At 48.3% G+C, this 70,543-nt stretch overlaps 1 protein-coding gene and 2 long non-coding RNA genes across 3 annotated transcripts; 2 read left to right on the top strand and 1 right to left on the bottom strand.

Moving 5' to 3' along the window:
* Positions 1 to 16,113: 16,113 nt before the first annotated feature.
* On the top strand, positions 16,114 to 25,553 carry LOC309643734. The gene is made up of 2 exons (XR_014254040.1): positions 16,114 to 18,778; positions 25,140 to 25,553. It is a non-coding gene; the product is annotated as an uncharacterized lncRNA (long non-coding RNA).
* A 3,197-nt stretch (positions 25,554 to 28,750) lies between these two features.
* IL1R2 (interleukin 1 receptor type 2) lies at positions 28,751 to 68,654 on the top strand. The gene is made up of 9 exons (XM_082426391.1): positions 28,751 to 32,200; positions 48,852 to 48,979; positions 49,502 to 49,760; positions 55,743 to 55,923; positions 58,490 to 58,661; positions 60,784 to 60,846; positions 62,818 to 62,953; positions 64,382 to 64,524; positions 67,120 to 68,654. Exons 1-9 carry the CDS (start codon positions 32,187 to 32,189, stop codon positions 67,275 to 67,277), a joined length of 1,254 nt encoding a protein of 417 aa, XP_082282517.1. The 5' UTR covers positions 28,751 to 32,186; the 3' UTR covers positions 67,278 to 68,654.
* LOC309643601 lies at positions 63,082 to 67,113 on the bottom strand. Its single transcript, XR_014253893.1, has 2 exons — positions 65,051 to 67,113; positions 63,082 to 63,427 (listed from the first exon to the last, which is right to left on the bottom strand). It is a non-coding gene; the product is annotated as an uncharacterized lncRNA (long non-coding RNA).
* Positions 68,655 to 70,543: the final 1,889 nt, after the last annotated feature.

The raw sequence follows: 70,543 nt of genomic DNA, 5'->3' as shown, positions 1-70,543 counted from the left end.
GTTTGAGGTGTACAACATAGCGAGTCACAATTTTTAAAAGTTATATTCTATTTATAGTTATCATAAAATATTGGCTACATTCCCTGTGTTGTTCAATATATCCTGTAGCTATTTTATACATAGTAGTTTGTACCTCTTAATCCCCTACCCCTGTCTTTCCTCTCTCCCCTTCCTTCTCCCCACTGGTAACCTCTATATGAGTCTGTTTCTTTTTTGTTATATTCACTCGTTTGCTTATTTTCCAGATTCCACATATAAATGATATGATACAGTATTTCTCTGTCTGACTTATTTCACTTAGCATAATGCCCTCCAAGTCCATCCACGTGGTTGCATCTCCTGTAGTTTTAATGTAAACTTCTATGGAAATGTAACATACACACATACAGAAAAGTGCCAAATCTTATGGGTATGGTTTGATAAATTTTCCCAAACAGAACACATTTATGCAACCAGCACTTAGATCAAGAAATGTGGGGCTTCCCTGGTGACGCAGTGGTTGAGACTCTGCCTGCCAATGCAGGGGACACGGGTTCGAGCCCTGGTCTGGGAAGATCCCACATGCCGCAGAGCAACTAGGCCCGTGAGCCACAATTGCTGAGCCTGCGTGTCTGGAGCCTGTGCTCTGCAACAAGAGAGGCCGCGACAGTGAGAGGCCCGCGCACCGCGATGAAGAGTGGCCCCCGCTTGCTGCAACTAGAGAAAGCCCTCGCACAGAAACGAAGACCCAACACAGCCATAAATAAATAAATTTAAAAAAATAAAAATAAAAAATAAAAAATAAAAAATAAAAAATAAATGTGAATTTTCCAGCACCCCAGAAAACTTGTGCCCCTCCCAACGACTCTCCCTGTTCCCACAGGTAACCAGTATCCTCTTCCCAACACCACAGATTAGTTTTGCCTCTTTTTTCAACTTTATATAAATGGAATCACAGGTTGCATAATAGTATTCCCTGCCTTTTTCCCCTCAACATCGTGTGTGCCCTTCCTCCATGTTGGTGTATAGAGTTCTGGTTCATCCTTATTTCAGTATAATCTTCCATTGTATGAATGAAACACAATTGGCTCATTTATTTGACTGTTGATGGATGTCTAGGTTGTTTCTTCATCTTTCCAGCTGACTGCCTCTGCACCCCAGTCCTGGCTGTCCTTTGGCCTCACTTGTCTTCACTGTACTTGGAGCTTCAGAACTCCTGTAAGGAATTACACCCTCCTTGTGTACACCTGTCACGGCCCTGCTCCCTCTCATCTTTTAACTTGCTGTACGAAATCACAGCTCTCCTTATATGAAACTCTTCTCCCTTGCACCCTGCACCTTGCACTGGGCCAGGGGTGCAGAAAAGCACAAATCCAGGCTGTTGTCACTCTGAACCCTACCCACAGGCCTCTGTGGGCCCTTCCCGTGCTGGCCGTCACTGGCGCCGTGTCTTCCTTCACTCTTCTCACTTCTGGTGTCACCATTCACAGCAGGGAAGCTTCCACTGCAGGTGAAGCTGGTGAGTTAGGTACCGTGGTTTGTAATAGGGTCCAATTCTGGAGCTCTTCTAGCCTCTTAGGCAATTTGATTTTGCTGTCAGATCCTGAAAGGGCCTGAGATTAGCAGAGGGCTTAACCCATCTGGGGGCTTGATTGTTTAATTAGAATAAGAGAAAGCATTTTGAAAATTGCTGTGCTGGACAGCATTCCTGCTGGGACCCCTCCGGGCCCCACTTGGGCTTCCAGGACCTCGAGTGATGAGCCCAGTATCACTACTTGGTCTCGGTTGTCAGGGAGACGTTTCAAGTGACCCATGCGGGGAGCGAAATTGACAAACGGGTGGTGGGGGAGTTGGTATCTGGCTTCCCAGGAAGATGTGAGGTTCGGATGAAATGAGCTCCTCCCCACAAACACTCCAGTGAGGGGAATGGGTTCTGTGAATCCAGGAAATAGAGTTTGGGGGTGAAATATTTCTCCCACTCTCTCCCCAGGAAGCAAAGTCAAATCTTGAAGTATCTCCACTTCTCAGAACTATTAGATCATGCTCACTGACACATGCATTTTTACAATGTGAATTTTTTATTTTCCTTACTGTTTCCCAGAATTCTCCCACCAGCGGGCAGCTCCCAGTTGGAAGGGGATTCCCTGTGTGTGAGACCAGCCTTCGGTGTCTGGGAAGTGATGTCCCAGAAGGTAGGAACAGCTAGTCCAGCGGTCCCCAACCTTTTTGGCACCAGGGACCGGTTTCTTGGAAGACAGTTTTTCCACGGTGGGAGGTAGGGGATGGTCCAGGTGGTAATGCAAGTGATGGGGAGCGACGGGAGCTTGCCTGCCACTCACCTCCTGCTGTGAGGCCCGGTTCCTAACAGGCCATGGACAGGTACCGGTCCCCGGGGGTTGGGGAGCCCTGAACGAGACCACCTTGGGCAGAACTCTCAGGGCTTCTGAAAAGCAGGTTTCCAAGGGCAATGCCAGGGAGCCTGGGATGTACTCAGCAGACACAGTGACCTGACCTTTGAGCTGCTTCTCCTGGATGAGCCCTTGGAGTGAGCAAAGCCCCCAACTTCCCACCAGCAGAGTTTCAGGAGAGGCTGGTTGGTGAGCTGAGGCGGGCAGTGTCATGGGTGGAGCCCTCTCCCTTTTTGACTGTTGTCACCAGCGGGCACCGTTTGCCCGGGCGGTTAGGAAGGCAGAGTTGCGTGGACGTCCGCGGGCTGCAGGAGACGGTGCTGGGGTCCTTTCTCTGTGGATCCTCTCCAGGATCTCAGCCTGCACCCCAAACTCAGTGACCAGGAGGCAAATGCAGAGAGGATCAACGGGCCACGTGCTCCCACAATGCCAGGAAGCCAGATGGCAGTGTGCCCAGGCCGTACGTACAGATGAGGACCTCCTCCAGGGCTTCAGGAGGCAGGTGGGAAGAAGTCGTCTCTTTCTTTGGACATTGGCCAGAAGAGAGCAATGCCTTTCTGGGCTGTTCGAGCCCCAGGCACTTGGGAAGCCGGTGGAACCCAGGCTTTCTCAACCCTTGGGTGGCTTAGAACGGTGTGCTTGCCTGAGCGCATGCAGCTGTTGGGTAATTGTGGTGTGCAATCAGAGGTGAGAACGGCGAGGCTCCCTCTGAGCTTTTGGGTACCACCGGGATGGAGGGGGCACCTTTCCAGCCTGTGAATGGGAAGACACGACGGAGGCAGGAGATGGGTGTGCGGGGCCCCCTTCCTTTCTGTAGCTTGCTTTATCCCCCCAACCCTGCAGGGACAACGTGGCTTTTAGAACAGTAACACCTTTCCCTTTCCCTCACCTTTCTGCTCTAGATATCTGAGCAGTTTGCATCTGCAGAGTGGACCCCATTGCCCAGGATAACTTTCTGGCACCGAGCTAGGGTGAGAAGGTAGGGACATAGATTTCCGGTGCTCAAACCCATTTCTCAGATTCTCTCTCCCCAGTGAGGGCTGTAAGCCCATGGGAGCCTCGCTCCCCGTCACCTCCTCCTCTGTGTGGGTGGAGGGGGGGTGGTAGGGATGTTTCTGGAGCAGGAGTCCTTGACCTGGAAACTTGAGGTCGGGGAAGGAGATTGCTATGTCCCACACCCCCAGCATTACGGTTTTACTTTAATGAATATACGAATATTTATAAGGACTATATTTGGTTCCTTCCAACGTAAATCCCATAAACTGATCTTTTCATAAGCCACCACAGTCTCCAAGAACTGCTCAAAGGTTTACTGTACACAAGAGAGCATGTGTGTAGATGCACACGCGCCTCATACACACTCACACAGCCTCATAAGGTAACACAAAGCAGACAGCTGCCAAGAGGTAAGGCCTCCCATGATACTCACCCTGCCCGTTGCCAGGCCTGGTGGCCTTTTTAACCAGGAAAGAGCTGAGGTTTGCAAGGAAAGGGGAATTTGGAAGATGATCCCAGCGCCCTTCCCACAGACTCCACCAGCCACTTACTTCCTCTCGTAAGTGGAGCTGCTGCGGGGCTGGCGGCGGGTGGAGATGGGAGGCGGGCCAGGTCTTGGTTCTGCAGGATTTTGCCCCATTGGGCAGGGTAACCCTAACCCTAACCCAAACCCTGCCCCCGCTGTCCCACCTGCAACGGATTAGACATTTGAGACCCCTCTGCCCCCGGGCTTGTAGAGTAAGAGGATTTGCAGCTGAAAACTCCTCGTTCTACATGTTACTCTAACTGTGGTCTGGGGACTGTCATAAGCACTTTTATCAGTTGTCACCACAACCCTATGAAGTTGGGTCTATTATGATTCCATTTTACAAAGGAGGGAAGTAAGGGACAGAGAGGTTCAGTGATTTGCCCAAGGTCACACAGCTAGCACGTGGCAGAGGGGGACCCCCAAATCAGGGAGTTTGGCTTCTAACCACCGTGCCATGTTGTCCTTCTGGGTTTCTTTGTGATTTACAATTTATTACCACCAGCCACTGATCGAAAGAAAAGAAGGTTAAACTTCTTCCTTACTCCACGTGCAAAAAGGAAACTCCAGATAAGTTAAATGCTAAATGTAAAAATAAGTAAATCAAAAGTCATGAAAGAGAATTTAAGCAATTATGTTTTACCCTTAGGATGGAGGAGAACTTTTAAGTCAATACAATAAACCTGGAAGGTGTATTAGAAAAGACAGATGTGTTGGTTATATAAAATTTTCCTAGTGACAAATTATAAGTTAATTCAACAGGGTAATGATAAAATCGTGTGTGTGGGGTGGGGGGATGTGTGTGGAAATTTTCAATATACACTGAAAGATCGCTTTTAAAAAAAGCTTTTAAATTTATGAAAAAATTAGCAAACAAGTAGAAAGATGGGCAAGATATGTGAATAGGCAATTCAAAGGAAAGCAAGTCAAAAGACTCATAAATATATAGAAAGATGTAGGACTTCATTAGTAATTAGTTAAATGCAAATTAGAATAATGTGATTATCAAAAATTAAGAAGAGCGACACCCATTATTGACAAGAATTAAGGGAAAGATCTCAGATACTAGTGGTGGAAAAGTGAATTGTGTAGGCTTTTGGGAAAGCAATCTAGCAATAACTACGAAAATAAAAAATATGACATACACTTCTCAGTGATCTTACCCTTGGGACTCTACCTTATGGAAATAAATGCACCAACATGTAAGGATTTATGTAAATAAATTGTGTGCCAAACACTGGACACAAGATCATGCCCATGGGTTGGAGAATGCTTGAATAAACTTTGTGTATTCAGATAAAGAAGTATTGTGCAGCCATTGAAAACATGAGTTAGATCTGTACTAGTCACTAGGAAAGATTGTCATGATGTATTCTTTTTTATTTTTCCATTTCTCTTTGGAAATAATTGCAGACCTTTTGGAAAGTTGCAAAAGTAATACAAAGAATTCCTGTATTCCCCTTCACTCAGATTCCCCAGTTGTTAACTTTTTACCACATTTACTCTCTCTCTCTCTTTCTATGGGTAGATATGGATAATTTTTCATGATTTTTTCTTTTTGCCTAAATATTTTAGTATGTGTTTCTTAAAAATGAGGACATTCTCTTATGTAATCACAGTGCAAGTAGCAAAGTCAGCAAGGGAACATTGGTATAATACTATTACTTATTCTGCAGCCCTTTGTACCACTGCTGTCCTTTATCATAACAACAATAAAAAATTCAGTGTCTAGAATACAATCCAGGATCAACATGAATCAGGATCCACATTGCATGTACTTGTCATGTCTCTTTAATCTTCAACCTGGGACACTTCCTCAGCCTTTCACTGTCTCTCTTGACTTGACATTTTTGAAGAGTACAGGCCAGTAGAATGCCCTCAATTTGACTCGTCTGATGTTTTCTCATGATTAGATGTGGGTCATGCATCTTTGGCAGGAGTATCATAAACAAGATGTTAACCTTTCTGCATGCCATGATATATTAATTTCATATTTTTAAGTACATTCACAAAGCTGTACAACCACTGTCACTATCTAATTTGAAAACATTTTCATCAAATGTTTCCTAGTAAGAAACCCATACTCTTTAGCTTTCACCCCCAAATCAACCAAGCCTCCAGCTCTGGGCAACCGCTAATTTACTTTCTGTCACTATATATTTGCTTATTCTGGACATTTCATATAAACAAAATCATGCATGTGGTCCTTTGTGTGTCTGGCTTCTTTCACTTAGCATAATATTTTCAAGAATCATCCATGTTGTCACATGTGTCAATACTTTCTTCCTTTTTTTTTGAATAATATTTCGTTATATGGCTATGTCACATCTTATTTATCCATTCATCTACTGATGGACATTTATTTCCATCTTTTGGCTAATATCAATAATACTGCCATGAAAGTTTGTACAAGTTTTTGTGTAGGCATATGTTTTCATTTATCTTGGGTGTATACCTAAAAGTGGAATTGCTCTATCATATGGAAAGTCTATGTTTAAAAAGATTATATTAGTCAGGATTCTCCAGAGAAGCAGAACCAATAGGATGTGCATATACAGAAAAAAAGATTTATTATAAGGAGTTGGCTCATGTGATTATGGAGACCAGCAAATCTAAATCTGCAATGTGGGCCAGTGATAGAAGGCTGGACACCCAGGAGAGCCGGTGATGCAGATGAAGTCTGAAGGCATCACCTGGAGGATTCTCTCCTGCTTGGGTAGGCTGGTCTTTTTGTTCCGTGAAGTTGTTTGTCTCTTTTTGTTCCTCTCTTTCATGATGGGCACTTTCCTGAAATGTCTGATGATTCATCACTATCCATTCATGTTTAAGAAGGAGGTGTGAGATGGCAATTAGAAGTCTCGTGTCTCGTGCAGGCCTCATGGGCTGGGGTTTCATTAGGGTGACTAGATTGTCGGCTGGACTTTCCACAAGAGGATCGTCAAATCTGCAGGTGCTTTCTCTGGCGATTCGAGATGTGCTGAATTTCTCACAAACCCTCTGACTTCTGGTGGTGGAGGTGGTATAGACTTGGCTAAGGGAATTCTGGAAATAGAATTTTGTCTGGCTCAGATTAAGATTCATTTCTCTTGCCTTTGGCTTGTCACATAGTTGGATCTGGGAATTGGGAAGCTGCCTCTGCCCCCACTGCAACTTTTTACTGCTCTTAGTTTCCCAGAGTCTGGTACCTCCATGGTTCAATTTGCTCAGTGAATATACCTGTTTCTATGGTGGGCTGGGTTGAGGGTGGGGCTAGGAGTGTGGAGGTAGAGGAGTGACTTTGCTGCTTGGGATGGAGGAGGGACCTGTCATTCTTTGTTGGTGGCACTCAATTCAGCCCTTTCGTGTCCTGCCATGGGATCCTCTCCAGTACTTTTAGTCTGTCTTCTCTCCTCAATGAGTATAATTCAGTCAAAGGGTTTATTGGGAATATTCCAGGTATCAAACATTAGGTCAAGTGCTGGGAGAGACCAAAAAGAAAAGACAAAGTCTCTGTTTTCAAGGAGCTTAGCATCTTAAGAGAAGAACTGCATGCAAATAGCTACAACAGCAGGGGTATATCCTACCTGCTATGAGAGAGAAAGCAATGTGAAGCTGTAGGAATCACAGAGGAGAGAGTGCCTCCAGCATGTCACCAGGCAAGGCTTCCTGGAGGAGGTAAGACCTGGCTGAGTTTTGAAGGGTGAGTAGGATTTCAATAGGCAGGGATGGGCATGGGGCAGGGAGTGAGGAGTGAAGGGAGAGGAGGCCCACCCGTCTCTTTCCATGTATTTCTCCATCTGGGTCAGCAGCTCCTTTCTTTGTTGCCACGGCGGCAGCTCAGTCATTGGCACATGCTGGGCGCCCACAGTAGAAGGACTGGAGCAAGCTCCAGGGGAGGCCTCCAGCTCTGACTGCCAGAACAACTCTGCAGAACTGGCCTGCCAGGGGAGCTGCTGCCTCTGCCATGGTCAGGCAGGTGGGAAATCAGGAGACCAGCCCTGGAACCCTTGAGTTGATGGCTTGTCACATCGTTTGATCTGGGAATTAGGCAGCTGCCCCTGCCCCCAGTGCAATTAGCTCTCAATGTCCATAAAGCTGGTGAGTGGCCCCTGGTATGCTTTTCAGAAAAACCCAACGTCTCTACGGTCATGCTTGCCAGAAGCAGTAGCAGAGCTACAGGACAATGGCTACACCACTCTTAGGCCTCCAGAACCAGGAGGAAATGCATCTAATTGACGGCACCTAGTTTGCCTCTAGAACCCTAGCAGCAAAGGCTTTTAGATTTGCAGTACAGGAAGGCAAGAGTGGACACCAAATGCTGTCCAGCCATATCTTTCACATATCTCGAAAATAATGTGATCGGTCCTGGGCCTCTGCGAGTCCGTTAACAGTGTTTCTTGCAATACCCACTTCAGCTTCTAAAGCATATTTATGATGATAAACCAGATGATGATGGTTATTCATCTGGGTTGATCCCTAAGCAGGATGCCAAGGCTCTCCTCTTACCTCTTTGGTACTGAAGGCGACTTGAACAACGGATTATTTTGCTCTTTGTAGAGAGTAAAAATCTTGTCTGAAAGTTTTGTTCAAGGACAGGGAGGTGGTGCCTCTAGAATTTGTGGCAACTGTATTGGGTGCCAACTCTGGGGTGGGAGGGCCACACGTGCTGGTGTTTAGTCAGCGTATAGCTTTGGGGGCACTTGTTCAGGACAGTGAACCAACTATATGCCAGAGTTTCCTCCAACATGTCACGCTACTCCTTCTGCCTAGACCAGCAGCCCTCTCCTCTTTGTACCTAACACCTCTTTAAAACTCAACTTCCCTGGAAAGACCAAGCGTCCCCTCAGAGAGGCAAACCAAGCAGGAGTTGGGGTTTGCTTGGTGCAGCGACTCCTTGCTATTTTCCTCCTTTGCCCACCTTGAAGGGCTAGAGATCAGTATTACCAGGGGCAATGGTGGGTGCCCATCGAGGGGGTTGTTCTTCCGGACATGGTGACCAGTTGGCTCAGCCACTGGGGAAAGGACGGGGGGCTGGGGGGGAAATTGGGGTGATGAGGCTGGCCCTTCTGCCATCAGTCCAGCCCAGGCCGGAGGTTGCTTGAGAGTTGGCTTCCCTGAGGCAGGCAGGCCAGCAGGGTGGCGGGGCCTCCTGGGATCTTGGAGAAATGGAGAGCCATCTTCAAGGTCATCTCAGAGGTGATCTCTCCCATGCCCTTCACTTGACAGAGGGAGAATCCGAGGCACAGAGAGGCTGTGACTTATGTCCAAAGGCGATTACTGAGTTCCGCAGAGCAAGAGCTAGGATCCAAGGCTTCTGATTCTCCGTACTTCCCCTACAAAGCCAGAACTAGCAGCATCTTGCTTGTAGCTGATGAGGTTGTAAGGGAGATGCCTTTCTTTTTTAAGCCCATTTGTAAAAGTGGATGCTGTGGTCTTGGGCTTTGTATGCCTTGGGGTAGAACAGATTCACCCAGACACTCCCGAAGATGCTGGCACCTTGACAGCTATAGGGAGGCAGGAGTTGCTGGCTGTGCCTTTTGGAGGTGAGAAGGCGAGAACCCAGGGAGGCTAAGTGATTCGCCCAAGGACAGACAGTAAATCAGGACGCCTCCTCACCACGGTCAGGGTCACGGTGTCTGCCCATTCATCCTCATAACACACAGCTTCCCGAAAGATAGCTAATGCTTTCTTTGGAAACCCCCCACCCCCCGGCCATGGCCCTATGTCTCAGTGTCCTGGGCGGCCTGTGAGCTGACCTTAGAGGCTACGGAATTTAGGGGCCTCTGGGCCAACGCTCATGCAACGGCTTGTCCTAAAGCAACATTTCCCAGGACCCGTCCTGTAGCCTCTTCCCTGGAGCTGGGAACTAATGGTGGCCACCTGGGCTCTGGCTGTTGAATTTCATAATGTGCTTCTGTTTTGCACAGAGTAAACCGCATGCTGTTTCTCAACCGGGCAGAGAAGTTCTGGGTTCGCTTCTTTGTAAGTGATGCTGTTAGGCAAGCCCTGTGTTGAAACACAGCACAGCTTCTAAAGCTGTTTTGGCTTTTGGCTTTTGTCCAGAAGCCTCAACCCTTCGCCTCCAGTCAGCACAGACCAGCTCCATCCCGAAGGCCCAGAGATGTCGAGGAGAGAGAACTGATAGGCCAGGCTGCTTCCTGGTGGTGGCTCTGTCAAGTCACCACACACCCTCTGAGTCTCAGTCTCCACATCTTTAAAATGGGACTCAAAGCACGCTCCCCAGTGAATGCTAGAAAATGAACTGAATAATGTCTTTGGTGCACCTCACTCTGCCAGCTGCAACTTCCCTCCCCCAAGCAACTGAGTCCCCAGGTCCCTGCCCAGGGACCCCCTGAGAGGTTGAGGAGAGTCACTCCAAGGTGTCTGGTGCTGGGTGGCGGGTAGGGAGGATGCATCACACAGAGCAAAGGAGGAGAAGCGTTCATGCTGCTGCTTCCCTTCCTGCTGTGAACAGCTCCAGAATGAAGGCATCCACCTGGGCAGTGAGATGCCAACGGCTGGGTCTGGGAAGCAGAGGCGGGGCTTATTTCTGGTCAGGGAGCATGGCCAGGCCCCTGGTGTCAGCCAGCATCCCAGGGGAAGCAGATCTGCCCCTGGTGTTTCTACAGGAGAGTTGTTGTTCAGCGTGTGGCCAGGGCTGGGGAGCCACGGGGGTGCTGGGGCAGCCAGAGCTGCTACCCCACCCTGCGGGGGGCAAGGAGAGGGAAGCAGGGCAGGGAGCAGGGATTTGCCCCGTCTCCTCTCACCTCCCCGTCTCCGGCTGGGCCCCCTGAGGGATGGAGAGAAAGCCTGCACACGTGGAGGGCGGGCTCAGCCCCCGAGCCAGAGCCATGCATGTGTGTGTATGTGTGTGTGTGTGTGAGCGCATATGCGCGTGCGGGACGGAAACACCCAGTTCATCCTTGAACCGCTCTGAGCCCCACGCGTAAAACTGGGCCCACAATCCCTGCCCCGCCTGCCTCTAGGGGTGGTCCTGTCAGCAAACTCCTCAAACCTGTGGGCGAAGGCACCTCTGCCAGGGGCGGGGTGCGGAGGGGGAGGGCAGAGGGGCGCCCTGAGGACGAAGCCGAGCTGTAACTTTTTCTCCCCTGTTCGCTTAGAAATCAGTGTGACATTTTTGAGTCCAACTGCATCATATTATCCCCACTTGTTTTCATTACAGAGAAGATTTTAAATTACTTACCAGTGGAGTCCTTTTGACTCTGGGAAAACAAAGCAGGTTTAGCTTGTGGCTTTGTGTCCCCCTCGACGTCCCCCCAACCTAGGGCTTCTCCGGGAGTAGCAGCCCCGCCCAGCAGGAGCCACGGTCCGAAAGTTCTCATGCCAGTTCTCTCCCAGGAAGCAACTACTTGCCCTGCTGGGTCACACAGGCCAGCACGAGCAAGGCTGTCTCCTCTTCCGTGGTCAAGGTGAGAAGGCGGGCAGCAGCTCTCAGGGGCCCTGCAGGCGTCAACTTCAAGTGCTTCCTTCCCAGAGGCGTGAAACAGGGAAGGGGCAATGGCTGGACTAATGCCTGGCGGGCGGGTGGTGGTCCAGGTTTTGGGGGAAGATGGAGGTGAGGCTAGTTGGACCTACTGGGGAAATCGAATTGAAAACAAAAGCTCCCAACCCAGAAAATCTCTCCACAAAGGAAGGAGAGAAAGAAAAGAAGTTTATCATCAAATAAGCATTAACCAGAATGTGATGCGCGTCACCGGCCGTCTGCTGAGAGATGGCAGAGGCAGGAAGGAACCTCACCGCTCCTGCAGCTGAACGGCTACAGCCATCGCATCCTTGTTCTCAGGGTAAACGACACCCAGTCCTCCTGTCAAGGGGACGCATCGGCACCTCCTTCCACAGAGCTCACCTTAAATTCACCTGGTGATTAGAATCACCATCTGGGTTAGTTCATTGATCTTATGCCCAGGAAAGGTAAACGTCTGTCTTTCTGCTAGGAAGGAGTTTTGCAGCTTGGAGCCTGGCACCTGCTGAAGGGCACCTCCTGCCCACCCACAGAAACTGGGAGGCAGGCCCGTTTCCCTCTATGTTTCCATCTCAAAGACCTGGCTCCCAGGTCCTCGAGAAAGACACACCTAGAGCTGGCAAGAGGCTTACTTAGGTTCTAAGAAAGATGGACATACATTTCAGAGAGACAGAGAAAGAACGTACACGTTTTCTAAAGTAAATCATGCTCTAAGAAAAGGGAGACAGAAAAGTCTGTTCCCTTGTTTTCAGCAAGGAAGTCAGCCTCTTGCTTTTAATTTGTAATTACCCTTCCAGCCCCTGCACGGGAAACGAACAGCAAGTTCCAAGGTGAGGGTCACCCCATCCGGCTGGCTGGGTCTCCCCTCACAGGCTGGGGGGATGTGGGGTGTGGTTCAGGCGGGGCGTGGGCACCCTGCGCGAGGGCTGTGCAGAGGGGGCCGGCGGGGTGGGCGCAGGTCTCCCTGGGGTCTCTGCGCAGGTGAAGTCGAGGCTCAGGAGGTGCGGGGCTAGGACGAAACCAGACAGCCAACCGGGTTTCTGAAAACTCGGTGTTAACGTTCCTCCCAGCAGAGAACTCACGTCGTGGAGCTCAGACAACCCTTGCTCCCTGCCGTGTCCACATGTCAGGAAACCCCTCAGCAGGAGGGGTCTGGGCAAAGCTGAGGACTGACCTGGTGCCCAGTGGGTAATATTCTTGGATCCGCTGGGCAGCCGGGGAATCTGGCTCCCACCAGCCCGAGCCTTTCACGGAAGGAGAGACGCCAGCGCGCCCTGGCCTGGCCCTGGCCGAGCTCAGCAGGCTGAGGCCGAGCGTGGCAGGTGCCAAGGGCCCGGCTGGAAGCTGGGAGGGGCAGGAGGAAGGTTCTCTAACCCCCTCTTCCCTGTTGTGTTCTCTTCCTCTGCCCTCAGGTGACACCTCTGCTTCCTCCTAGAAAAGACACACTTACCATTTAGATTGTTTTCGCAGCTCCTTTCACGTGGGTTTCTGTGTTCCTTCTCCTCCGAGATGAGAGAGACAGAGAGGGACACACACACACGCACACGCACATGCACACGCACACACACACACACACACACGCACACGCACGCACAGAATGGGAGGGTGACAGAGCGAGATAGACTCATCTGATGGTTTGCCTGGGGATCCAGGACAGTCTTATACTTTCTTCTCACATATGGTCCAAGATCTACTTCAGACTCAAGCGGGCAGGTTACAAATGCAGATTCTTGGGCCGTGTGCACGTCCAGCACTGGACACTGGGAGCGGTCCTGGAATCTGCATTTCTATCCAGCCTCCCCTGTGCTCCTCACCCTGGCAGGAGCTTGGCAAAGGGGCTCCTCCAGAGATGGCCTGCCTGGGGAAGGGGTGCTGTCCACTGAATCTGCCACTTTCTGCGTGGGTGCCCTTGGGCAAACCACCTAACCTCCCGCTGTCAAAGAGAGAGAACCATGCACAGCAGTTTGGGGAGGGGTTACATGAGAAAACGTATTCACAAAGGTCATAAAACTGCAGAGGGCCAAGGAGAGAAGTATAGTACTGTTGCTACCTGGGAATCTTCCGGGCCTTTAAGCATCCTGATGTTTGGAAGATACTGAGTCCCCTAAAGCATCAGGCTCTCTTGTCCTACTGGCTGGGTCCACTCCTTTGAAAGATGTTCAGAGGAGACTCCAAAGGGAACTCCAGAACCAACCTGCTCCGTTTGGGGAAGTGCACGAGGCCCCTCTTCCCAAGTCTGCGCATGCTCGCACCGGGCACCAGTGACGTCATCTACATCTTGTCCAGGTAGGAGGGAGCCGCGTCCGCCTGCTCCACTAGGGGCGCCATCGAGGTCGCAGTGCCCAGGCGCCTCCTGCAGGACCCATGTTCCTCAGGGTCTCATTTGAGGCCCAAATGAGCACCTTGCACGACGTGAGGAAGTAAAATACACGACCGGTACCCATGGGTCCTGCCTTCAAGGGTGTGCTGATCCCCGCAGTGGGATTACAGTCTTGTTGAGGCCAGTGGGCTGCGCTGAATATTTGCATTTCTATATAATCTTGGCACAATGCTAATTTGACAGTCAATAGATTCTTGTGGAATTGAAGAGTTTTTGGCGCCCTGGTTTTCTCAGATCTGGCCCTATAGGAATCTAATAAAATAAAAAAATAAAATAATAACTTCCTATAACTCAGACACCAGAGCTAACTGGGTTATCTATGAATTATCTCCTTTAACCCTCCCAACAATTTATAAGCAGGTACTGTCACCTCTTAACCTACTGATGAGGAAATGGACGCTCATAGCAGTTAAATCAAGGGCCCAAAGTCATACAACTGCAGGTAATGGGGCTGGAACCAAACCCGTTGTTAGTTCCTTCCTGGATTCTTTTTCCCCTGAATTAATAAATAGCCCTTTATAAAAATGCAGACGCTGTAGTAATGGCTGCTGCCCTCACGCCCAAGCTCACCCAGAAGAATTATGGTAAAAAGGAAAATGATATTTCATAGGTAATAGTGTCTTCTAGTGTATGACTTAGGTTTCATTTATTTATTTATTCATGTGTTTTGGGGGTTATTTTTTTAAACCATTTCGAAGGACATTCACAAACTCCATGCTGTTTGATCCTCACATCAGCCTGGTGAGCCAGCTGGTCAGGGAAGGTACTGCTGTGTTTTCTTTGAGGAAGGAGACTCAGAGAGGCTGTGATTTGCTCAGGGACCACGCACGGGGAAGTGACAGGGTTTTGCCTGAAACAGCAGACTGGTCACTCCCATCCCAGAAAAGCCCAGGGGACCCAGAGCCCAGGGGGCACTTGCAGGGCTGGGGGGTCTCCAGATCTTGGGTTCGGGGCTCAAAGGCTGCGAGTAGCTTTAAGTCAGTCAAAAAAGCTTCAGTCTCCTACTTGATAAGAGTCATGGTGTTTGGACCATTTGTTAATTGAGAAAATATACGCATATCGATACAAAAAGCTCCGATGGATTCACCAATGCTCTCAATGAATTTTTTAATTTTATGGGTCAATAACAGAATCTCTATATCCTTGGTAAGTGGTAAATTATGCACGTGAGAACATAATGAATTTACTCTCCTGATAAGTCCCCGGGGGTGGAGGCATGGGGGAGGGAAAGGATTTCAGGACCTCTTGCAATTCCTGTTTTCTCCATTCTCCATCCTTGCCCACCTCTGCCCCTGCCCCTCACCACCACCCCAGGTTTGTAAGAAAAGCTGCAGAGGATGATTCGTTTCAGGGCCACCTGCCTAAGTGTTGGAAATGAGGGTCTTCTGGGGTCTAAGGAGAGAGGTGGACCACCCTGAAGAAAGGCCTCTTGGAATAGAGTCTCCGTTGCTGGCTATCTGACCCAAGGGGCAAGGTCAGCAATGGGACTGGCATTAGACAGCTGCAGCGGTGACCCAGAGCGGGATTGGGATGGGGTTTGGATAGGTGGTCTTGTGATGAGTTGCCAGGAGGAAAGGCTCAGACAGTGGGATTCTGCATAGGGTACAGGTAGGTTTTCGAGGCACTGAGGTATTCAGATGCTTTTTATTTTTATGGGTATGCTATTTTATTGACATTTAAATTTCACCAACAATGAGCTCAAATGTATGCTGGCCATACGTTCAGAGTTTTGAAATCAAGATAAATGCACAGACAGCTCTAAGGGTGCGGTGTATTTAACACTGCATGATATATGCAACAATTAGACAATCTAAGGGGTGGTAGAACTATACACTTAGGAACACTTAGGAGCACAGGTATAGGGACAAGCCCTGGAATTGGAGGAAAAAACCCGCCATTCGGGACGGAACAGAGCTCCTTGGTTGCTGACAGAATCTCCCCTTAACTTCAGACTCGAGACAAACCGAGGGAGTCTGTCAGTATACAAAAACCACTGAATTCAGGACAAACAGCCACAGGACAGATTGGCCAGAGCCAGTTCGGTTTGTGGGGACCAGTCTGAAGCGAGCAGGGTTGGCTGCAGGCTGGAAATGTTGCAGCTGAAGTCCAGGATCTGTAGATTCAAGCAACCGTCTGCTAAAAACTGCTTGTTTCCAAACAGGTTCCCAAGATGCTTTTCCCAAACAGGGCAGGTGCTTCTTACAGGAGTGTCGTGTCAGCTCTGCTGCAGCCCTCAGAGGCTAGGAAGGGATGGGGACTCAATGCTGACCACCTGTGTCCTTGCATTCTTCCTGGGGAACAGGAAGATGGGTGAAGTATAACTCTCTTATTCTTGCCTCTGTAGAGAATGAACAAGGTAAGTTTTCTCTTCTCTCCAGTACGTGTAGGCAGGCTGAGCCTTTGGATTTTGAATTCTGGCCTCTCTTGTTATAGGGGGTAAACAAGTACTTTATATGCTGTTGGACAGAGTATGCCCTTGTGAAAATAAATGAAAACCGCCCACGTGAGAAAAGCAAAGACTATTTTTGCAGAGCTGGTGAGAGCGAGGGAGTCAACCACCGTCGTTTGTGTTTTGACAGAGACTCAAAGGCAGGCGGAGGAGTGGGAAAGCTTGATAGTGGAAGAGGGAAGGTTTCAGGGGTGCCCTGATTGGAGGTGGTTGACACGAGGAAGCTGGGGGGCGGCTCACTAGAAGCTGGGTGTCATATGAGATAGGCTAGGGGTGTGTATTTGGCTTTCTCTGGCTGGTCCTAAGTTAGAAGTGCTCAGGAGATGGGGACAAATATTAAGGCAGCTGTCGGTTACTAACCAAGTCCTGGCTATCTGGGGCCGATTGTTACAGGGATTATCGTTTGGCTTTCCTGGTTGCCGGGCAGCCTAGAGCAATACTCTTAATTTCCTGGGCTGGTTACTATAGAAAATGAGTGGGCTTCCTGGCCTGGTTGCTGCAGATTGTGGGTCAGAATTCTGTTTGTGTATATGGTCTGGCCATCGTCTGCCTGTCTATTCAGCCTCTCAGCCCTTCCCCCTCCAGCAGATCTGAGCCCATTAAGCGGATTCGCCTGGGTTGACCCAGGTGAGGGAGGAATGGGAAAGCAAGGGTGGAGTTTGGTGAGATTTGGTTGAATAAAAACAAGTTGTGATTCAATGGAAAACTATGCAGCATCTATAGTACACCCTTTGGGGTTGGGTTATCAGAGTCTAGCTCTGTTCATTACCTGGAGCTATTCTGCAACTCATGGTAAGTTGTAAGAAACTGAGAGGCATGGCAATTGGGTCCTGTCCCGTAGATATTTGACTGGCTTCCCCCTACCCTCTTGGAAAAAAACAGTTTTGTCTCCATTTGTAATTCATCCCAACATTGCTTTTTCCACACAAATTGTGCTGTTTTGGCTTTTCCTTTGATCCCGTTATAACATCTGCATGTATCCCTCATGCCTTTTAAATACGTTTATTTGTATATTTGTATGAGAGTCATGGTTTTACCTTTTTCTCCAAAGTATCTTTTAATGCTGTGTGTGTGTGTGTGTGTGTGTGTGTGTGTGTGTGTCGATGGATGGCCGCAGGTGTCCCTGGGTACCAGGTATGAAGCAGCGTGACCTTGAGAGTGATGAAGGGCTTTGGGGCTGGGCTCGTCTGTCCGGAGAGGGTTTTTCGTGTGGCCCCTGGGCAGAGGGAAGATATTGGTGGTGAGGTCCTTCCTGTGGATTCTTGTATGACCCTGGACTTGACTGAGATTGAATTTCTCACCAGCTCTGACTAAGGTATGTGTGTCTGTGCTTGGAAAGGGGCAGACTCAGGGCCAGATTTAATTTGGTTTGGAAAAATTAAGAAGTTTGATATTTCCTGCATCTAAGATGGATGGGGCCAGTGTCTTGGCTGCTGGATCTTGGAGGTTGGTCTGGGCTTGCTAAGAACTTTTGTGTAGCCATGTGTCTGCATAACAGACTCACTACAACTCCGGTGGGTTTGGAGACAAGGCAGGGTTTGGAGACGTGGTGTGCAGATGACTGGTATGGAGGTTCCTTAGAAAGCAAAAATAGAGCTACCATATGATCCTGCAATCCCACTCCTGGGCATATAGCCAGAGAAAAACATGGTCCAAAAGGATACATGCACCCCAATGTTCATTGCAGCACTGTTTACAATAGCCAAGACATGGGAGCAATCTAAGTGTCCATCAACAGAGGAATGGATAAGGAAGATGTGGTACACATATACAGTGGAATACTACTCAGCCATAAAACAGAATGAAATAATGCCATTTGCAGCAACATGGATGGACCTAGAGATGATCATACTAAGTGAAGTAAGTCATACAAAGATAAATATCATATGATATTGCTTATATGCAGAATCTAAAAAAAATGATACAAATGAACTTATTTACAAAACAGAAACAGACTCATAGACTTAGAGAATGAATTTATGGTTACCGGGATGGGGGAAGGGTTGGGGGGAGGGATAGATTAGGAGTTTGGGATTGACATGTACGCATTGCTATATTTAAAATAGATAACCCGCAGGGAGTTACTGTATAGCACAGGGAACTCTGCTCAGTATTCTGTAACAACCTAAATGGGAAAAGAATTTGAAAAAAGAATGGATACATGTATGTGTATAACTGAATTGCTTTGCTGTACACCTGAAACTAACACAACATTGTTAATCACTTATACTCCAATATAAAATAAAAAGTTAAATTCAAAAGTTATAAAAGATAAACAATGAAAAATGAAAAAAAAAAAAAACAGAAAGGGAGGGGCCTGGAAGGTGAGTGTGAAGATTGCGTTTCATACTCTGAATGACTGAAAGCAGCAGCCGTGACCATCACAACACAGAAACCTTCCCCAATAAGACAGACTCGAGCTCTGCATACCCGAAACACTTCCTGGAGAAAGCGTGCAGGGCACTGTCATGAGCGAGCATGTGGTCATCCTTCCTGCCCAAGCCTGGGCCTGACTCCCGAGACCTGGGCCAACGTGGTGGGCAGGGAGTGGCCAGCTGGGCTGACACTGATGAGAAAGGTGAGCTACCAGGAAGTGAGGGCCTTTTTGGGGGGGAGGACGTGCCACCTTGGGGAGGAGGCCTGGAACCTTGGCTCGATGGCTCCGCTGAGATGCTGGGGCAATGGCAGCTCTCGGAGGCCGAGAAATCATGTTGCTGAGGAAACGCCTGGGGCTCCCCGGGCTCATGCTGCAGTGTCTTTGGCTGGGGGACCTATCTGTGGGCACCTTTCAGGGACCTGTTTGTTCTAGCTCCTTAAAAACCTTCCAGGTAGGAGTTGAAGTTTGGGATTTGAGATCACTGGGTACTGGCAGAGGTTTTTGGTCTTGGAAATGGAGAGACTGAACACACAAATGGACAACAGCCAGAATATATATAAAACCAGAACTCTGACCCACAATCTGCAGCAACTTGTCCAGGAAGCCAGCCTGTTGTCTGTAAGTTTCCCTTGTCAAAAGTCAGAGTACTGCTCTAGCAGCCAGCCCAGGAAGCCAAACTATAATCCCTGTAACGATTGGTCCCAAATGGCCAGGACTTGATTAATAACTGACAACTGTTCTAGTTTTGTTTTTTTTTTAAGTTTAAAAAAAATTTTTTTTAAATTAATTAATTTATTTTTGGCTGCGTTGGGTCTTCGTTGCTGCGCACGGGCTTTCTCTAGTTGCGGCGAGCGGGGGCTACTCTTCGTTGTGGTGCGCGGGCTTCTCATTGCGGTGGCTTCTCTTGTTGTGGAACATGGGCACTAGGTGTGTGGGCTTCAGTAGTCGTGGCACGCGGGCTCAGTAGTTGTGGCTCGCGGGCTCTAGAGCGCAGGCTCAGTAGTTGTGGCGCACGGGCTTAGTTGCTCTGTGGCATGTGGGGTCTTCCCGGACCAGGACTCGAACCCGTGTCCCCTGCATTGGCAGGCGGGTTCTTAACCACTGCGCCACCAGGGAAGTCCCAAGTGCCCTAGTTTTTGTCCCTACTTCCAATTTAGGACCAACCAGAGAAAGCCGAACACGCACCCCTGACCAATCACATAGGATGCCCGGCTTCTCGTGAGCTGGCAACAGCCTCCAATCAGAGCTACCCCTGGAGCCTTCCCTTTTTTCCATCGTAGAGCTCTCCCACCCCTCCGCCTGCCTTTGTGTCTCTGCCGAAACCAAGTGATGGTGGATGACTCCCTCGCTGTTGCCAGTTCTGAGTAAAGAGCTGTGGCTGGTTCTCATCTGAGTGGTCTTTGTTTCTGGAAACAAAAGCTTGGATCTGACCCATGGTGAAACCTATAACAAAGTGGGCAGGGCCAGCTCAGAGGGCTCCTGACTCAGAGCTCCTCCCAGTTCCTGGAGTTGGAGCGAGATTGGGGTGGGGGGGGGCGACACAAGGCTTGGGGAACAGTTTCAGTGGGTCCTTACTGGGCCCCGAGGGCAGGGAGACAGGAGGAGTTTCCACAAGAGTGGAGGTCCTGACTGCTGCTTTGGGCTCCTGGGAACTTCAGAGATCTGGGAGCCCCTGAAGGCTGGTTGCTGAGTCAAGGGGTCCCTGGAACCCAGCACAGGCCTTCGTGGCTGCCTGCAGTGGGGTGGCCCCCGGTATGTGCAGAAGGTCCGGGACTGCAGGAGGAGAGCCGGGCCCACGAGCAGGTGAGGAAACCAGCTGGGTATGGACGGGGTTACAGGTGTTAAGTTTTAACTTAAAAAATTATTTGACATAATTTTACATTTAGAGAAAAGTTGCAAGAATAGTAAAAAGAATTCCCACATCATTCACCTAGTTTGCCGAATGTTAACATTTTAGTGTTTATTTTGTTCTCCTCCACTGCCTCCCCTACCCTGTGTGTGTGTGTGTGTGTTTATTTTTTCCTGAACCATTTAAGAATAAGTTGTAGGCGTATCTTTTTATTCCTAAATACTTTAGGGTGTATTTCCTGAAAGCAAGGAATTCTGTTATATAACTGCAGCACAGTAATCAAAATCAGGTCCTTTGCATGATATTCTTATCCATGTACAGACCTTATACCACTTCTCCCGTTTGTCCCAATGATGCCCATTAGAGCCGAAGGTCATTCGTAGCACCTGGTTGTCCTCTCTCTTCAGCCGCCTTCCTCGGGACCAGGTCACTGTCTTTTCTGTGTTTCACAACGTTGACCCTTTAGAAGAGCGTGGGTGAGGCACTCTGTGGAAGGTCCCTGCTCTCTGTCCGGTGTTCGCTTGTGGTTAGATTCAGGTTTGCACCTTTGCTGGGAACCCTGGGGTCACGCCGACCTCCTCTCATGCCTCAGGTAACTGACTTTGAAACCACGTGGGCGTCTGGGACTCCCTGTGTGGTTCTGAGATGGAGCTGTGCCCCAGGGGCTGCAAGAATTCCGGTCAGGAGAGCCCAGGCCAAAGGTCAGCTGGCCTTCTGGTAAAAAGCCCCTACCCCAGAGAAGGCTTCCTGCCATCTCTGTGGCAATCAACAACCAACAGAATGTCAGGGTGGACTTTCCTGGCCGATAACAGTGACCTATTGACGTGTGTGATGTGATCGAGTCCCACGCCCTCCTTGCTGAGATGAAAGGCCCATGTTGTAGGGAACGTTCTCCACTCCTGCGTAAACAGGACGTCAGGACTCTCCACAGGGACGATGCCCCACCCGTCCTGAATCCAGCCCAGCTCACAGGTGGGGTCCAGCCACCTGATGCCGGCTTGGCTTTGGCTCTGGCTTGAATGGACATTCCATGCCAGGTGCAGCCTGGAGCACGCTGGCACTTTCTTGAGCCTACCTAATAGCATGTGCGAACATCTTTTGTCCTTGCTGGCTAATAGACGAGTTTAGTTCAACAGCGCCTGTGTGTGTATGAGGCAAAAGTTGGTCTTGGACTTGCTTTCATTGTAACCTGGTGGCCGGCTGTGGTGGCAGCTGCCGGCGTCACCGGCGTCCTGGGAGTCGTCCCTGGCTGACGTCACCTTCCAGGAAGTTCCATCAGTCCTGCCACAGAACGGCCTTCGTATACATCAGCTCCTTTCCCATGTCTCCTTTCACGGGAACCGGGGTGTGCAGTGGAGCGGACGGCAGGTCATCAGGGTCCGGGATCTGTGGGGATGGGCTGCTTCCTCAGGGCCCCGTCCCCAAGGCCGGGCCAGGCACCAGGGTCACTCTGGCAGGTGCGGGAGGTTATCTGTGGCAGGGCCCATGGGGCTCGTTGCACCAGCTCTGACTTACCCCCGTCCCTCACCCTGCGCCCCGTCTTCCGCAGAGGCCACTGCCTTCCAAGCACCTGGACCCATTTCCTGGCCTCTGGCCTCTTTTCCCACCCAGATGCCTGTGCATGGCCAGGAAGCTGGGCCTGCAGGTCCCGGCCTGACCTGGGAGAGGGGTCTGGAAGGAACCAGGTCAGAGGCCTGGCAAGGCTGACTCGACACTGAGCCAGGCACCCAGGGCTCCCTAAATTCCCTCCGACTGCAGGAGGCAGGTCCCAGCCCCTGGGGTGGGGCTGTGCCAAGGCTGGGAGCGGGCAGGCCATTCCTCGACCCCCAGACACACACAGCGCTGTTTCCAGGGGGATTTCACCTCCCACCAGCTGTCTCTCTCGGTGCCTTGAGCCACTGCACTTCAGGCTGGTTCCTCGTGCCCAGGGCGTTAATGAGTTGGGCTTACTTTTGCTGTAGTTGCCAGCATTTACTGGAGCTTTACTTGTGCCCGGTGCTTTGCTGCACGCTGGTTTAGTCCTACAACAACCCTGGATAGATATTATTATTGTCCTGATGTGCAGAGGAGGAAACAGGTCCAGAGAGATGAGGAATTGTGCCCAGGCCACTAATGAGCAGAGAATCGTGGTCACCTTTGTCTCAGCTCCTTGAACTCTTAGTAAATGTGCATTAGACTCGGTGGGGTTAGTGACTGACACTGCTCCAGGCTTCCCCATCCTGAGCATCCTCGCCTTTATCTCTAATAGCTGTTGAGGGTCAGGGTGCAGACTCTACCCCCGGGGCAGGGCGGGGGCTGAGCTTCTGTCTGGCACCCGCCACTGTGCTGTGCTGAGCCTGGGACCCGGCGTCGACCCTGGAAGGCGACCAGGCGTGAGGGAGTGGGTTTGGAGAGGGTCTCTCACCTACCGGTCCTCGGAAGGCATTTTGCCTTTGGCCTCATTCCCCTTTGGCAAGAGTAACAAAGCAGTTCGCTTCTTGATGGAATGTGATAGGCTCAACCATCCGTGTGAAATACGGGTTAGCAAAAGAAGACGGTAAACAAACCCGTCCCATTTCTGCAGGGACATGACATTCTGGAGCGAAGCGTTCTGTTGCTACATGCTAGGAAGTTAGAGGATGGTTTCAGTCTTGTTGGAGATGTTTGCCATCTTTCTTGGTGTATTTTAATCTTCTGAGGATGTGGATGGCCATCGGATCCACGTTGCCGATCCCCTCTCGGTGGAGTGCTCAGCTACCACCTCCACCCCCAGGCACGAGGGCTATGCCGTGGCCCTCCTGGTGGTGAAGTGGCAGCTGCCCTCCCAGCCTCCCTGGGCGGTGGGGACGGGATCATGGGCTCCGGAACCACAGGGCCCAAGGTGGAGGCTCCGCTCCAACATGAGCTACTGCCCTTGGCTGGTTTAGAGCGACAGCAATGAACGGTGTCACAGTTCTGGTGGCTGGAAGTCACAGGTCAGGGTGTCCACGGGCTCAAGCTCCCTCTGGTGACTCCAGGGGAGCATGCTTCTTTGCCTCTTCCGGCTTCTGGTGTCACCAGCCATCCTTGGCGTCCCTCAGCTTGTAGGTGCGTCATTGCACTCACACAGCTGTCTCCTACTTGTGTGTCTTCACATTGCCATCCCTCTTGTGTGTCCATCTCTGTGTCCAAATTTCTCCTTTTTATAAGGACGCCAATCATATTGGATTAGGGCCCACCCTAATGACCTCGTTTTAACTTGGTTGCCTCGGTAAAGATGCAGTTTTCGGCTAAGGTCATATTCTGAGGAGTTGGGGGAGGGAGTTGGGACTCCAACATGTCTTTTTGGAAAAAGAGAATTCAACCCCTAACCTGCGCTCTTTTGACAAGTTACTTGACGTCTGCATACCTCAGTTTCTTTATCTGCAGAACAGGGCGGCTAATACATCATAATACTTACCTCATAGGACTGTTGGGATGATTAAATAAGTGAATATGTAAATAAAGTGCTTGGAATAGAGTCAGGCGCTTAGTAGGTGCTCTGGGAGAGAGAGCGGCTCTTATCATGACCCACTCCTCACAGTTGCAGAAATGCAGGAGGTGTAGACGCTTACCGAGGGTGTGGTAAGTTGGATTAGGAAGCAAAGTTGGGCTGGACCCAGAGATGGCTCCGGGGGAGGCCGGCGGGGAGACCAGCATCACCCTGTGTGGCTGATTGCACCCGGAGACAACAGAGCCTGGTCTGGAAAATGACTTTCTCCTTCTGCTTTTTCAAAGAATTGTCTAAGCCGGCGAGGCTTGGATACTCATCGGGGAGCAGGGGAGGGCTTCAGCCCTTAGTCTTTAACCTGGTGAAATCCCACCACCAGGGCTTCCTCATCTACAAAGGGAGGGGGTGCCCTGGGGGGCCCCAAGCCTCTTCCCACTCCAACAACCTGTGGGTCCATGGATACCCAAGAACAAGGACAAAACCCACGGTGTTCTGACCAAACAAGCCCCAATGCATAGTTTGCTTAGTTCCACTAGAATTTGGCCCAAGATGGCCCCAAAGCTTGGGCAGCTCCTCGGGCCTTGTTCGAATGGTCCAGCTGCCTCCTGTCTTTCAGGGTCTGGAGGAGCCAGAACTTGGGGCTGTGGAGCCCCTGGGGTTCTAAGATTCCCTAGCGGATTGATTGAATCCTACAGAACCCGGCGGATTCCTCTCCCCCCTCACCCGGGGCTATCATAAAGTCTGGAGGTGGAATTCCTCTGCACCCCTTCCTGGGCTGACTCCTCTGGGTATAGGCCCAGGAGGGTAGGTCGGGGGGGCGTGTCTGCCCGTGTGTGGTCCTAACATTGTCTTCTTAGTCACTGGGAGAGTGGTCAGGAGGACTGTGGGTCATCAACCTCTTGAGCCGTTGGCGGGGTGAGGGGTGCTTCCTTGGAGCATTTGGGAAGGAGGTCTTGCTTCTCTATCCAGACGCTGCAAAGAAAGGCATGAACCCGTGATTCAGGTAGGAGACCATTTACTGCCCTATGTGATTCTCAGTCATTGTTTTGAGAAGGAGACGAGCTTGAAGTTGTGGGAGAAGGCATGTATTTAAAGCCGTTGGAAGTCTGTCAAGTAGACTCTGGAAATGCATCCAGGCTAACAGAGTGTTCTGAATAGAGAAATAATGATCAATGTTATCAATGCATCACCGCTTTATGGTACGTGACTATTTTTCCTAAGTTAATAACATGTATTTGCTGTAATTGTGTTTGTTTTTTACTTAGCAAGCCTTTTGGATACAGACGGAATCAGAGCAAACTTCACCCTAGTCCTGTTTCAATTGCCAGCACTATTGACGCCCCTACTTTTACTGCGTTAATGTAGCCAGATCAAGCCTGAGACATCCCAAGGTGAGGTGCCGCAGACTCTGTGGGTGGGAACAGATAAATGCCGACTGCCAGACTGAATCCAGTAAGAATTGACCTTTGACTGTACCTCGTGGAGGGAATTCTCCTGTGCAGAAGACCTTAGCATCGGTTATTGGTTACCCAGCATCTCGCTTGTTGTAAATTGACACTCCTTTGTTTACTTCTTTATTTGTGTCATTTTCCTCCACTAGAATGTGAGTTCTTGGGGCAGGTTTTCAAAAATATATTAGAGAAATGAATACGAATGAATGGGGTGCCGACCCAGACCTTGGTCTTTTCTGAGCTTGGTTGCTGTGAGCTGAAGTCACTTCCCCTGGTTGACCTGCCTAGTTGCTGGCCGTTAGATCTGGAAGCTCAGTTGTCTGTGAGGCCCCTTTGATGAAGCCTGGCAACCCCGGGTCTCACCTGTGTGTCTTCCTTAGGACCTGTCCTCTGTGAGTGAGCCTTGGAATTTTCTTACTTGTTTGTGTTTTCTCCCTGCGGCAGCCAAAGACATGGCCCTGGAGGAGGTGAGCGGCCCAAGGCCTCGGGCAGCGGCTCTCAATGCTGGCAGGCGGCCCAGAGACCACAGGGGAACTTGAGAGTATTGCCTGAGCCAGCCCCCTTGCTCCCACCTGCACTCCCCAGGTCTCACTGGTGAGAGAGTGGCCTGGCGTGGGTATTTGTCAGACGCCTCTCATGGGCCCTCAGAGGTGAGAACCACTGGGATAGCTCTTCTCACGTTTTGTCCACATCAGAGTCATCTGGGGCTGGGGGGCTTCCAGACCTCAGTTGTTTGGCTCCTCCTCTAGTTTCTGACTCAGTGCTCTGAGGTGGGAGCTTAGAATCTGCATGTCTTCTTTTGGGGGTGGGGGGAGATGTGCCGCGCGGCATGCAGGATCTTAGTTCCCCGACCAGGGATCAAACCCGTGCCCCCTGCACTGGAAGCTCGGAGTCCTAACCACTGGACCGCCAGGGAAGTCCCAGAATCTGCATTTCTAACGAGCTGCCAGGAAGCGCTGCTGTCGTCCGGGCCACACTTTGAGAACTGCTGCCCCAGGGCGCTGTCACAGCCACCCTGATTCTCGCTGACCCAGGGCTTTCTGCTTCCTGCGCCTGCTGCCCCGCCTCCCCCGTTTCTCCAGCTGGGGGGCTCTTGCTTTGCCCTCTTGACTGGTCTGCCCTTTGCTGAGCTCTGGGTTCGCCCCGACAGGATGTAGAAAAAATTGTTTTTATCCGCTTTTCTCAACCCAAAGGAGATGGGAATGCTTCTAAGGGCGTTCTAACTGGGGGGGAAATGGAGCCCCCAAATGGGGAACGGTACGCATGGAAGCGGACACAGCTGAGGGCGGCTGGGCTGTGGGCTCCGGGCTGGTTGGTTTGTATTTGAGAGGCACACTTAGGGGTGAGTCGTTTGGTATCTCTAGGAACTGGCTAGTCCTTGCAGGGGTCAGCGAGGCCCCAGACGTCAAAGCTAGAACCCAGACGTGCTTAATAAAAGACTCGGTTAATGCAGGGCGGTTTGCGGAGTAAAGGGGAGGTCTTGGCTCTGAACTTCAGATCCGTCTTAAAGTGTCTTTCCTAAAAGCACTGTCCAGGCCATAAACTATGCACTGGCGTGTCACTGCCCCTTGTCCTCCAGGTTCAGCCGGTCTCTCCCATGCCACCTTAGGGGTGACCGTCCCCTTCCTTTTCCTCTCGGGGGGGGGGTCCCTTGCTCACGGTTCATGAACTGAGGCCAGCTACAGCCGTGTGAGGTCACTGATCCCACACAGGCCCCCTGGGGCCAGTGTAGTAGCTCCGGGAGTGCTGGGTGAGGTGGGCTGACCGGGAACGGCACGGAATGGCACCTCCTGTGAAAGCTGGAGCGCCAGACCCTGAAGGGACATTGAGGAACCTGCATCTTCTTTGTGATTCACTTCACCCGAGGCCCCGCAGCCCAGCTGCCAAATCCTGTGGAGCCCGCCCGTGACCGCCTGCCCTGGGGGCCTGGAGTGTTTTGAAGATGACAAATCAGAGGCGGCTCAGCCTGAAGTCTGCATGCCTGTCGGGAGAGCTGGCAGGTGCCCGAGCCCAGGTGGGGTTTTTTACATTACATGACACACGGATGAGAAGGCCATGGGTGCATCTGGGGCCTGGCGGGGTGATTCAGGCACCATCACTGCTTCCCAGAAGCATGGCGCTTGGGGGTCAGCTGAGCAAATGTTCTGTGTGTCACTGAGATTATTAGAAAGCAGAGAACCATCCCGTGACTCAGTGGAAGCTGGGGGCAGGGGCTCTATAGAAGCTGGAGGGGTGTCAGGGCCGGAGGAGGTGGGAGGTGTGGGGAGGGCGGCCAGATCTGGAAACTTCTCTCTCCGTCTGGATAGACGGGAAGCCGCGGGGACTGTTGGCGGGCATGTCTTCCTGCCCACCCTCGGTGAGTGGACACGCGGCTGGTTCTCAGCAGCAGAGTAATATCGGGGTGAATAATCCTTGCGTTGCTTCTTATAGAAATCAAATCTCCAGGACAAGGAATTGTTGCTCTTTCTGGTTCTAAAGGAATGGAATGTCTCTACACCCCTCCCACCCATGGAGAGCATGGCCCCACCTCCACGAGCGGCCTGGCAGTGCCCTGGGAGGTCGGCTTCTAGATTTGTCCTTCTGGACGGACCACGTCCCCAGCGCCGGCCCCATGTCCCTGGCCCAGAGGTGGAGGGTAAGGCAGAGGGAAGCAGGGGCACAGAGAGGGACAGTGGACCTTGAATCAGAGCAGCCTGCTGGAGTCTCCGGAGCCCACGACAGAGGGAGGGCTTGGTTTGTGGATGCAGGATGCAATGGTGTGTGTGTGGGGGGGGCGGAATGGGGAGCTCTGCGGCCTTCGGTGGGGAGGCAGTCGGGGCTGTAGGCATGACACGGGCCCAGCGTCCAGCTGGCCTCTGTCCACGCTCCAGGCCCCATGGGCAGGATGGGAGGAGAGTGGGCAGTGGCCGTTGGAGTTCTCATCCCTTCGGGTGTCTCTCACTGGAACCAAGGTTAGGAGGAGGAAGCCAGGGAGGTGCTGGAAAGAACTGAATACAAAGCAAAATGTCTCCTGCACCCTCGAATGCTCTGTGCATGCTCTCTACGCCACGCCGTCTAGACAGCCTTGGCCTTTAGGTGTGATGGGCACTGCTCTCTTCCAGGCCACACTTACGCAGACCCATTCCCTACACTCTGTAGCATAGTCAGGCACAGACTCTGAGAACGGGAAAGGAATCTTCAAGCTTGTCCAGGCTGAATCACCGTCCCCTAAGCACACCAAACTCCTCCTTGGAACCTATGGTTTTGGTACCTTATACGGCAAAAGGGATTTTACAGGCGTGATTAAGTTGTGGATTTTCAGGTGGGAAGATTATCCTGGATTATTCAGGTGGGCCCCACATAGAGTCACAAGAGTCCTCCTAGGAGGGAGGCAAGAAGGTCAAAGAAAAAAGGCCACGTGCTGATGGAAGCGGGTGGGAGGTGGGGAAAGGGCAGTGTGCTGGGGGCCGCAGTCAAGGAATTGAGGACAACCTCTAGGACGTGGAAAATGTAAGAGAAGGATTGTCCCCTGGAGCCTTCATCAGGACCTCAGCACTGCCAACACCTTGACTGTAGCCCCTTGAGACCATGTCAGATTTCTGACCTCCAGAACCGTAAGAGGATCAAGTGGTATTGTTTTAAGCCGTTGGTGGTGGTAATTTGTTACAGCAGCAAAAGGAAACTAATACAGAACTCATTGACCTCAGCCCTCTCTTTTTACAGCTGAGGAGACTGAAGCCCATTTGCGGTAGATATTTTCCTTTTTAGTTTGCTAATTTGTAAGTTATTTATGAGAAGGGAATGATTTTTCTCCTGCCTCCATGAATAAGACCAAGTTTTTTTCTGTAATTGTCCTGTTGACGAGAGCAGGCCTTAGAATTTTCAGTTTTATGGGGTCTGATTGCTAAATTGATCCTATAGGTTCGATGACCATATTTTCTTGAATCAAAATGAAAGAACTCTGATCTGATAAGTTATGAGTGGGCTTATGGGGATAATAAGACAGAGGCTATTCCATAAAACGAGGGACAAATAGCCCGCACTGTAATACATGGCGTAGTGGCCAACCCACGCCGTCCTGACCGCCAACTCCCGTCTCACCTCCCACACCCTCTGCCTCCACAGCACAAGGAAGGAAAGGGGGTGGAAATCTTGCCACAGGGTTTTCAGAGGATGCTGCTGATTTCTGAACCAGAACAGACTTTGAAAAGTCCTCCTGAGTCTAAAAAACGAAGACTTATTGCTTCAACCCTTGCAATAGACATCCTGAGTGACCTTCACCTCAAACCTCAGAGGATTTCGAGATACCACGGAACATTCTGTGCCTTGTTTATTTCCCATCAGTTGGTGGAGAAATTGAACCAATTGGTGGCACTGGTGACAGTGGGAACAGGTCAGTGTAGGCCCTGGAGGGGAAGGAGGATGCAGAAAATGTAGCCCTGGAGATATTGCAGGATCGGTTCCAGACCACCACAATAATGCGAATATCGCAATAAAATGAGTCACGTGGATTTTTTGGTTTCCCCATGTATATAAAAGTTATGTTTGGGGCTTCCCTGGTGGCGCAGTGGTTGAGAATCTGCCTGCCAATGCAGGGGGCACGGGTTCGAGCCCTGGTCTGGGAAGATCCCACATGCCACGGAGCAACTAGGCCCGTGAGCCACAACTATTGAGCCTGCGCGTCTGGAGCCTATGCTCCGCAACAAGAGAGGCCGCGGTAGTGAGAGGCCCGCGCACCGTGATGAAGAGTGGCCCCCGCTTGCCGCAACTAGAGAAAGCCCTCGCACAGAAACGAAGACCCAACACAGCCATAAGTAAATAAATAAATTAATTAAAAAGAAAAGTTATGTTTACCCTCTACTGTAACCTATTAAGCATGCAATAGCATTATGTGTAAAAAAGTACACACCTTAATTAAAAAATACTTTATTGCTAAAAAATGCTAACCATCATCTGAGCCTTCAGTGTGTCATAACCTTTTTGCAATCATGTCAAAGATCACAGATCATCATCACAAATATAGTAATAATGAAAATGTTTGAAGTATTTGGAGAATTACCAAAATGTGAAACAGACACGAAGTGAGCAAATGCTATTGGAAAAGTGACGCCAATAGGCTTGCAAAGAGCAAGGTTGCCACAAACCTTCAATGTGTAATAAATGCAGTATCTGCGAAGCGCAATAAAGCAAAGCCCAGTAAACCGAGGTCAGCCTGCACTGCTGCAGGCCGGGGGACGTGTTCTCGGGTGGCTGTGAGTCTGAGGCATTAGTTTTTGAAAGGACGATTCAAACAATTCTTGTGGCTTGAGGATCAAGGTTTCCCACAGAAAAAGCTGAGGTTCTGTAAATTACTCTTTACGGGTCACAGGATCAGCAGTTACCCTTCAGCATGGCCAAAGGCACATTGCATGATTTCACTTCCTTTCTTTGGCTCTATTAACGTGGGCTGTCCTATGCTATTTAGCGACTAGGATCTCAACTAAGGCGGGTCAGCTGGATTAATGTGTTTGGCGGACTACAGAGACCGTGTGGAGAGGACTCAGTTATTGACATGCCCTTCATCCTGGGATGACGATGGTATCTGGTGAGATTTACCTGCTTGGGTGAATTCACACCCTTGAAACTTCCTTGGCTTGACTCCAAATGTATAGCTCACTCTTCAATTTTACCATGTCAAAATTATGGAACAGAAACAAATATTCCCCCTTCAACTGGTCCTTGGAAAAAGAATAAACACAGATACAAGGTAACATTTACTCTTTGCCCAATAAACTCCTTTTGGGGGTATTTCCAGCTTGCATAAGAACCCCATCATGAAGTTATACACACACTCAATTAATCCAGTGAACTCACCTGTGGTCCCCCTATGTGCCTGGACCTCAATTTTATCTCCTTTAAACTGGAGAATGGATTTGACCATCTCTAACTTTCCATCTTGCTCCAACATTGTTTTCCGCAGATATTATTTATCCACCTGAGCTGTGACCCCTGAGAGTTACCTTCCTTGTTAGCAAAAGGATAAAACTAATGCCGGTGGGCCCTTTTGACTGTGAGCCATTTGCTCTGGGTAGGAAATTCCTAAGATTTCTCTAAAAGGGTTTCTGTATCTGCCTTTTCACCTGTAAGAGCCTCAGTATCTGAATAAATCAGAAGATGTCATTAAGGTTAGTAACAGAGATTTTTAAGGACATTTGGAAAAGTCCTTCCTTTCCATCCAACAGCAGGGGTCCAGGCTCACCCCCGGGGCTCTGTCCTCTCTAGCTCCACGGGGAGCTCCCTGAGGGCAGAGGCACATTCATTATCACCTTTGGGGCTGCTGGGCGGTTGGGAGACACTGGTTTTGTACAGACATGAATTTCCATCTCTATTCAGTTAGCCAAATCCCACACACTATAATAAATACTTAGAGAGTCACCCCCTTCCTTTGCTAACAGCTAAACATCACGTAAGACTGGCAGTGGGGCTCTCCTAACCCTAGAAGGACTTCATGGGGGAAACAGCGCATACCTCGCTGGTTAAAGCCCCAGAGTCCTCCTTTTGTCTTTAATGGGGCCGTGGTTGGGCAAAATACACATCACTTTAAAACCACCTCGCAGCTGGAAGTACGTAACTTTTAGCGAGTCACAAAAAATAGGGAAACTTACACAGAGTTTCCTTGGCCACTTCCGCATCTGAGTGATCACGCACCCAGCGCTACAGCCGGGACGGCGCTCCCAGTGAGGAGGGAAAAGGTGTGTTCACAGCCACCCAGTTGGAGGAGTGACACAAGCCCGATTAGGAAATCCCTGGACAATGAGAATATAAATTCCTGCCAGACCGCTGAGCTCCCACTGAAGGTGAAAAGCCTGGCAGCCCTCCCAGGAGACAAGCACCAGGCAAAGGATGCAGAGCTGCAGGTAAGAGGGGAGAAGGGAAGGGAGGGCGACTGACCTGGGAGTCGGGACACCTGGGCCCCATCACTTCTGGAGGGCACCTCAGGAGGCTTTCCTGACGCCTCCAGACCCCAGGTGCCTCCTCCATGTGACTTTCCTCATCTCTGTGACCTTCTTCACCTGTGTGAAAGTGACCTTGACCTTTTGGGGCTTCAGTTTCTCTATCTGTCAAAAAAGGGGCTGGATTGGAGGATTCCTAAGGACCTTCTATGATTGGAAGTGACCGGCAACACTGCTGTGGAGTCAGTAAGAGGAAAGGAATTGCTGAGACGGTTTGTGTCCAGCTCAGGGGAGGCTGTGCCTCTGAGACTTACACTGAGTTTAGAGGCTTTCCTCTTTGGAAGGATCATGGGATGCTTTCTAAAGTATGAGTAACGTTTCTAATGCCTGAGCTCTCCGTGTTGGCCGATCACCAACCCTCACGGCCGTCTTGGAGGAGTAGCAGGCAGAGTGTCGCTAAGTGTGAGTCCCAGAGGCTAAAGCGTCCGGGTTCAAGTCCAGCTGTGCCTGTTACTGGCTGTGTGATGTCACGCACCTGTTCCTATAGTAACTGTCTTTTAAATATCCTGTTCTCCAGTGAATAAGTATCACTGAATAGAGATGGTCCACCCAGTGGCCAGCAGCTCACCTGTAATCAATAGCCAGGAAGTGTTAAGCTTATCTTTATCCCTTGCTTCATTTCTGTGAAGTAATAATAAAACTGGGTGCGATTCTTTAAAAAACTCATTTTTACCCTCGATTGTAACTAAGTAACCCACGCAGTTTATTTTCACCCTCCCGGCGCCTCGGTCTCCCCATCTGTAAATCGTGATGCTGATGGTGAGGATCACAGGTGGAGGGAAGGGTATATGAATCTGAATCACGTGGAGCTTTAGCACAGTGCTGGGCACAAGGGGGTGCTACCTAAACGGTCCAGTGGTTAAGACTCTGCGCTTCCAACGCAGGGGGTGTGGGTTCGATCCCTGGTCGCGGAACTAAGATCCCACACGCCGCGCGGTACGACCGAAAAAAAAAAAAGCTTGCTCTCTGTATTAGACGTCCTCCCTCTCGAACCCCACTCCCCTTTGGAGGCCTTTCCTCTTCCCGGCGCCCAGCTCCCTCGGGAGCCCCTGGTCCCACTCTGCCTCTAATGCCGTGTGATGCTAGTCGGGGCTTGTCAACCTTCTGAATTTCCTCCTGTAAACTGAGGCAGTTGAGCGACTTGACCTTCTGAGTCCCTCCGGCAGCTCGATGTCAGCGGTGGGATGCTGGGGCATCCCTCCCGGCAGCCCATTCCGTACCCCCCAGCTCACCCTTCCCTGAGCTCCACCTCCCCAAGAGAGCGGGGGTCCCTCTTCACCAGCTCGAAAAGGGGGTCTCCTCCTGCGTGCACGGTAGAAGGGGCACTTCCCCTCAAACCTCATTACAGTCTTGCCCATATTTTAATTGTATGTTCCACTTTTTAGCCTGTCTGGTTATCGTAACAGGCAAGAAAGGGAGCTTGGTCGGGGTCGGGGGGCTGTGAGGATGGTCCCCGCACCATTTGTTCCCAGCCAGCCCGGGACGCCCCCCCCACCACCTTTCCACACCTGCCACAGCCCTTACCCTCAATATCCCCACTCCTACCGCACCTTCAAAGCCCAATTGTTTGACAATCGACACCTGAGTGATGACGCACAGACCCTAGGATAACAGAGTCTAGTGACAACACGGCTGAAGTAGCGCAAGTATATAGTGTAGTTTCGGGTGGTCTTTTTATGTCACCGTCACCTGCTCTCTATATGGGGACACTTGATCATGACAGTGTCTTCAACCAGTGGTTCTCAAACTTCAGCCTGCTTCAGCGTCACCTGAAGGATTTATTAAAACGCATTGCTGAGCCCACTCGGAATTTTGGATTCAGTAGATGTAGGGCAGGAAGGGGCTGAGGACTTGCACTTCGAATGAGTTCCCAGGTGATTATGAGGCTACTGGTCTGGGAGAAACACTTCCTTCGGAGCTGAGAGGAGGTTTCATGTCCAGAAGCAAATCAGCAGGAACAAGTGAGTACCTCAGAGTCTGAAACTAGACCTCAGTTTCCTACCAATTTTGTTTTCCACCCACGAAGGACTGCTGCTTAAGGAAGGAAGGAAGAAGGCAGCAAAAAGGTGAAAGGGACATGGAAGCTTCTGTGATCAGCTGATGAGCCAAACCCAATGGGGTCACAGGAAAAATAGTGATGGGGATGGTGTTGGTCTTCCAGCATCTTAGAATCCCTGCTCCAGTGTTCTTAACCTGGTTGAGCATTAAAATCACCTGGAGAGCTTTTAAAAAAATCTCCGTACCTGGGACCAATTACGTCAGGAACTTGGGGGGGGGTTGGGGCCCAGGCAGCAGTAGTTTTTAGAGCTTCCCAGGCAGTTCTGATGTGCAGCTAAGGCTGGGATCCACTGCTCTAGTCTACCTCTTACGCACCTCACTGTTCCACTTATATAAACTATTTAGGGACTTCTTATTTCTCCCTTCAGAGCCTGTGTTCTAAACCTGTCATGTATCTGATGATTCTCATTAGATAAATGGGCATTTGACTTATCAGTAGCATGAGAATCTGTATGAAACTCCATCTAAACGTTTCTGGAGCATACGTTAGTTAAGAACCTCTGTTTCATTTTAGGCATAAATAATTCCCTAAACACACGAGGTAAATTATTGTGGCACTTGATTGTGGGCCAAAAGAGGCCAGTTTAAAACCAGGATATTATCTTGCTATGTGACTTGGATATATAAGTTTGTTTCTGGACGTTAGTTTCATTCATCTGATGAAATGGATGGATTAGAGAGCTATTTTAAATAATTTCTGGAAAAGAATTTCTGAATGACATTTCTGAAATGTCAAGAGGAAATTTACAAATGCTTGGGCTTAATTGGGGATTGCTAACCTGACTGTATTCAGGGGCCAGGCAGTAAGTCAAATCCGTTAGGCTGTGAGTGACAGGGCCTATGACCCACTGGAATGAGTTTGTCCCTCGGAAAAGACATTCAATGAAAAATAACACCACCACTCAAGCTGAAAAAATGCATATCCACAAGTTGAACAGGCCTGTGATCCCCAGTTTGTGATTCCCAGATTAGCTTTGACTATTTGTAACAATCTGATCACATCACCCCTAGGTTAAAGGGATGAGGGCCAAGTCCTGGCCCCATCACTTCTATTTGTATTTCCTTGAGGAGTTATTTAACTTCTGTGAGCCTCAGTGTCTTTATCTCTAAAACGAAAATAATAATATCTAGTTTGTAAAGTATTGGGAAAACTAAAAGAAATCCTACATGTCAAGACTTTGCCCAGTGCCTGGCACATGGTGGATGTTCAATCAGTGTTAGTTATCATTACCATCCTCAATATCCTCACCATCATCACCGTCCTCAGTATCATCACCTTCCTCACCATCATCACCGTCCTCAGTATCATCACCATCCTCACCATTATCACCATCCTCAGTATCATCACCTTCCTCACCATCATCACCAACCTCAGTATCATCACCTTCCTCACCATCATCACCATCCTCAGTATCATCACCTTCCTCACCTTCATCACCATCCTCAGTATCATCACCTTCCTCACCATCATCACCATCCTCAGTATCATCACCTTCCTCACCATCATCACCAACCTCAGTATCATCACCAACCTCAGTATCATCACCTTCCTCACCATCCTCACCATCCTCAGTATCATCACCATCCTCACCATCATCACCAACCTCAGTATCATCACCAACCTCAGTATCATCACCATCCTCACCATCATCACCATTCTCAGTATCATCACCTTCCTCACCATCATCACCATCCTCAGTATCATCACCTTCCTCACCATCATCACCATCCTCACCATCATCACCATCCTCACCATCCTCAGTATCATCACCTTCCTCACCATCATCACCATCTTCAGTATCATCACCTTCCTCACCATCATCACCATCCTCAGTATCATCACCTTCCTCACCATCATCACCAACCTCAGTATCATCACCTTCCTCACCATCATCACCAACCTCAGTATCATCACCATCCTCACCATCATCACCAACCTCAGTATCATCACCATCATCACCAACCTCAGTATCATCACCATCATCACCATCCTCACCATCATCACCAACCTCAGTATCATCACCATCCTCACCATCATCATCATCCTCAGTATCATCACCTTCCTCACCATCATCATCATCATCATCATCAGATTATGAGGTTCTGACCTCACAATTTCAGAAACCACTCTGAGAGGGCTGGGGTGACCCGGGTGCAGGGATTTAATATTTTCTCTGCTCTTAATCCATGTGGGTGTCTGCCTACTTCATTTAAGGATGAGCCAGTCCTTACGATCAATGCCTCTCAAATCACCAGGGAGTCTTGTTAAAAGGCAGATGATTCTGATTCCCTAGTTCTGGGGTGGGGCCTGAGATTTTGCATTTCTCACAAGTGATGTCCATGATGCTGGTCCAGGGACCACACTTTGAGTAGGAAGTCTTTAGAATATTCGAGACGAGGTTTTCTTATTTGGGAGCAAGGAAGTCAATGTATGGCTTTGGATGTGTCCTAAATTTTTTAGAGCTAGTATTCATCAGCATGTTTTCTTAACTGTCTGTGGTTGGCAGAATTCTAAGGTGCCCCCCACTGAGCATGCCTTGTGCAGCCATCTCCCCTTGAATGAGGGTGGGTTATATAAACATGATGGGATGTCATTCCCATGATTATGTTACCTTATACAGCAAAGGCGAGGGAATTTTGCAGATGTATCTTAGGTCCCTGGTCAGTTGATGTGAAGTTAATCAAAAGGAAGACCATCCTGGGCGTTCCTGGCACAACCAGCCGGGCTCTTTAAAAGAGGGTCCAGGGGTCAGAGCCAAGAGGTCAGAGAGATGTGAAGTAGGTGGTCCATTGGCCCTGAGGAAACAAACTGTCCCGTTTTATGGAGGGGGCCCCGGGGCAGGAAATGGTTGTGGCCTCTAGTTGCTGAGAGTGGCCTTGGCTGACAGCCAGCAAGAAAGTGGGCACCTCAGTTGTATAATCCCGAAGAGCTGAATTCTACCGTAGCCCCAGGGACGTGGGACAGGACCCCAAGCTTTGACGTCCACCCGTGGGACCCTGAGCATAGTCCATCCTAGCAGAGGCCGACCTTGGACCCACAGTGATGTGAGCTAATGACGGGGCTTGGTTTCAAGTCACTGAGTTTGCAGTCCTTTGCTCCAGGGCAATAGAAAATGAACACAGTGTCCTTATTCTTCTCTTTGAGTGCTGTGCATACCCTCCGGGTTACACTGCAACGATAACCTACAACATCTCAGTAGCTTAATCCATCACCTTGCTCACGTCACGTCACTGTCTCGGGGCAGCTGTGTCAGACCGTGACGGCCCCTCACAGCTACCTGAGGCCATTTTCAAAAGAGAATTTGGTAGACTACCTGTCTGCCTCAGATTGTTTTGACACAAGTGCTGGTGTGGAAAATCTGTGTTTCTCCTATTTAAGAGAAGGAAAAACAGATGTTCAGAAACAAGGGAGTGGCTTCATGGATGGAAGTAAACCTCAGTCTCCTATCAGGGTGGCCACCAGCCATCAACAGAGGCACCATCCTTGAACAAGGGTGGCAGAAGAGAGGGCTGGAGGGTGGGGTACCGGAAATGAAACACCTGGAGGTGACCTATGTCCTTCCCGTGTCCTTCCCACGATAACCAGTCATGTGGCCATGCTTAATTCAAGGGTGCAGAGAAGTGAAATCCTTTGTGCACCCCAAAGTATCACAGGTCCAGATGTTGGGAACCTGAGCCTCTCATATCATGTTGCTGGGGAGGAAGCAGGATTTCAGATCGGCCAGCTTCAGGATGCTCTCCTTGCACCAGGGATGAAGCTGGCTGCCCCGGCATCCTCCTGGGAGAAGCCAGAGGGAACACGTGTGAGAGGGAAATGCTCCCCCCCAGCTCCAGAGAAGAGCAAAGCGTTTCTTAATGGGACTTTCTGGGTCTGTGGAAAACCCAGTCCATCTGGGATGTCTTCAGGCTGATGACTGGGGTTGCTTGTGCCCAGGGATTTCCCCACACCCTATGGCTCAAAATCGTTTGGGTTTCCTATCGTGGTTGGCTTTCTTGGCTTGTTTTTTATCTGCTCTTGTGGCCATGCTGGGCCCAGGGCTGGGGAAAATTGTGCCTTCTGTGACCCTCAGAGGACAAGCCATTCTAGGTGGACATATTTTCCAGGGAGTGAAAGGTGATCTTTCAAAGCATAAAAAGAAAATCTCATCTGTTCTGACAACTTAATTTTGGGAGGAAATATTTCTAAAATATATGTATTGTGGTGCACATTTGTAGTCACTGCAAGTCGATGTCACAAAAATGTGCCTTTAATAACTTTTCTAATAAGAATCTCGTTTGGCTCCTGAGGCCTCTTTCTCGGAGGAAAGGGGAATTTAAGCTGCCAGCCTAGCCTGGTCCAACTCTGCCTCTCTTGGATTTATTTGGTCTCTTTTGGGTAGATGCTCAGTCGCTTAGAGTTTCTGACTTTGCCACCTACTTCTAACCAGGAGTCTGAGAACTGGGGAAGCCATGTCCCCAGGGCATGGTGGGGAGGGCAGCTGGTCCACACTTGCTGGCCTGGGGGGGTCTTCACTGGTTTCCATGGAGATGTTCCTGGACCTGGCTGGTCACGCAGTGTCCTGCTACATCTGCTGCTGAGGTTCATGCCTGGGAAAGCCGGGGTCTGGTCTTTCAGGGGAGGCAGAGCCAGTGCAATGGCGGATGTGGCCCCACTGTGCCCCTTGCTGGCTCCATGGTCCTCTGCGTCCCTTGGCCGTGGCCTCACTTCTCCCCTGGCTTAGACTGGCCACCTGCGCAGGTGGTAGCCCCAATATTTACCAACCCGCAGGGCAGGAGTACCAACCAGTCAGAACAGGTGCTGCCCTATGTTGCGTTACCATGAGGATCTCAGGGGATCCCCTGGAAAGGTAGAGGGTGGAGAGTTCAGGGCTTAAGTGGGTGGTTATTTACCAACTGGTAAAGACATGTTTCCACAGTTGGCCACATTGCTCCTTAGGGACTGAATGTCCTGCAGCCTTTAGGTCACCTGTCCATCACGGCAGCCCCATGTCAGCTCAGATCTCAGTTTAGCCCCCCATTGTCCACTGGAAGCACAGGGGAGATCTGAATCTCCTCCCCATCGGCAAAGAACTGAGGCCAGCAGGGAGCTAACCCTAGCATCCCTCTACCTAAGTAGGCCATGCCATTATCTCCATCCTTCCCTGGAGCCCCCATCTTGGTAATGGCTCCTTACTTTACCCCGGTGGGATTCCTCTAGGGACCCAATTTGAAAGCAGAGGAAAAGCCCCTCAGCTTTCAGCTTCCCCCTCTCTTCTGCCCTCTGTCTCTTTGCACTCAGGTTTTGAGCCCGGAAGTGGGGGCAGAACCCGCTTTCCCTACTTAGACATCCCCTATATCCACTTCCTTCTCTCCTTTCCAAGGAGGCCTTTGCTCTTCCCCTTTCTTGGGGCCATAGTGGCTGAAGACTCAGAGGTAACAAGCAGGGAAATACCCTGGAAGGTAATTAGCATGTTATCCTCATCACATACGTTATTCACTGTCACATCCTCGAGAAAGAAGGTCCTGTGCAAAATTTAAACTGTTCTTCATGATTCAGGGAAATCATTATGGACATCAACTGTTTTGTGCTGGAACACCTGGATACCCTCAGTAGGACACAGAGAGGTGGAGGGGACCGTTTGTGTCTGCTCGTAAAGGCCTCTGATTGCTGTGCTCTTTGGTTCTTGCATCTGTCTCAGTAGTTTTCCTTCTCTCCTCTGTTATTGGGTAACCGGCTGCCACGTCTTTGTGGGTGCGTATTCCCACATCAGCTCTCTCCCTCTTTCTGATTTGCTACCTCTTCTCTGCTTCTGATAGAACATTCTGGTCACCTATCACTGCATAACAAACTGCCCCGGAATTGAGTGGCTTATGACAAACATTTTATTGTAACTCACATACTCCATAGGTCATGAATTTGAGAGGGGCTTAGCTAGGCGGTTCTTTTGCTCCATGTGTTTCACTTGAGATCAATCAGTGGTACTCAGCTGGTGAGTGGACTTGGTCTGGGGAGCCTAAGATGCTTCACTCACATGGCTGGGGCTGGGCTGGGACGGTCGGCCTGACCCCGTACATGTAGCCTCCCTCCAAGCAGGTCTCAGGGCAGTTGGACAATTTACACGGTGACTGGCATCCCCCAGAGCCAGCATCCCAAGGAAGCCAGGTGGAAGCTGCATGGCCTTTTCTGACTTAGCTTCAGTGTTCACTCAACACCATTCTGTTGGTTAGACTTAAGTCATAGTTGGCCCACATTCAAGGGACCCCTTGACAAGTTGGACTCCACCTTTTAAAAAAATACTTATTTATTTATTTTGGCTGCGTCAGGTCTTAGTTGTGGCACGTGGGATCTTCATTGCGGTGCGCAGGCTCTTCCTTGCAGCGCACGGGCGTCTCTCTAGTTGTGGCACGCAGGCTCAGTAGTTGCAGCGCGTGGGCTCTCTAGCTGTGGCATGTGGGCGCCAGAGCGCGCGGGCTTAGTTGCCCCACGGTATGTGGGATCCAGTTCCCCGACCAGGGATTGAACCCATGTCCCCTGCATTGGTAGGCGGATTCTTAACTACTGCACCACCAGGGAAGTCCCTGGACTCCACTTTTGATGGCAGAGTAGGGCCTGGTCACATAACAGAAGACAATAGGGAGATATTGTTGTGGCCATCTTTACAAAATACGATCTGCCCCTCTGAGAAGCGATAGCCACATTCATACGAATAAAGAGACAGGTTCTGAAAGAGAGCTTCACATTTCTTGTGTGAGTCAAATAGACACGACTTGGTGCCAGGATCCTACTGACTGTCTTTCAGCCGTTCAAGTTTTTGGTCCTGGTTTCTTTTATCTGTGTTATATTTTGGATGGTCATGTTTTCTGGATAACTGATAATTCAAATATCTGCGACATCTATTACTCTCAGATTACAAGGGTTGAAAGCAACATTCATTTCAAAGGGTGTGCATCTGCCCATAACCAGTCTCCTGTCCCATGCCAGCACAGGGCGTCCAGATACTAGTTCACGTTACCCAATGAGTAGCCCCACAGAGCTGAAACTCCAGTACCCAGGACAACTCAGGAGTCTTGAGTCCTGGTTTCGCCAGTTGCTAGCTATGGGACCTTAAGCTAGTGAGTTGATCCAATTCAGTGGTTATCTGACTGAGCCCCTGACTTGGTGCGGGGGGCTCTGAATGACTTGGGCTCACTGGGAATGCAAGGTGTGAATGGAGGACCTGATGGAGAGGGAGGAAGAGCTGGGCTGATTTGCTGAATCTCTTGGTTAATGGTTCCTGGGGCAGAAGTTGGTCAAGTTCAAAAGGTTTGACAGCGAAAGGGTGATTTTATTTATTTTTTATTTTATTTTTATTTAAAAAAATTTAAAAAAATATTGTTGACGTATAGTTGATTTACAATGTTGTGTTAGTTTCAGGTGTACAGCAAAGTGAATCAGTTATATGTATACATATATCCACTCTTTTTTAGATTTTGTTCCCTGAGAGGTCATTACAGAGTATTGAGCAGAGCTCCCTGTGCTATACAGTAGGTCCTTATTAGTTATCTATTTATAGATAGTAGTGTGTATATGTCAATCCCAATCTCCCCAATTTATCCCTCTCGTCTCCTTACCCCCTGGTAACCATAAGTTTGTTTTCTACATCTGTGACTCTATTTCTGTTTTGTAGATAAGTTCATTGGGAAAGGGTGATTTTTTTTTTTAACATCTTTATTGGAGTATAATTGCTTTACAGTGGTGTGTTAGTTTCTGCTTTATAACAAAGTGAATCAGCTATACATATGCATATATCCCCATATCTCCTCCCTCTTACGTCTCCCTCTCCTCCTCCCTATCCCACCCCTCTAGGTGGTCACAAAGCACCGAGCTGATCTCCCTGTGCTATGCGGCTGCTTCCCACTAGCTATCTATTTTACATTTGGTAGTGTATATATGTCCATGCCACTTTCTCACCTCGCCCCAGCTTACCCTTCCCCCTCCCCGTGTCCTCAAGTCCATTCTCTACATCTGCGTCTTTATTCCTGTCCTGCCCCTAGGTTTTTCAGAACCTTTTTTTTTAAGATTCCATATATATGTGTTAGCATACGGTATTTGTTTTTCTCTTTCTGACTTACTTCACTCTGTATGACAGTCTCTAGGTCCATCTACCTCACTACAAATAACTCAGTTTTGTTTCTTTTTATGGCTGAGTAATATTCCATTGTATATATGTGCCACATCTTCTTTATCCATTCATCTGTCAATGGACACCTAGGTTGCTTCCATGTCCTGGCTATTGTAAATAGAGCTGCAATGAACATTGTGGTACATGACTCTTTTTGAATTATGGTTTTCTCAGGATATATGCCCAGTAGTGGGATTGCTGGGTCATATGGTAGTTCTATTTTTAGTTTTTTAGGGAACCTCCATACTGTTCTCCATAGTGGCTGTACCAATTTACATTCCCACCAACAGTGCAAGAGGGTTCCCTTTTCTCCACACTCTTTCCAGCATTTATTGTTTGTAGATTTGGAAAGGGTGATTTTAAAGAGAAAGATACTTGTTGGCAGAAAGTAAAATAGAGAGTGCGTAGCCCTTGGTGGAGCCAAGTCTGAACCTTACCAGGTTCTCCCTGGTAAGACATTCAGCCCAAGTGGCCCAGTGCCTGGTTCTGCTAAAGATGGGTCTTCCTGTGCCATGGGTTACAGTAAGCGACTCTGTCCCCACCCCCCCAACCCCCCCCCCCCGCCCCATCAGGGTCAAGGACATGCAGGTGCTGTCGTTATGACACAGCCGTGCAGACCAGAAACAGTCCCACTGTGCTGCTCCTAATTCCCTTAATTCTGGGGGGAAAGTGCTAGCTTCTCTATTTTCTATAGAACAAAAATAGTTTGTGGACTTCTCTCAAGGGTTCTGCTTTTGCTTTGAGCCAGTACATTTTTCAACAAAATCTGCCTCAAACCTGGTCATGTATTTCCCTGTATCTGAAGCTAGAGGATCTTCCCTACCCCTCAAATGCCTAACATCCTGTGCTTCCCAGAGACTTAGTTCCAAATACTTTTTATTTTGCTTCAGCTTTGAATTAAAAAAAAATCCAAGCTTAATTTTGATGTAAATATTTATTTCCCCATAGGTTTCAGAATGTTTTATACCACATGCCTGAAACAACATGTTCAGTTTTTTAGGAATCTATTTTGCAAACTGAATGTGACTCAGCAGTAGGTATAAGCCTGGAGAGTTATTTGTCTTCCTTAAAAGTCAAGATCTGTCACCTTGTTTTTGTGTTTTGGATGACTGTACTGCCTGAATCAGAGATGGACAGTTGCCTGGAACCTTCTGGCAACAAGGTGAAGATAGAAATAAAGAAAAGTTTCATCTTCTGGGTGAATGAAGAGAGAGACTCAAATATACTAGAGAATCAAATTTTTACTCCTTTTAAATGCCTGAAGATTTATCTCTGGAGCTATCGTCTACTTACTTATTTACTCTCAATAAACTTTCAGGTGTTCAGGGGAAAATGTGTTTGTGTGTGTGTGTGTGTGTGTGTGTGTGTGTGTGTGTGTGTTTGGGGCCCAGGTGGGGCTAGGGGGCCCAGGTGGGGCTGGGATCCAGGCAGGGGGTTGGGAGGCCCAAGCCCCACTTCTTGAACCTATGGGGAAATTAATATTTACATCAAACTTAAGCTTGGAAATTTTTTAAAATTCAAAGCTGAAGCAAAATAAAAAACATTTGGAACTAAGTTTCTGGGAAGCACAGGGATGGGGGATAACGAGGGGGTCGGGGGCCCAGAGAGAGAGAGAGAAACAGACAGACAGAAAGAAAGAAACAGAGAGAGAAAATGAGAATAAAGCAAAATGTTAAAAATTGGTGAACCGAGGTAAGACACATACTCGTGTTATTATACTATTCCTGCAACCTTTTAGTCTGTTGGAATTGTTCAGAATGAAACTAAAAGGTGAAGTAAACACTTGCACACCCTTAGGCTCCATGTGCCACCCTTGAGCAGGAGGCAGACCCAGGGCCACAGGCAGGTACTGTCACCTGGGCCTTAGCAAGGGCCGAGGGGGATGCTGCTCAGGCACCCTCCCCCCCTCCCCCTCCCCTCCCCTCCCCTCCCCCTCCCCTCCCCCTCCCCTCCCCCTCCCCTCCCCCCTCCCCCCTCTCCCCTCCCCCCTGCCACTGGCAACCCTGGCTCAGGCTGGGCCATCAGCATTTTCCACCTTACTGCATTATTTTTCTTTTCTTCAACTCTTCAACCATTTTTTTGGTCATTTTCTCATGCCTGGCCCTGCTTTGCCTCCTATTCTTCTGTGCCCTTACACTGAGTACTGGCAAACGGGGTTATTTGACAAAGGAAAAAATGAAGCCAGAATTGTAACTCAAATACTTGGAACGAGCTGCCTTTAAAACTTCTTTCTTCCAGTAAGAAGGTCACCTCAGATTCAAGCAGAAATGTCAAATTGCCTGTCATTTAAAGACACATTTAAAGAAAATAGGGCAGGAAAACAGCATTTTGCTTGCAAACTTCTGCAAAACAAACTTTTCCCTCTGGGCCTGCAAAGACCGACTGTCTCCCTCACTACGGCAGTTCTGGGTCCAGCCCGCTGCTGAGGTTTCAGTTACTGAAAACGATCACTGACATGTGCTTGTGGTTTAATCCTCTGAAGCCACTTCCTGAAGAGGTCACAGTAAAGCAGCTATTGTGCCAAAGTCCACAGAGAAGAACGGAGAAAACTGCCTTGGCCGCGGGTCCGGCGGGGGGGTTGGGAAGCCCAGGCGGGACTTGGGGGTCCAGGCGGGGGGGTTGGGAAGCCCAGGTGGGACTTGAGGGTCCACGCGGGGGGGTTGGGAAGCCCAGGTGGGACTTGGGGGTCCAGGCGGGGGGTTGGGAAGCCCAGGCGGGGCTGGGGGTCCAGGCGGGGGGGTTGAGAAGCCCAGGTGGGACTTGGGGGTCCAGGCAGGGGGGTTGGGAAGCCCAGGCAGGGCTGGGGGTCCAGGTGGGACTTGTGGGTCCAGGTGGGACTTGGGGGTCCAGGTGGGGCTGGGGGTCCAGGTGGGACTTGGGGGTCCAGGCGGGGGGGTTGGGAAGCCCAGGTGGGACTTGGGGGTCCAGGCGGGGGGGTTGGGAAGCCCAGGTGGGACTTGGGGGTCCAGGCGGGGGGGTTGGGAAGCCCAGGCAGGGCTGGGGGTCCAGGTGGGACTTGGGGGTCCAGGTGGGGCTGGGGGTCCAGGTGGGACTTGGGGGTCCAGGCGGGGCGATTGGGAAGCCCAGGCGGGGCTGGGAATCCAGGTGGGACTTGGGGGTCCAGGCCGGGGGGTTGGGAAGCCCAGGCAGGGCTGGGGCCCAGGTGGGGCTCGGGGGTGGATGGGGAGGGGCTGGTCCTGGAGGAGAACAACAGTGTAGGATTTCGTTCCACTGGAACAGGGTCCTTGTTGAATCATCAGGGTCCTTACCCCAACCAGATGTGTGATTTTGAGGAGAGGATTAATTAAAGTCCATCTCCCGTTCATCACCTGAAAGGAAAGGGATGGGATGAGATTCCTCGGAGCCCCTCCCAGCTCCCTGGCTTTGTGACAGTTCAGCGAGCAGCCGCCCCGGAGTGGACACAGCCTGACTCTCTGGTGTCAGAGTGATTTTAAACGTGGTTTCAAACCTTCACACAATCAGAGGCTAAGCCTGAGCCTTGGGGGCTGCTTTCACCCGAGGAGAGTTGAGATGCCTTCTCAGGGCCAATGGGCAGAAACGGTTTACTTGAAAGAGTTGAGCGTCAGAAAGAGGAGCAGTGGGAACACCACACGTGACAGAACCCGGCCGGGCTCCTTCCCTGGGGTCCTTGAGATTAGGGGTTCGGGGTGAGGATGACAGGAAGCCTGAACATATAAAAGGAGGCAGTCGGGGTGGGGGAGGGTAGCTCCACAAAGCCACTGAGGACCAGGCTCCTCTGGTCACCCCACCACTTAAGCACGTGGTCTGCACGTGGCTCAATCCACCCACCATATCCACACTGAGCCGGCAGCAAGGCCGACTTTGAAGTGGAGACTTTTAAGTTTTTTGAGGAGACTTTTAGGTTGACACCTTGGGAGGGTCATACATTTCCACTGACATGTCATTGGCCCAAATCTTGTCACGTGGCCACTCCTAGTTGCAAGGGAGGATGGGAAATGTAGTCTTTGTGTGGATGGGGCGGTGCCCAGGTAAGAGTCGGGGGTTCTGTTACCGGGGAAGCCGACTTTGGAGGAGGAAATTAGCACCATCTGTCACAGAAACTATATTTTTGAAGAGTAAGGGCTTTGCAATCACCAATCCTGGGTTTAAACGTCAACCCCCGCGTACTAGCTGTGAGATATTGGCCAAGCTACTTCACCTCTTTATTCAATTGCATCATCCGTAGATTTGGAGAGATATTCACATCATGGGGGCAAAATGAAGGAACAAACGCTCAGTATTTAGCACAGCAGCGGTAACCGTTCCACTGGTCCCTGGGTCAACGTCTTTGACTTCATTCATTTACTTGGATGCGTGGTATTGATTGCACGTGGTGTGTTTAACTCTTGTTTCTTTCGTGTCCTTACTAGAGAACTCGTGAGTCTGGCTGGGACCAGTATGGTTGGGACGTGATAAGCTAGTCCCTTCCCAAAGAGGACAAAGCAACGTGGCCAATGTTGGTGTGACCTTTAGGCTAAGCAAGTGGCCTGGTGAACCTTGGGTGGGGTTAAAGTTACAGGAAATGTCTGCGTTTCAGGAACACGTGGAGGATAGGACCCTGTAGAAGCAGGAAGAGCTCAGGGGAGACAGCCCGGGGCAGACACCCAACTAAGGGGAAAGTCTCAGGTCCTCCACATCACCCCCTGCGCCTCATCACCAGTGGGGGAGCTCAGGACGCAGCTCTGTGCCCCTGCTTTCTGATGGTTCCCCATTGATGCGGAGGGGAGTTTCTAGAGTGCAAGGGTTACTTCCTCTGTCTGCCAACCCTGCCCTGGCCAGTTAAGAGCCATCTGGTTTTACTGGAGACATTCAGAACTGTATCTGTGCCAGGAACAGGGAAAATGTCAGACTCCTTCAAGGATATGGGGAGGAGGTACCGGTAAGGATGTTTTTCTGGATTCACTCATCACTCCCAACTCCCTGGTAGACTTTCAATCGTACACATTCCCTGGTAACTTCTGGAACTGGGCACTGTGTAGTCCACGAAGGCTGTGAATAAGACCCAGCCTCTGTCCTCAAGGCCGTCCCCACCGTGGGAGCCAGACAAGTCACAGGTGTGGTGGATGGCCTGATTGCTGCCACTTCATTCCCCTCCTGGTGTAACTTTGCAGCTCCTCCCACTACAGGTGGGGGTATTTCCTGGTCCCACAGATGGCAGTTTGGCCACATGTCTTGCTTTGGCCAACGGAATGTGGGCCAAAAAGAGTGAGCTAGTTCTGAGCAAGCAAGGCCTTGAGTGCTTTTGCCCACATTGTTTGAGTTTTGCCATCCCATGAGAAGATCACCTCCCAGGAAGTCACTGGTCCAAGGAGGGTGAGACACCCATGGAGCTGACTTGGGTCCCACCTGAAGCTTGGAGCCGAGACTAACCCAGCCTAATCTAGGTCAGCCAAGCTCCATCTGACACACAGACCTGGGAGCAAGAACAAACGACTGGTGTCGTATGGCATTCAATTTGGGGCTGACTTGTTAACAGTGTTGTTGTGGCAGCAGTTAGCGATACAAAAGGCAACTGCGATAAAGCGTGGGAGGGACCACAGGGAGATGCAGAGGGACCACGGGGAGATGCAGAGGCATCTGATACTCCAGCCTTGGGGAGGTTGGTAGGGAGGAATGCTTCGTGAGCTTGTATAAATTATTCACTTTTTGACCCTCATTTTGCTTTTTCCTCGGGGATGCTCTACATCAGAGGGTATGCTGAATCCCTCAGCATATGTCAGAATTGTATGTAAAATAAAAGTTAATCCATAAAGACTATAGGAAGAGTTCTCTGACCAGTAAAATATAAGGAACTTTCGACTTCTGGTGATTCATTCACTCATCCCTTCATTCAACAAATAGGAGTTAGGGAAACAGCTGTGAATAAAATAAAGTAGGGTCCTGAGCACATGCAGCTTACATGCTGGAGAGAAGAGACATGGTTAATGATAAACGCCATAGAGAGCAACAGAGCAGGAAAGGAAATATGGAACACTGGGGCCGAAGGTGGTGCAACTTTACGGGAAGGTCAGGGAAGACCTCACCAAGAGTGATGCCTGAGCCCAGACCCTAGCAGTGGCCTTAGGTGAGGAAAGAGTCTATCAGGCCGAGGGGTGCGGAGTGCTAAGGCACGCTTCAGGAGAGAGAAACTCTTAAGAGACAGAACTCCTATTCCAGTGAAAATTGCTGTAGAGGAATAAATTCAAAAATTTGAGTTTTCTTGTTAAAAAATCCAGGCAAAAGGGTTTTGGTCATCAGGGGAAACCTCCAGAACCCGCCCCTGGGACCATCCTCAAGGGGTTCTCTCTTTGGGCGTCAGTGGTTCTTGGTGACCCCTCCTCCGTGTCCTCCCCTAGGCTGTGGGGTGCTGGACCTGCGGTATCCACTTCCTGTGTCCTCCAGAAGTTGCCAGGAGTGATGTTCATCTGGTCCATGTTGATGATGTGTGTCTCTGTCTTCACCATCCAGCCTGAGGAACACATGGGTAAGAAGTGACTCTTTCAGCTGGAGGGGACATGCCTGCAGCTTCTCTGGGGAAAGGAGTTGCTTCTCTAGGGAGGTTCTGTTGTCCTCAAAAAGCAAGGTGTTGGTAGGTGACGGAGTCTTCCTCTTGCCCGTCTCCTCTGGTGCACGAGCTTGCTCTGGGCATTGGTCATTCCTGCCAAAGGAGCAAACCAAAGAGACCCTGCTTTTGCCCTTGACGAAAGGTGCTTTTGGATTGTAACCGTACGACCTGCTGCAACTAAGCTGAACTCAATCAAGATCGACTCTGAATGATAAGGCATCAACAAGTCAAAAATAAGGCCAAACTTTTTTTGTCATCATGTGAACCTGATTTAACTTTTCCCACAAAATGTTGATGGGACTTGATAGTAGCCCTAACCTTGTTATTTGGGAGTTTTGAGATCTTTGTGAGAGGAGGGGTTCATGGGGCCCCCACGTTGTCAGGGGCATGTGGCTTCCTTGGATGGACACAAAGCCTCACTGTGGGTTCTTTGTCCTTCAGTGGCTGCAGGAAGCTGCCAATTTCATGGCAGGCATCCCAAAACCAGGTTCAAGGTAGAAGGGGAGCCTGTGGCCATGAGGTGCCCCCAGGTGCCATACTGGGACCCTGCTAGCACCCACGTCAATGTGACATGGCGTAGAAACGACTCCACCACGATGGTCCCAGGGGAGGAAGAGACGCGAGTGTGGGTCCAGGACGGTGGCCTCTGGATTGTGCCAGCCTCGCGGGGGGACTCTGGCACCTACGTCTGCACTGTCAGGTCAGCCCCTCTGGGATGAGGGTGGGAAGGGGGGCCCTTGTGGAATGGATGCTTGCGTGGCGTTTCCGTGACAACCTGGATTTCAAAACCCAGCGCACAGGTGGGAAGCCACCTTACATCCGTGTCACTGTCACTGCAATACCTCCTACCTGAGAGCCTGTCCACAGATGTCCTCATGGCGCCCTCTCTCCCTTCACTGAAGTCTCTGCTCAAGTGTCACCTCTATGGAGAGGACGTCCCTGGCCACTTTATCTAAAGCAGGACTCCTGTCACTCTCCCCTTACCCTGTGCTTACTTTTCCTCATCTGTCACACATATATGTGTTTTATGTATTTAAGGTTTGTCTACCCTGTTAGAACATAAACTCCAGAGGACAGGGACTTGGCTTGTTTTGTTCACTGCTGAATCCACAAGGACCCGAGAAATAGGTGTAGAACACTGAGTAGAACTGGAGACCCAGGTGAGACTTTAGGAAGAGGTTAATCCAACTGCTTATTGCACACCTGGGGGAACCAAGCTCACTTATAAAGTTCTCCCAGGTGGTGGGTGTGGAGGTGAGGCTGGAACCCACAGCTCCTGACATGGGGTGTAGTCTCCTTCCTCTTTGTCCCATTGCTTTTTTCCCCTTTAATTGTGGTAACATAAGCATAACATAAAATTTACCATTTTAACCCTTTTTAAGTGTACCATTCAGTTGGGTTAAGTACTTTCACATGGTTTGTGTGACCATCACCACCATCCAGCTCCAGAACTCTTTTCATCTTCCCAAGCTGAAACTCTGTCCCCACTGAACAACAGCTCTTCACTTTCCCCTCCCCACCAGCTCCTGGCAACCCCCATTCTACCTTTATTCTGTCTCGATGAATTTGACTATTCCAAGTACCTCATATTCCAAGTACCACAGTATTTGTCCTTCTGTGACTGGCTTATTTCACTCAGCACAATGTCTTCAAGGTTCATCCATGTTGTAGCAGGTGTCCAAATTTCCTTCCTTTTTAAGGCTGAATAATATTCCATTATATTTACAGTTGTCCCTTGAACAACACGGGGGTGAGGGGCACCAACCCCTAAAGTCAACAATCTGCGTATAACTTATAGTCAGCCTTCAGTATCCACGGTTCCTCAGTATCCTCAGTTTTGCCTCCGTGGATCCAATCAACATGGATTGTGTAATACTATAGTATTTACTATTGAAAAAAATTTGTGTACAAATAGACCCACACAGTTCAAACCTGTGTTGTTCAAGGGTCAACTGTACATACCATATTTTGTTTATCCATTTATCCATCAAGGGACACTTAGGCTGCTTCTGCCTTTTGGTTGTCGTGAATAATGCTGTTTGTACATGGCTGTACAAAAATTTGCGTCCCCAATTTCAATTCTTTTGAGTATATAGCCAGAAATGGAATTGGTGCATCGTATGGTAATTCTATATTTAATTTTGAGGAACTTATGTTGTTTTCCACAGTGGCCAGACCATTTTACATTCCCTGCAGCAATGTACAAGGGTTCCAATTTCTCAACATCCTTACCAACACTTATTATTTTCTGTTTTTTAATAGCCATTCTAATGGGGGTGAAGTGGTATATCACTGTGATTGTTTTTAACATCTTTATTGGAGTATAATTGCTTTACAATGTTGTGTTAGTTTTTGCTGTCTAACAAAGTGAATCAGCTATATGTATATATATATCCCCATATCCCCTTCCTCTAGGTGGTCACAAAGCACCGAGCTGATCTCCCTGTGCTATGCAGCTGCTTCCCACTAGCTATCTATTTTACATTTGGTAGTATCACTGTGATTTTGATTTGCATTTCCCTAATGATTAGTGATCTTGAGCATCTTTCCATGTGCTCTACTGGCCATCTGTGTATCTTCTTTGGAGAAATGTGTATTCAAGTCGTTTGCCCACTTTAAAATCAAGTTGCTTGTTTATTTGTTCTTGAGTTGTAGGAATTCCTTATGTATTCTGGATATCAATGCCTTACCAGATATATGACGTGCAAATATTTTCTTCCATTGCATGGATTGCCTTTTCACTCTGCTGATAATGTCCTTTGATGGACAAAAGTTTTAAATTTTGATGAAGTTCAATTTATCTAATTTTTCTTTGGTTGCCTGTGCTTTTCATGTCATAGCCAAGAAATCATGTCTAATGCCATGAAGCTTTCCCTCTGTGTTTTCTTCTAAACATTTTTATAGTTTTGGCTCTTATGTTTTGGTCTTTGATCCATTTTGAGTTAAATTTTGCATATGGGTAAGTTCATGGGCCAACTTCATTCTTTTGCGTGTGGCTGACCAGTTTTCCTAAGATCTTTTATTGAAAAGACTGTCTTTTCCCCATTGAATGGTCTAGGCATAACTTGCTGCTTCTTGAAGGAGAAAGTTGTAGGCCTAGTGTTGGCAACCTTAAACATTTCCTGAGTTAGTTCTTCTGAAAGGATTAGGACAGACCATTGGTGTGACTGGGAAATACTCTTCTTGGCCTTGTTTCTTCAGCTGCTGCCTCTCTTCCACCCCAAGGCTCTAATCATCCTCACCAGCCAGCTTCAGAGTCTCCCCAGATTTCATAAACTCATTTGACTTAAGGAGAAACTGTGCCCACGAGTATTTACATTTAGAAAGACAACCAAAGAAAGTGACATTCTCAGCACAAAGAAATTACTGGTGAATGGGAGAATTTCAGACAATATCAACCCCAGTCCTAGATGGGGTGTGTGTGTGTGTATGTGTGTGTGTGTGTGTGTGTGTGTGTGTATGTGTGTGATTTCAGTCCTGTCAATGGAAGCAGGCAGACAATCTCGTATTTTCATATCAGAGAAATGTGGATATCTGATTTTTAAAAAAATATATTTTATTAAATTTGATTTCATCTGTATTTTTCACTTTTTATTTTTTATTATTAAAAAAATTAATCAGTATATTTATTTTTAGTTTTGGCTGTGTTGGGTCTTCGTTGCTGCGCACGGGCTTTCCCTAGTTGCGGTGAGCAGGGACTACTCTTTGTTGTGGTGCACGGGCTTCTCATTGTGGTGGCTTCTCTTGTTGCAGAGCACGGGCTCTAGGCGCACGGGCTTCAGTAGTTGTGGCACGTGGGCTCAGTAGCTGCGGCTCGTGGGCTCTAGAGGACAGGCTCAGTAGTTGTGGCGCACGGGCTTAGTTGCTCCGCGGCATGTGGGATCTTCCCGGACCAGGGCTTGAACCTGTGTCCCCCGCATTGGCAGGCGGACTTTTAACCACTGCACCACCAGGGAAGTCGCCGGATATCTGATTTTACAATAGCTATAAATGCATAGTTTTCCTTTCCTTTTTAGTGTCAAAAATTCTAACGTTTTTCTAAGGAACACTATGAGGAAAACTTAATAGCGTGGTAGAAATAGAATGGAATTTGGAGTCAAAATGATATGGATGTGAATCTTAGTCCTCATTTGCTACCTGGTAGGACCTTGGTCTTATTATTTGATATTTATGGGCCTCAGTTTTCTCCTCTGTAAAGAGGTTTGTTGGGAGGGTTCTGTGAAATCACAGCATATGAAGCATAGAGTCTGGGGAGCACCATTGTAGGTGTCAATATGCACATGGAAATGGCCTTTCTTTCCCCAATAGCAAGACTTATTTACTACTGAAGTGATAATATGCAAAAATTAGGGAGATGTGAGCTGAGTCATATTTGCCTTAAAGTTTGTTTTTATACTTGATTAAAAAATGTGTGCTTAATACATTATTTTGTTTTCTATTCTTGTAGAAAAAAGAGATCTGAGATTGAGAGGCCGGGGAAACCCGATGTGGGTTCATCTTTCTTAGCTCGTGGGAGAGTTCCCCTGGCTGACCTCTAAACCTCTCTTCCAGCTTCAGGATTGGGGTCTAATAGAGAGAGAATCACCAGCAGCTGCCAAACGGCCCTGCTCCTGTGCTGTTTATAATTTTGTGCCCTAGAACCCACAGAGCTGTTCTGTCCATCAGGATGGGCAAAGTGATACTGCTGGGCCACGCGGCCCCCAAGTCTCAGTGCCAGGACGTGTAACCCCACCGTCTGCTCTGGATGGGGGACAGGACATATCTGGTGGATGGCACAAATGACAACCACCTCTTTGCTGTAGGGCTGCCACACTACGTGGGGAATATGAGCGGTGATCAAATGATTTCCCCACCCATCTTTCTTTTGAGTTATTTCCACGGGGGGCGGGGGGGGGTCTGTTGCCCAAGGGGGATGTGGGATCAGTAATGTGAACAGGTTTGTAACTCTCAATATGTCTCGTAAGCTTGGTGTCTGGATGTAATGCCCTGATTTACAGGTTTTCCCACAGCCCTACTGGCTTCTAACCTTGGTTTGACCTCTTAGAGGCTCTATAGCCTTAGGAATTTACTTACTTTCTGCATACCTAATTTTCCTCATCTGAAAGTGATACAGTAGTATCACAGGGTTGGAGAATAAATGCAATGATGTATTGCAGACCACAGAGCCTGCCATGCTCTCCTCCCAGGAGCTGCTGGGAGGGCTATCTTCAGGTGTGCTCTGTTCTTCAGACTTGCCCTCATTTGCCTTTCTTTGATTTGCAGTGAGATTATGCATTCTTCAAGGTGATAGCTGTCTGCATTTCTTCGTGCATAAAATGTTTTTCATCTTTTTCCTTTCTTTTTTTTTTTTTTTTTTAATAGATACTTTATTTATTTATTTATTTATTTTTGGCTGTGTTGGGTCTTCGGTTCGTGCGAGGGCTTTCTCTAGTTGCGGCGAGCGGGGGCCACTCTTCATCGCGGTGCGGGGACCGCTCTTCATCGCGGTGCGCGGGCCTTTCACTATCGCGGCCCCTCCCGTTGCGGGGCGCAGGCTCAGTAGTTGTGGCTCACGGGCCCAGCTGCTCCGTGGCATGTGGGATCTTCCCAGACCAGGGCTCGAACCCGTGTCCCCTGCATTAGCAGGCAGATTCTCAACCACTGCGCCACCAGGGAAGCCCCATCTTTTTCCTTTCTTCAACCAGATATGAAGTAGAATATAGATATTGGTGTTATATATTTGAATTAATTTCTTTTTGCTTTCGGGTACTAAGCATTTATCACGTATTACTTTCACATATAATTTTCACATTTTGTTCCTTCTTTGGGTATAGATTTTTTTACATTTTGCTGTACCCCTCCCTCCCAACCCCATAAAACACACATGCTCATTTTCTGTGTTGATGTCCAGTGTTTCTTAGGTAGGTCGCCAGCAGCTTAGCTGAGCTAATTATATCTTTATGTTTTTCTACTTAAAAAAATAGTTTGACCTAATATCCTCTGTCCTTCCCTCCACATCGTCTGTGTTTCTGTCAATGTTTTGCCTCTGCCCCTTCCCCAGTTCTAGGGTCTTGATAGAATGATGATATTGAGATTATAGTTAGACCCACCAAAAAAATAAATAAAAACCAACCAAACAAATTTACCAAGTTAATTTCCCCTGTGCAGTATTGCAAAAATCATTTCTAGATCTTATACAAAGTGCTCTGCAGTTTTCTGAAATTTGACTTGAGTTGATAAATGATTTCCAAGAGAAGTAAAGAGGATTTTCTTTATAAGGAAACAGTGGCTCTTAGGAAACAATCTCTCCATCTAGATAAGGTTGCCTGGACCAGGAATTTGGAGCATACTGGAGCTGTGATCAAGAACCTCCCCTGGAACCTGGAAGGGTTTAGGCCCCTTTGAAGAGGACTTGAGGGTTTTTTACTGGCCTTCAATGGTCTTGAAATCAGGCTTGTGGAGGGTCCTTTTCGGAAACATGCAGAATATATCAGCATTTCTATATGACAATTATGATGTGGTTTTTTTTGTGTGTGTGTGCTCCAAAGATTCAAAAGGACCAGGGACAAAAGTATTGCAATACAAATGAGGAAAATACAGAATGCAGAATTTAATGAGACTGGGGAATTATTCTTAATTTCATTTAGTTTTATTTTCATTTTGCCTTGCCATTTATTATTCCTTTTTTCCCCTTTTAAATCAGAAATGCCTCTTACTGTGATGAGATGTCCGTTGAGCTCAGGGTTTTTGAGAAGACAGAAGCTTCCCTGCCTCTCATCTCCTACCCGCAAATTATAACCTTGTCAGCCTCTGGGTTATTAGTTTGTCCTGATCTGAGTGAATTCATCGGGAACAAAACTGACGTGAAGATTCGATGGTACAAGGTACGTCTTTAAGAATTGCCCTTTAATGAAAAGGTGTTTCATGAGCCATAGGAAAGATATAAAATACTCATTTGAAGACAATATGTTCACTTTTATATTTCTATTTTTTTAAACCAGTGATTTTAAAAAGGGCCATGATTAATATACTCTATTAGTCTTTATAGGGCTTGGGTAAGGGTCCTCAGATGGTGATTTGAAAAGACAGAGTGTGAAATGAGTGCAGAATAAATAACAGCTGAAGAAAATAGCTTTTTACTCTGTTGTTTGTCTATAGAAATTTTTAGAAAGAACTATTTAACGACTTGATACACATGTTAATAGAGTTTTTTGAAAGCACATAAAAATCAACCTTTGAGTTAAAGGAGTAAATATAAACACAATTTTGTGTCTTGACTGGCTGAATAAATATCTACTATCATTGGCTCCCTTGTTTAGACCAGGTGTGGGCAAATGACAACCAGGGCCAAAAATTGAGCTGCCACCCGTTTTTGTATGTTCACCAGCTAAGGATAGTTTTCACTTGTTTAAATGGTTAAAAAAAAGACTAATATTTCATGACCCATGAAAATAATATAAAACTCAAATCTCAGTGTGTATAAGTAATGTTTTACTGGGACACGCTCATTTATTTCTGTGTTTTTGTGGGGCAGCGGCAGAGTTGAGTAGTTGAACAGAGGCCACGTGGACCGTAGGCCTAAAATATTTACTCTCTGGCCCTTTACAGAAAAAGTTGCTGACTCCTGATATACACCATAGATTGATACTGAAAAGTACAGTTATTGGTTTAAAAATGGATAGAAACTAACCCTTTAATCAAAAAATAGGTTGACCAGTTGACTGGTATTCTAACTACAAGATATCTATAGGATGTCAATTTAATATTGGAAACTTTTAAATGATTTTCGGAGAAAGTAAGAAGCCAGCTCCTATAAGTTAGCCTGCCCAATTATGGAGCTCTTGGTTTTGTAAGAGCATAAAAAGGTCAAGTGAGGGGTTTTACCGTAGAGGAAAGAGCCCAGGTTCTGGGGTTGACCAGTCTGGATTGGAAATCCTGCTTCTTCACTGACCTTTTGTATAGCCTTGGTCAGTTATTTTACCTCTTAAACCTGTTCCCTCTGCAAGACGGCAGTTCGTCACTCCCACTGCCTGAGATTGTTTTGAGATTAAATGGAGCACAGTGTGTGAAGCACCTTGTGCAGTGCTTGACTTGTAAATGGTCCTCAATAAATTTGGGTGGACAAGGGTATCATGGTGGCGCTTAATAATAATATTTGTTCCCGTCCTAAGAATGCTAATCATTACTGAGCATGTTCTGTGTACAAGTCTGTTCTAAACTCCCTGACATGAACCCAGGGCAGTAGGGGTTGTTAATATCTCCATTTTACAGATTAGGAAACAGAGACTGGAAATGTAAGGAATGTGCTGAAGGTCATGCAGCTGGTAGAGGGTGAAGCCAAACCTCTGACCCCAGAGGCCAGAACCCACACATCCCTGCCACACGGGGGAGACCTGGGGGCTCGTAGGCCCAGGAATAATGGTGCTGCTGGGCCCTGTTTGGCTTTTTTTATATTTGCTCACTCATGTTGGGAACAATGAAATATCTTTCTTCAATTAAATACATTGTACAATTAGACTTCATGAGCTATGTGGTTGACAAACTATTCCAGTTATGCCTGTGTTCTCATTCAGAAGAAGTCTCTGAAATGACTCAAGGTTATATATGACTATTGCAATCATCATTTTTTTTTTAAAGGCATTTCTTTTTTTAAAAATTAATTTATTTATTCATTTTTGACTGTGTTGGGTCCTCATTGCTGCACACGGGCTTTCTCTAGTTGTGGTGAGCAGGGGCTACTCTTCATTGCAGTGCGTGGGCTTCTCATTGCGGTGGCTTCTCTTGTTGTGGAGCATGGGCTCTAGGTGCACAGGCCTCAGTAGTTGTGGCACACGGGCTCAGTAGTTGTGGCACACGGGGTTAGTTGCTCCATGGCATGTGGGATCTTCCCGGACCAGGGCTTGAACCCGTGTCCCTTGCATTGGCAGGCGTATTCCTAACCACTGTGCCACCAGGGAAGCCCCACATTTATTTTTGTCTTACAAATTTTTCTGTCTCTACTGACTCCTGAAATTGAGATGATTTATAAAGTGATTACTGCAACATCAACTCTTCTGAGCATTGTTCTGCAAGTTGCCATGACTACGTCATAGCACTCCTTTCTGGATGTTTCCCAAGATCTATAGGCAGCTGTTAGGCCATAAATATATTTATAGTTTAATCACCTACTTTGTCAAAGAAGATAGTTTCTTTTTTTCCCATTGTGCCAAAGCAAGTGTGCTTTAAACATTCTGGTTAAACAAACCCAGCCATTCTGTGTTATATGCTAACAAACTCCCCCTCCTAAAAATACAGTTAAAAGCATGTCCCAAAGGACAATATTTGCAAAGTAAATATCAGAGCGATTCTTAGATTGCAAATTCAACAGTGATGGATAATACCAATGCTGTTCATAGTTTTTGAGATGTCAATTAAGATATAGCGTAACTTTGAAAAACATTTTCTCTTAAGGATTCTCTCCCTTTGGATCAAGACAATGAGAAATTTCTAAGTGTGAGGGGAACTCGCTTAGTGGTGAACAATGTGTCTCTGGAGGATGCGGGCTATTATCGGTGTGCCATGACGTTTGCCCACAGAGGCAGGCAATACAACATCACCAGGAATATCAAACTCCGTGTCAAGAGTGAGTACTTGCCATCAAGGTACCTCTGTACCCTGGTTCAGTAACAAGCATGCAAGGAAAAAGTTAGGGTTCCCGTAGAATTCTTTGAATGTCTTTGGTATGAAAGGAAAACAGATATGGCAACTCTCTAAGCATCAGGCTTCTAAGATGTGTAGGACACTTGGAAAGATAGGAAGCAGGGTGTTTTTATGAGGAATGGTGAATCCCTGGGTAGTTGACAGGGTTCCGAGTCTGAGGCTAAAACATATACCACTAGAGGGGGCCAAACAGTGGTTCTCTTGGAAGGTCTCTTTGGAAGGCTTGCACCTCCAGGGCCAGCTATCAGGACACGGTTGCCATAACTTTGTGTATAATTCTAGGATACTAGGATTTTATTGGATTTTTCAGTGAGAAGGCTATGCATTGGCATATGTGGTGAAACTTGCCCTTTCCTGGTCTTTCCCAAGCAGGTCTAGTTACCCTTGAAACCAGGATTTTAAATAGTGAGGGATCTCATTGGTTTCAATGAGTTCTACCTGAAAATAATGTTGTGAACAGTACTGATTAGCATGTCAAGTTTATCCACTGTTTCCTCCATGCCTCCTGCATGTGGGACATCAAGCTTGGTGCAAAGGGCACACAAGTGATGCAGTTCTGGCCCCTGCCCTGGAAAGTATGGCGCTTTTCTTTGTTTTATACACTGAGTAACTACACAACTGGAGTCTTTTAAGGGCATTTCAGAGAGCTTTGGAACTATATTAAGGTTACGTAATTGGTCTGTGAGGGGAAAGATTTTTTTCTCCCAGAGAATCCAGAGATTCAGTTTTACTGCAGGGAAAGTCGTGTCTCCCATGAATGGAAATCTCTAGATTATTTTCTTTTAACGTCTTGTGAAGATTCATTCACGTCAACCCCTTGCCCCCGCACAGCGGGGATCCGTGAGAATCCCGTGACTTTGAAGGGGCCCCGAATTATCCTGTTCATGTGATACTGCACAGGAACACTAGGGGGCGCCAACCTACATATAATCCTGTGTCCGGACCACACCGTGTCTCAGCCGTTCTCAAAGGGTGGTCCTCGGCCAGCGGCAGCGGTGGCGGCATCACCTGGTTACTCATCAGACCTGCAAAATCTCAGGCCCCATCCCAGACCTACTGAATTAGAAACGATTAGCAGTCTGTGTTTAACTCTCCCACCACCCCCCGTGCCGGTAATGCTGATGCACCCTGGAATTTGGCCCCATGGATGTGTTAATGTCTCGTCCTTGGGGCGTTCTTCTCCCCTCTCTGCTCCCCAGCCCCTGTGCAGCAGCCCTGTGACCGTGAGGGGAGGGAAAAGCTCCCCGTCCTGGTGGAGAAGCCGGCTGCGCCCTGGGCTCTCCTGGGATGCTGCGTAATGCTTCCTCCTGGTAGGGTTTCAAATGCTCTTTAGCGGAAGAAGTGAGGATGGAGCAGTGGTGGCCGCGGGCAGCTCTTCGTCCACCCCCATAAACTTGTCCTTTCTGCTCCAGTTCAGATGCCCAGTTTCTTCCAGCTGCTGGGAGACCTGCCTCTCAGGGAGCTGGATTCCAATTCCCTCCCGAAGAGTCAATCACCTCAACTAAAAAGCCCTGGTGGCCAAGCTGGGTTACTCTGTTTATCACTCAGTATGGGGTTAGCACCACGAACAGGTGGTTCTGGAGCCCCTGTGCCTTTTTTATTTTTTATTTCTTTGGTAAGCGACTCCAGGATTCTGTGGCAGGCGCATGGGGTGGTAGGGAGGGAGTGGGGAGAGCTACTTTAGGGCGAGGAGCCTTTGGGGTAAGACCTATCCTGTGGACATCGTGAACGTTCCTGTTAAGGGTTCATTCAGGAAGCCGGGGAGTGGAATGGTTAATTGTTACCACAGAGCAGAGAACATCTGTTAGTGGAATGTGTGTTTAACCGTGGCTTCTTCCAGTAATCTCTCTTCTGGGAAAGGCATTGGCCAAAGAGGCTCAATTTCGTGGAGAGCCGGTTTCCTTTGCCAGACAAAAGCCAAGTCTCACAATGGCTGGCCCTACTGTAAAGGATAATTTAGTTAATTAGCTAAACAATAGACCCTGACCCTCAGCTTGCAATGAGGGCTTTCCTAACTGAATCTCTTTTCCTCATATCTTTCTCAGAAAGAGAAGAGGAGACGATTCCGGTGATCATCTCCCCCCACCAGACCATCTCAGCTTCGCTGGGTAAGGACCGTGTAACCCACCTGGATGCCTGCAGTCCCAAAGCTGGGGCCCCAGGCCCCCTGTGTCACCGACTGCACCTGCCGTGGGGTTTGCAGGTCCCCCTACCCCAGCGGGAAATAGCAAATGAGAGGGAACATTTCCCTTTACCAAATACTGTCAGTAATGGCATTATCTGAAAACGTGTACACTTTGCTTCTTGAAAACCCTGCCTACAAAAATCTCAGTGCAAAAATCAGAACATTCTAGTAGCTGTTGTTAACTGCATGAAAGGATTAAGGCATGATGCCCCAGAAAGTCAGCACCTGTAGTGTATTTAAAATAATTCACTTTACCAGTACTTGGCTGACACTCAGCATTTCCCCAAGACTCTGACTCTGCCCTTGCTGGTCCCCACAGAGACAGTTTCTTATCACCAAAATAGCTGGTCAGTGGGTCAAGGGAGTTAATGAAAATGTATGACAGAGGTTTTCACCATTTTTCACCATCCTGGCCAGCACACACTTTCTTATTGAGCACTGCTAAGTCTGATAAGATGCCATTCAATGCCAACATCAACCCCGTGGGGAGGTCTTATTTCTCCCAATTTCCAGAAGGAAAAGCTGCCCAGGGGGTCACTGGCTCAGTATCTGTCCAAAAGCCATAGTCGGGTCTGGCTGGGGTTCAGACTCAGGCCTGTGTGTCTGTGAGGCCTGTACCTTTTCTGTGTGTCTGTTTTTATATAGTGGTTTTGTAGGTCTTATGCTCATTTATTAAACCCTGGTTGCAGAGTCCTGTCTATCTACATATCATCTATCTATCTATTTATCTATTATCTATTTATCTATCTATCATCTATCTATTATCTATCTAACCATCCATCTATCCATCTATCATCTATTATCCATCTATCATCTATCTATCTATTATCTATCTGTTATCTATCTACCTCCCTCCCTCCCTCCCTCCCTCCCTCTTTTGTCTGGTGTTTGGGCTTACATTTTAAACTTTAATTGGTGGTCATGGAGAAGGAGGGCTCTCGCACAGACACCGGGATTGCTGCCTGACACCTGAGTTGCAGCTCCCGACAGCTGCCTTGGCTCTCAGAAGAGCCTCCTTGAAGCTTGGGGAAGTGGGGACCCGGGTTAGTGCTGACTAGAGCCCCAGTACCCCTGCTCCTCTGTGTTCCCCAGTCCAGTGGAGCTGAGTCTCCCGCCCTGTTGCTTTGCATGCACTGATGTGCCTGGCAGAGTCACATGAGGCCAGAACCAATGGGATGCTTTTGGCTGAGAAATCTTTAAGGTCATAAGCGATGTGAAGGAGGAAGAAAAGTGGGCTTTCTGAGGCTGAAGTGGCCGGGTGCATTAAAGCACACACCCCAGGGAGGCACATTACCCACGAGGAAGAAACACATGGGAAGGATTTTTTCATTTATTCCCCCTCCTCCCCTTTGGTGACTAAAAAAAAACAACAACATAGTGATTGAGGCAGGGGAGCTAGGACCATCATATTGCACAACTGTAGAAGGCATCATTCATGTAAAACACAGTGGCTTTTGAAGGGATTAATCCTAAATGAACATGACCAGGGATGGAGAGCTCCTAGGGGAAACGGGAGAGCAGAGACCAGCAATGGGCAAAGAGACAGAATCCTCTGGATTCTGGATCTGGATTTCTGGAGGCAAGAAGGATAAACTGTGGAAGAAGGCAGCTCCGGAATTCAGAATGCTCTGTAGGAGCCGAGGGGCCTTGGGGAAGCCATTTGCCTCTGGGTTTCCATCTGCCCTGAGGACCAGTGGAAGGGGCTGGAGACCCTTGGTAAGTACTGATGCTCTAGGTGAATGGAATCGCTTGAGGGAACTAAGTTTCCTTCTAAGAAAAGAATTGGTGAGGGTGTGTGAAGAGAGGGGGAAAGATCCACCCCTCAGATCTGCTGATGTGACCCCGTCCCCTGGCTGGGTTCTGACGTTTGATGTGCTGCGTCTTGCTGTCACAGGGTCGAGACTGACAATCCCGTGTAAGGTGTTTCTGGGAGCTGGCATACACGCGACCACCTTGTTGTGGTGGACTGCCAACAACACACACGTAGAGGATGCCTACCAGGGGGGCCGCGTGACCGAGGGGCGGCGCCAGTAAGTGGGGGAAGATCTTCCTCATGCCCTGGGCAGAGCTGTCGTGAACCCCCTGTAGACTCCACTTCCTTGTAGAGACAATGTCCTAGCCAACCCATCAATGTGACACACACACCACATTACAAATATATATATATATATTTTTTATTCTACTCCGTTGGATTTTTAGAATCTTAAACATTGGGTTTTGCTAAGAATCACCAACTGTTCTTGAGAATCAAGCCTTCTCTCTAAATCTATGAGCTGCAGCCTACTACTTGACATTGGTGTTGCCTCTTCTAGCTGTTTAATTAGATATTTCTTCCTTGAGCATTGCAGAGTCAAACATTCACAGCCCTTAAAACGACTCTGAAACTTAGCCACGGGATCCGAGAGCCGCCTCTGCTTCTTTCCAGCCTCTAAGGAAGGTTACTCTGAAAGAAAGCGAGGAGTCTGTCCTCGTAAGCCTTCATCTCCGGGAAATATCTTCTCACTCTGAAAGTAGAACAATCAGGCCTTGTGAATGGAAAGCATTTGCGTGTGAGCAAGGCGGACCCTTCAATGTTCCAAATTATAAAGTGTTTTTAAAATTATAGTCTCAATACTCTGAATTTGCCTGAACTTTTGCTGGCCCAATTTTTGTCTTTTTGGAAAGGCCTATCAAAAAAGGTCTTTCCGGATGCAATTTAGTGGATAGAAATTATGTGTGGTGAGTGCAACCGTTTGCTTGCAAATCCTCGTTGTGAAAAGCTTGGGCAGAACTCACATGCTGCATGTCAGCTTACTCATGCTATCTGTTTGCTTAAAGGAGCCTATTTTCCCCCCATAGATTAAAAAAAAAAAAAAATAGTCCTAGTGGCTCCACATCCGTGATATTTTTATTCATAGTAACAGATCGTAGTGAAGCGTCTTCGGATTCCTGCAACATTGCAAATGGCAGTGCTGTTGATTAGAGACCCCTCCACTGCGGCCCATCTGCAGCCCTCGGCTCTGAACTTGAGTTTCCAGAGCGAGGGTTGGCAGTGAGTGGGGATGAGAGTAGACACCGTGGAGGACGGGATTCCTGGAAACTCCCTGCCCTCCCACATGCCAATGATTTCTTGGTGATACAGTCCAATTTCCCAAAACTGGACATTTCTGTTCCTACTACTGGTTCTTTGTTCATCAAGGGCCTTAAAAAGTGATTTCTCCCCCCATTATCCAAACTAAACTGGCCCCTGCAAACGCTCCTTGTCACAAGTATCCTATCACAGTGACCAGCACCTTCAGGGTGACCGTTACCTTCAGGAACAGGCTTAGAAATTCTCCCAAATCAGTAACAAATACAATGGCAAGTGCCTCTAACTTGGTAATTCGTGACATCAATTTAAGCACAGTGGGACCTTGAGAATGTGTAGGTGTCTATGTTGAAAAGACACTTTATGTTTAACCAAGTGTTTTCTCACTTAGGGAATACTCAGAAAATAATGAGAATTACATTGAAGTGCCACTGATTTTTGATCCAGTCGTAAGAGAGGATTTGCACACGGATTTTAAATGTGTTGTCCGTAATACAATGAGTTTCCAGATGCTTCGTACCACAGTCAAAGAAGGTATGGATTTTGGGGACATTAAAGGGAAAAACTATGTGTTGGATGCTCTGCGGGTGCTAAATAAAGCTCCTGATGCGCCGGGTGATTACCTAGGGGGGCCCGTGAGTTTCCCGTTAGTGGAGCAGAGAAAGCAAATCTCTCATTTTTTATGACTTTTTTGGTGGGGTGGAGGCTGGCTTTCGGAGATTATACTCAAAGAAAAATTTAAAGAGGAAGATGATTTTTTTGGAAAAAAGATAAAATGGTTCTGTGATAGATTTTTAAAAACGCCGTGTCCTCTAGTGGTTCCACCTGGGTCAGCAGGACCGGCTCTGCTTTCATGACCCCTCAAGGAGGGTGGGATGCTTTTCATCCCGAGGTTGGGAGATTTCATCCTCCAAGAGCTGGGACCCGGAAGGTACGCAGGGCTCAGGCAGCTTTAGGGTTAAAGCCATCAGTCACCAGGACATAAAGTATAAGGCTGTAGCCAAACCAGTCCAGCGCTCACGGAAGGACATTTACAAAAGAAAAGAAAAACCTGACTTACCATTTTGACAAATCGATTTCTGATTTCTTCTCGGTGTTCGAGCACTGAGCAGGAAAGGGAGACGTGGGTGATGTAGTCTGTCGACAGCCCGAAGGATAAGAAGGGAAGAGACAAAGCGATCCCTACCGGGAAACTTACCCTGCCTGCTGGGCAGTCTGCACAATCAATAAACCCAAACTGCCCCACGTTTTCCGTATTTGCAGGGGAGGCAGCTGCAGACAAGCTTTTAATTGGAAAGAATTTGTGTAAGCCTCAGGGCAGGAATGACAGCACAATATAACTTCTCTCCAACTGTGGTCCGTGCATACCAGCATCCCCGGCTTGAGCCACTAGTTGAAAATGCAGATTCCTAGGCTCACCCCCAGATCTACCTGGTCAGATTCTCTGGGGTGAGGCCAAAGACTGCAATTTAGCAAGCTCCTTTCATGTTAAAGTTTGAGAACCGTTGCCCTAGGACACACGCATAGGCTGACGTCCCAGATCATTTCCATGAGCGGGTTGGTGGTGGTACAAACTTGGAAATGGAGGGTTCCACAGAAAGTGGGATCCACCGCTGGGCTTCAGAATAGTGATCCAAAGGAAGCCGTGGTTTGTCTTGTCCTGATGCTGGGAACCTGCAAACATTTCTAAGACGTGAGCCCTGACCCTGCATGTCCTTCGCTGGGTTGGCCGTGACCGATCACAGAGGGCACAGCTGAAAGCCTTTCACCAGGGCTGAGAGGTGCCTCTATATGGCTGCTCTGAAAATTAAAGCTTCACTCGTTTCTAAGCCTTGAGGGATTTTAAAGTGTAAGAATCATCTGGAGAAATTGTCTGAGATTGTGTCGATTCCTGAACGCCTGCACAGACTAAGATAAATAGTAGCTTAAAAATGTAGAATTCTAGCCTCACCATCCATGCGCTTGTTAACTTTTCTTTTTAATTTAATTTTTATTATATATTAGAGTGTAGTTGATTTACAATGTTCTGTTAGTTTCAGGTGTACAGCAAAGTGAATCAGTTATACATATACATATATCTGCTCTTTTTCAGATTCTTTTCCCATATAGGTCATTACAGAGTACTGTGTAGAGTTCCCTGTGCTCTACAGTAGGTCCTTGTTGCTTACCTGTTTTATATATAGTAGTGTGTATATGTTAATCCCAAACTCCTAATTTATCCCTCCTCCGCACCGCTTGTTAACTTTTTATCCATACTTCCTATATTTTCTAAAATAAATTAATTTTTTAATTTATCTTATTTTTGGCTGGGTTAGGTCTCTTTGCTGCTGCGTGCAGGCTTTCTCTAGTTGCGGCGAGCAGGGGCTACTCTTTGTTGCGGTGCGTGGGCTTCTCATTGCAGTGGCTTCTCTTGTGGCAGAGCACGGGCTCTAGGCGCGTGGGCTTCAGTCGTTGTGGCATGTGGGCTCAGTAGTTGTGGCTCGCGGGCTCTAGAGCGCAGGCTCAGTAGTTGTGGCGCACAGGCTTAGTTGCTCCACGGCATGTGGGATCTTCCTGGACCAGGGATCAAACCCGTGTCCCCTGCATTGGCAGGCGGATTCTTAACCACTGCGCCACCAGGGATTGCTTCCTATATTTTCATAACACAGAGATGCCGAGGAGTAGAATATAAAATAGCTGGATCCAAGCGATAATCTTGACACCTAAAGCTCCTTTATTCAAAGTTTTTCTTTTCCTTTGTTACTTTACTGACTCCTCATGACACCCATGCTCATGGAAAAGGGCAAATTATGTGCTGGCCACATCACAGTCAGCTAGCAGAGACCTAGACAGGCATCTTATTGCACACAGCCCAACGGGTAGAACAAAATTAGACCATCGACACCTGCCCACCTCCCCAACTCTGCACTGCTTCTCTCCAATGGATATTTGTTCTACCTTGCTTGTTTGCCTAATGCCACAGATATCATTCTCAAGTATCCTTGATCTTGGTGTAAGACATACTTTCTGAAAATCGGTGCATATTTATTAGAAGGGACAAACCCCACTTCCTTCTCTGTAAAGTGCACGGCAATGTCCTAGTTGGTGGTAGGAGCGTGTTCACCCCTCACATGTCTGTTCTTCCTACAGCTGCCACGTTCTCCTGGAAGATTACACTGGCCCCCCTTTCCCTCATCTTCTTGGTTTTGGGGGGAATATGGATGCACAGACGGTGTAAACGCAGAACTGGAAAAGCCTATGGTTTGATGGAGTTAAAGACCAGCCATCAGATTCTCAATCCTATCTGAGTAAAATAAAGGAAATAAAATAGTTCAAATCAAACGATGTCCTTTCTTCCGGAAGCGGCCCTGGGTTTTGAGGGACGCTGTTCTTTTCCTCAGTTGTTTAACAGAGCTGCTGTGTTTATAGTGGGTTTATAGTAAAAGACTGAAGTGGACCTGTAAAGTTTATTCTGAAACTGAATCACGAGAGCCAATGTGCACATGGGTGGGCGTGAGGTGCTCTTTGAATAAGAGGTGAAAACACCTAAATGAGTTTTGGAATGCATTCACTCATTTTACAAAAATGTGTTAAAAGTCTACTTTAGCTATGCTCTATGGCAGGTGTTATAGATACAAAGATAAAGACATGGTTTTCCTTTCGGGAAGGTGGAATTTCATTTTGAAACTGGAAAGGATGGTTTAAAAATGCTAAAGAAGAATCAGCAAGAATTGGTAAATGCTTTTTAAAAGGACGATCCAAAAAATAGTAATTCAAATAGACGGTCAGAAAAATACGTTAGAACATACTAGCGGACTGAGAAATGCATTCGCCTTCATAATGAAACTTCTGAAAATAAAGAGAATGGAAGAGTATTGAGATAATTGCATACACATTGAGAAAAAAGTAATCAGAGCCCCTTTTATGTAATATGCCCAAACTAAATTCCAGCTAAATTAATGAGTTAAATTTAAAAAATCAAATTGCAGGAAAATTGGCATGACTCACTCCTTCACCTATTCAAGTCTTTGTCCAAATGTGACCTTGCCAGAGGCCCTTATAAGAGTCCCTTTCCAACCCTCTCTGTTCCCCCCAACTCTGCTTTGTGTCATTATAGCTCTTATCACCACCAGAACTTCCATTATATATTTACTTGTTTATTTTCTGTTTTCCATACCAGAATGGGAGCTCCTTCAGGGCAGAGATGTTATTTTGGTCACGGCCATATCCCCAGTACCTCAAATCAAGCCTGTCATCCACTGGGCATTTAATAATTATTAGTAGAACAGACGAAAACAGGATGAATTCTCTTGTGTTCACTAGCAATAAAAGAATCACCAGAGTAAACATGGACAGCGTTCATTATGTTACAATTTCTGCATAAAAATATAAAATAATAGGGCTTCCCTGGTGGCGCAGTGGTTGAGAATCTGCCTGCCAGTGCAGGGGACACGGGTTCGATCCCTGGTCTGGGAAGATCCCACATGCCGCGGAGCAACTGGGCCCGTGAGCCACAATTACTGAGCCTGCACGTCTGGAGCCTGTGCTCCACAATAAGAGAGGCCGCGATGGTGAGAGGCCCACGCACCGCGATGAAGAGTGGCCCCCGCTTGCTGTAACTAGAGAAAGCCCTCGCACAGAAACGAAGACCCAACACAGCCATAAATAAATAAATAAATAAATAATTTTTTAAAAAATAAATAAAATAATAAAAGCAAAACATCAAAGAAATTGTGTCAAGCAAGGTAAAGGCATTAATAATTATAACATAGTTATTCAAGGTTTTAAGAAAGGCATCAGAACCAAACAGATGAAAGAACATGGGTAGGGAATTGGGAGAAGAAACACCAAGGAACTGTGGTTTCAGTAATAATCAGAGATATCAATTAAACAACATTGAGATACCTAAGCACTCACACACTATCCAGTGTTAAAAGGTGATACCAAGGTCATTACAAAACAGTCACCCTCACTCCCTATGATCCCATGTATACACTGGCACTGGGAGGTGACAGGCATATATGTGAAGCCAGTGGGGTGCTGGGAGCAGCTGGCACCTTCTTAAAGAGCCGAGTGTGGCATCTTTCCCCAACTCTGTTGAGTGATGTCATGCTGTAGCTTCAAATCAACTGTTGTGGGAGTATTTACACCACAGAAATCGGCAAATGCCACAAGTCTCCCCTTTGCGGTACCCCACTACAAGGGTCATAGCGATGCCCAGCACTGCTACTCCTGGGGATTTAGGACCTGATTCAATAAAAGATGATGATTAGACATGTGAAAGAGTTCAGTGAAACTTATCCCCCTGGTGATGAAAAATTATGATCAGCTGTACATGATAATTATCAAGATTGTGATTATACAGTTTTTGGGCTGCACACCACAGGCCTACAAGCCCTGTAATTGCCCAGCCTCGAGACCCAAGAAAGCCCGGAGACAGTGACAGAGACATCAGTGGTTTGTTGAATGGGGGATCTTACACATCAGAAGCAAAGGGTCCTGGAGTGACACCCACCATGGATGGCAGATGGCACACAGGACACGGCAACTACCGTCCTTGCTCCGGGGAGAAAGAAGGAGGCTACAAGTTATAGAGAGAATTGATGTTAGGTGGGCTCGTCAGTTACCAGGGAAACCAGTGTCCGGGGCCTGGCCCTCCCAGGCCCTCAGGTTAAAGTTGTTTCCCTTTAATAAACTAGCAGGTGGAGCCATTCTGGCCTAAGTATTAGAACCACAGCTAGCTGGAGCAGAGAGCAAGCGTGTTGATGTGAGTCGGGTGTAGGTGAGGCAGCGGCTAGATGAGCAGGGGTGGAGGCACTGCTGGCTGGTGCCTCCGTGATCCTGGGCATGTCCTTTCATCCTGTCGTAGGTCAGTCTTCTCATCTGAAAAATGGGGATAATAACAGGACTGATCCTGGAGTGCCAGCTCTTTAACAATCAAAAACCATAGAAGTGGGAATTCCCTGGCGGTCCAGTGGTTAGGACTCTGTGCTCTCACTGCCGTGGGCCCGTGTTCGATCCCTGGTCGGGGAACTAAGATCTTACAAACCGCACGGCACCCCACCCAAGAAAAAAATAGGAGGAATAGACAGAAATAAATATAGTTGTATTGTTTAGACCAAAGGTCAACAAACTAGTCTTCTGGCAAAATCCAGCCTGGCCTCTGTTTCTATAAATTAAGTTTTATCAGGACACAGCCAGGCCTGTCTGTTTACACACCGTCCATGGCCGCTCTGGCTCTCGGAAGGCAGAGGTGAGTAGTGGAGCTATGGCTGGAGTATTAACCTTCTGGCCCTTTACAGAAAAGGTTTGCTGACAGCTGGTCTAAACAAGGAAATTATGGGCAGTTTTGACCCTTAATGTTTGTATTCCCTATTATTATCTTCTCTCCTCTTTTTGCCTGTTTTCCAAGCAGATGAGCAGAGAGAGGGAAGTAAGAAGGGGCAGACAGAGGAGGCCTTTTAGCATCAATCAGGAACTTTAATGGGAAGGAATGGAAAGCAATGTTGGAGATGGAGGACAGCTGGGGGCTTTGTGAATAGCCGCTCCAGGTGCTTCTCCCTTGCTGGGTCTT

The sequence above is a fragment of the Balaenoptera physalus genome, assembly GCF_965194825.1.
Source record: "Balaenoptera physalus genome assembly, chromosome: 15".
In the NCBI taxonomy this organism is placed as follows: domain Eukaryota; kingdom Metazoa; phylum Chordata; class Mammalia; order Artiodactyla; family Balaenopteridae; genus Balaenoptera; species Balaenoptera physalus.
Note: the sequence above shows the minus strand (reverse complement) of the source record. Positions and strands in the feature narration are given on the sequence as shown.

Excerpts from the sequence above, each read along its gene's own strand:
- IL1R2 (XM_082426391.1), top strand. Across the intron at positions 48,980-49,501 it reads CCAGCCTGAGGAACACATGG|TGGCTGCAGGAAGCTGCCAA; the intron begins GTAAGAAGTGAC and ends TTTGTCCTTCAG. Across the intron at positions 62,954-64,381 it reads GTGACCGAGGGGCGGCGCCA|GGAATACTCAGAAAATAATG; the intron begins GTAAGTGGGGGA and ends TTTCTCACTTAG.